Raw genomic sequence first — 71,127 nt, 5'->3', positions numbered from 1 at the left:
CCAATATAAAAAAAGTGGACCACGTATTCTACTAACTTTTCCAATCTACTATTTTTACATAACTTAAAATTCGTGTTCATATCAAACGTGACTCTTATCGTGGAATGAATGAAGTAAAATATATTGATACTCTCCCCATATCATAAAAATTAGTTGAATTTCTTTTTTTTCACTGCCCGTCGCATATAAATAATTCATATTTATTAATTAAAATATTTTCTTCTTCACTTTTACGTTATCATTTTTGGGCCGTACTATCTATAACATTATTTCAACTACTTTAAAACCCGTGTCATTACCAATTAGTCTATTTCTATTGTACGATTGGACCTTCTAATTTTGACCCTTGCTTCCCAAGCTAAAACCTTGTAGTATTAAAATTAAGCAGCGGAATTGATAAAATCTCCATTCTAGCTAGGGTTATAAATCCAGGTCATAAAAATTACTCCTATTGGCTTGGTATCAGTAAGAATTAGGGAGAAATTACAGTTGAGCTGAAGCAATGGTGGGGAAGAACGCAACTGAAAGCGGCGGCGACGAGACACTGGATTTGTTTCTGAAGATTGGGCTGGATGAAAGGACGGCGAAGAACACCGTCGCCAACAATAAGGTCACGGCCAATCTCACCGCCGTCATTCATGAGGTATTCCTGCGTTTTTTGCGGAATTGCGATTTTCTGCGATTATGATGAGTGGAGTGTGAATTATAGTGTTTTTTCTGTTTGTGCATGTCGAATTTGTGATATTTAGTTGAGGTCTCTGCCTTTTGTTTTAGATTTATGTAGCAATTTCTAATTGATTCTTAGATATGATTTGGATTGTGTTTGTGTATTTTATTAGTGATCGAATGTTTTTTTTTTGCATGTGGCATTCTTTCATTTTTAGAAGATGTTGAGGAAAACCTTGGTTCATTTCGGATTTAACTATGCATCTTGATTAGCTATCAATTTTTTTGAGAAATTATGCTGATTACCAATGGTGCGGACTTCATCTGAAAACTTTTTGATACATGCTTTTGAGGTGGGGGGGGGGGGGTAATGCACGGTTGGTCATGTAAGAGAGAGATTCCGTCCCTTAAAAATAGGAACTTTTTTTGGGGGTGGGTTGGGGGGTTAATGCACAATTGGTAAAGTATAAGAGAATAGAAAAAAAAGTGATTGAAGTATTGTAAGTGGAGAATGGGTCCCACCAGAGAAAAAAGTTTCCTAAAATAGAAAGTGCATAATTTTAAGGACCGGACTAAAATGTAAATAGTTCTTATTTTAAGGGACAGAGGGAGTATTAGATTTATATATTGGTTGGCATTGGGAGATTGTTTTTGTGCTGATTAGTATATGGAGGTAAGGTATAGTCATGTCATTTTGAATTCTTACACTCCCTCCGTCAACCAACCAAGAGTGTGCAACAGTTGGCTTGTTAAGTGCCCACAAAAAGTATGCAAATTTCCCTTTGTGGGCATCTCAACTTATACCTCGTAATACTCTTTATTTACAAAAAACCTACCCATCTCCAATGTTGCACGGTACCCATGGAAGGAGTATTTTTTATGATTCTTTTTTTCACTTCGCGCATGATTTGAATATATGTGGATTTTAACTGTTTGATTCTGTTTAAAATTCAATTGTTAGCTCTCATACAAGTTAGCTTGTTTTTAAGTTCACCTCTATATATGTTGTTGCAGGCAGCTGTGATTGATGGATGTGATCGGACAGTTGGGAATCTACTTTATTCAGTAAGAACATGATTTAGTATTGATAAATACCTTCAACGTTGCTGCATTTCAGTTTACCATATGCTGGTTGTGGCCCTCTATTTCTTTACTGAGATGGACATTCAAACATGTAAAAATATCATACCATTTCTTGGCTGGCAGGTTGCTACGAAGTTTCCAACAAATGCTCTTGTACATCGGCCTACATTGCTTAAATATATTACGTCATTAAAGGTGTAAAGCTCATATGTTTTATGCATTTTCACAAAGGGTTTAAGCTTGAATAGTTACTTTTCAGTATGCCTGTTGTTAATCAGTGTTTCTTACTCTTACAGATTAAAATTCCCGCCCAGTTAGAAGCTGCCTTTTTATTTCTCACTACTATTGCTTCTGACAACTTGAAGATTGATGACTTTGAAGCTGCTTGTGGTGTTGGTATGATCCAAAATTATGATTCTCTGTAGATGACTAGATGTAATAGGAGTAATATATTTATTTAAAAGTTTAAATCTGAGTTGGATTGTGGGCTATATGATCTTTTCAAAAGAATATTCTGAACCTTCCTATCATTTCCTCCTTAATTATTTTGATTTCCTAGCTATTATGTTAAACAATTAAATATGAATCATTTCTGTATCCATCTGGACCATTATGGTTGAGTGCGATTCTTCTATATTCTAAATGGTTAATAATTAATTACTAGTAATATATAAAAGTATAGTCCTAAAAAGTGTATCTTGTCTTATGCAGGAGTTGAGGTTTCTGAGGAAGATATTGAAAAATCTGTGGATGAGATTTTTGAAGAGAATAAAGCTGTTATTTTGGAGCAGCGGTACCGAACAAATGGTTGGTAATTCCATATTTCAAAATGGACCTAATTTATTTGATATATGCTAATAGAATAATATGGCCTTGTATGTGGTGCGTATTTGTCGCTTAAGTAGTACTGGAACTTTGTACTTGAACCAGTACAGGCTTTGTTATTCGCAATTTCGTATGATGATTATGTTTTACAGAACTTACTTATATGGGCATTCCTGGATAGTTGACTTTATCATTATGAAAACCTGTCCAGTTTGGCTCAATAGTTACTATTATGATGGTAATTTGTGTATTAATCAACTATATAAATACAGTTGGTGAACTATTTGCTCACGTGAGAAAGAAACAGCCATGGGCAGATCCAAAGGTTGTCAAGGTAATATTGACACGTGCTAGCGTTCTCCAGAAATTAGCAAAACAACATTAACATTTTTATACATGTACTGTCTTATTTATTTTTCTGACCTGCTCAACTTCCACCAGAAAATCATTGATACCAATTTATATTCCCTGCTTGGGGAAAGGACAGCCGCAGACAATGAGAAGCCCGTAAAAAAGAAAAAAGAGAAGCCTGTTAAAGCAGAGGTGAGTCTTTTGAATATTTGCACTCCTTTACTGTGGAGTGAACTTTTGGATCTTATAAATAGCCACATTTCTCACAATGCATTTCTGGTCTCCTGTCTTATTGCCAGACAGATAGTTCAGCAGTGTGAAATTATAGTTTGTTCTATATGATAGTAATTATGCAAATTGTAGTATGACACTAGGTTTCTTTATCTTGTCTTTGGTGTTACCAGGAAAAATCAGTTCTTGTTGAGACAGCTCCAGAAAAACCAACTGAAGAAGAAATCAATCCATTTTTAATATTTCCTTCACCTGATCAGAACTTTAAGGTAGTATTTCAATTCTCTTTCTGTGAGTTGCTTTTTTCTCTTTTGGTGAGCTTAGTTTTTGGATATCTGAATGGAAAAATTAATTTTTGGATCATGCTAAAAGTCGCACTAATTTTTGGGTGATTAGTTCGGCCTTAAATTATTCCATTCCACTACTTACCTTTCCCGATGAGTTATTTTGATGACATTGTCGCCCTATTTTGTTGGTCTCCAGGTACATACTGAAATATATTTCAGCGATCGTCCGGTGCTTAGAGCTTGCAATTCAAAGGAAATTTTAGACAAACATTTGAAGGTCACAGGTGGAAAAGTACACACACGCTTTCCTCCTGAGCCAAATGGGTATCTACATATAGGTCATGCCAAGGTAATAAAAGGCTAATCTAGCATATCTCATTGCATTTATTATGGACATTTCTCTCAATTCTTATTTATTAATTCTATAGGCTATGTTTGTGGACTTTGGCCTGGCTAAGGAGCGAGGTGGAGGCTGCTACCTCAGGTCAGGAGTGCTTCTACACTAATTGTCATAAGAGGTCCCTTTGCTTTATCGGACATATAAAACAATAGTTTTCGTGGTCAAGAATTAGCACTATCTTGATTACCTTTAAGATATCGCACTGTATATGTCAAAATTGAGATTTTATTTTCTTCTAACCATTAAATGATACATAGATTTGATGACACGAATCCAGAAGCTGAGAAAAAAGAATATATTGATCACATTGAAGAGATTGTGGGATGGATGGGCTGGGAACCCTTTAAGGTATAATTCCTTACCCAAATGGTTGACACTCTTGTGGACATCGTCTAATATGTGTCTGAAAACTTCAGATCACCTACACCAGTGATTATTTCCAAGAGCTCTACGAACTAGCAGTGGAGCTGATACGTCGTGGCCATGCTTATGTTGATCATCAGGTGGGTTCTTGTTTGGACACTCATGATTTTCATTGTCTAGATCCTAATTGAATATTTTGTTCAGTTATCTAATTTTGCCTTTTTTAAGCTATTCTGAAGTAAGGAATGTACCTCTAAAGTTGAAATACTGAACTAATTTGATGTGTGATCATTTCTTGCTTTATGTGTGGCAGTGGTTGACAACAATTCTCTTTGTATGTTTCAGACACCTGATGAGATAAAAGAGTACAGGGAAAAAAAGATGAACAGTCCTTGGAGGGATAGACCAATTGAAGAATCTCTGAAGTTGTTTGATGACATGAAGAAGGGGTTGCTTGAGGAAGGAAAAGCAACATTAAGAATGAAACAGGACATGCAGAGTGATAATTTCAATATGTATGATCTAATTGCTTATCGTATCAAGGTAAGTGTCTTGACACAAATGTTTTGTGATGCTAAAAAGGGATGCTAATGCGCTCTTACTTTCCACTGTTCAGTTCACCCCTCATCCCCACGCAGGAGATAAATGGTGCATATATCCAAGTTATGATTACGCTCATTGCATTGTTGATTCTCTTGAAAACATAACACATTCGGTCAGTAACTTTTCTGGGGAATTATTTTCCATATCGACTTTGTTTGCATTTTCATTGTAGAATCACTTGATACTCAATACTTGTATGGGTGATAACCTTTTCTAATTCAACTGGTTTTCTTGTTGTCGGTCTCTTAACAAGTAAAACAAGAGCATCATTTTCCTGATTCTTTTTATCAGCATGGTTATATAATTTTGATTGCTACATCTCATAGTAATAATTTTTTTTCCTGAATGTGTGGTCGATCATGTAGCTGTGCACACTTGAGTTTGAGACACGGCGTGCCTCATACTACTGGTTATTGGACGCACTGGGTCTCTACCAACCATATGTGTGGGAATATTCTCGATTGAATATTACCAATACAGTGATGTCAAAGCGTAAGGTGTGTTGAAGTATGGAGAGGCTTTGAGTGGGTAGTTCAATTCACAATTGGATCTGATCCTATCTTGCATGCTCTTGCAGTTAAATCGACTTGTGACAGAAAAGTGGGTCGATGGTTGGGATGATCCTCGCCTTATGACTCTGGCTGGATTGAGACGTAGAGGCGTAACTTCAACTTCAATAAATGCTTTTGTTCGAGGAATTGGGATTACAAGAAGGTTGATTATCTGTTGATTGTATTCCACAATTTTATTTCTCCATGGTCTTTGATTATTGAGAAATAAAAAATCTTGGTCCTGCAGTGATAATAGTTTAATACGTCTGAACCGCCTAGAGTACCATATAAGGGAAGAACTGAACAAAACAGCACCTCGGGCCATGGTTGTGCTAAACCCATTGAAGGTGTGCATCTTTCATGGGCATGCACATGTGTAAATTTCGCATACTGGAACATGAGGTTTCATCCATCTTTTTTTGTATTTCAGGTTGTAATTACAAACATGGATGCTGCAGTCATGGATCTTGATGCCAAGAAATGGCCAGATGCTCCTGCAGATGATGCATCTTCTTTTTATAAGGTATAGCTTTGTGCCAAGAAATGTCCACATGCTCATGCCGATGATGCATCGTCCAACCTGCTTATATTAATTTTGCACGTGTTTACCTGTTATTGCTATTTCGTGATGGCTCTTTGAAGTTTATTCTTGCTCCTTTTATTCAGGTCCCTTTCTCTAAGGTTGTTTACATTGAACAATCTGATTTTCGTTTGAAAGATTCTAAAGATTACTATGGACTTGCTCCTGGGAAATCTGTCCTCCTTAGGTACCTCTTTCTGCAGTTACTCTTAAAGTTTTTCCGTAGCTTAGTATTTTCAGATGGCACTCAATTATGCTTCTCCCTAATATAGGTATGCATTTCCTATTAAGTGCACAGAAGTGATTTTAGGCGATGATAATGAGACCGTGCATGAAATTCGTGCTGAGTACGATCCATCTAAGAAAAGCAAACCAAAGGTAAGCTTTAAATAGTTGTGACGGCATGAATGGATGTTTAGATTTCTCGAATAATATTAAATTACTGACATTCTGTTCTACAGGGTGTTCTGCACTGGGTTTCAGAATCTTCACCTGGAGCTAATCCTCTTAAGGTGGAAGTTAGATTGTTTGACAAACTATTTAATTCTGAGGTTGGGACTTCTTCATTATCTTTTAATAAACTTTTGACTTTTTTATAGCAGCATTGTGCACACTCACTGTTGTTTGGTATTGTGACCAGAATCCTGCCGAACTTGATGACTGGCTTAGCGATTTAAACCCACACTCGAAAGTAGTTATAGCAGATGCATACACTGTGCCTTCTATCAAGAATGCTGCTGTTGGAGACAGTTTTCAGTTTGAAAGACTAGGTATGTGCCTCAATCCAGCAACATATCATCCTTGACCTAAGCTACATAGATCCCAATCACACACATTAAATGTTATATACAGATCAACCAAATATTAGCTCTAATGATCAGCCCAACCAAAATAAATAAAATAAATAAATGTAGGGGCCCTTCTTGATGATGTGTGGCAATAACCACTGCTTGTTGGAGTCTTATCTCCCCCACTTCTGTGTGTTTTATGTTTAACTGAGTGTTTTGTTCCCAAAATGAAATTGTTTTATCTTGAAAAATGAAATGATGACCAATGACATGCTAGAGAAACTTGAACAGAAAAATGTTGAAGGGCTTGGAAGACTTTGAACTCATAGTTTTGAAGGTCATGGTCTTGGAACTTTAAAATTTTGTTTATATGTTATAGCTGAGTCATTTTCGTTTCACTCATCGTCCAGGCTACTTTGTTGTTGACCCGGATTCTTCTCCTGAGAAGCTCGTGTTTAACCGCACTGTAACATTGCGAGACAGTTATGGTAAGCAGGGGAAGTGAATTTGGAAGGCCAAGTGTAGATGAAATGTATAAGCAAAACTGTGCACAAATACGAGTACAATAAGTACATTGTCTTATGTAGTAAAATCAAATTTCTGCTTTTTCAAAACTGACCATTGTGTGATTTTGTGTCGTTTGTAATCCGGATGGTAAATGTATGTTTTGTAACTGTAGTTCATAGTTTCAGCTGGCAAACTTCCTGTCACTGATGTTTTTCCTCTACACCTCTTTGTACTTGAGTTCGTTATAAGCTACTTTTACATGTCACATAGTGACTCAACGGTTACAATCAGTGTTTTAAAAACCGGACCGGACTACAATCTACTAGAATTTAGGGTTTCTTTTGTAGATAGTCAGATAGATAGTTGTGGACCTGTACTCTATACTCTACATCCTATCTTGTTCAGAAAGAGAGAGATGTGACTTTCAGCATTGCAGAAAACATACACTGTGATTGGTGACCACTGGAGATGAGGGAGGTTAGGCTGTTACTGGCAGCAAAGAAAGAAAATAGTAATGCATTTGGATTGATTAGGTTTGATAAGAGCGCCATGGGCTGGGCCGCAAATCGCGAGTCCCGGCCCGTCCCATGCATTACACGGAAGGGCGGCACGGCTTAGGCCCGTCCCTGGGCCGCGTTCCCGGCCTGGGGAGCGTCCCGCATCCCGGCCCGGCATGTCCCGCGTCCCGGCCCAGCGTTACACGCTCTTTTGGCCGGGCCGCAAATCCAATTTTTTTTTAATTCGATGTCTATAAATACGAGCATGCGTTCCATCCATTTCAATCCCGCGTTCCATTTCAATACTCTATTATACCCTTTGTTTCGGCGCCAATGGATTGATTCAACAGCGATCAACATAGAGGATTGAAATGTTAATTTCTAATGAAATGTTATTTCAAATTTACTTCGTCTAGTAATGTAATGTTAATTTTTAATGAACAATGCATTTTCCCGGTTTCAATTGTTCAACGAATTGCGTTTACGAGTTAAATAGATTGGAGTTGTGAATAGTGTCATTTATTAGTTGCGGCCCGGGCCGCAACCTGCAGGGTTACAGCAGTTGTGGCCTGGGTCACAACTGTAGAGGAATGATGACGTGGAGGGGACTTGGGGCCGGAAATGGGGACGGGGTTAATGATGCCATAAGTGCCCTTTCATTTCGAGGGGCCGACAACAGTGAAAAAGCAAATAATTGAACCATTTTTTCTTGGAAATCTACATTGCAAATTTTTTAGGCTAAATCTATAGTGGGATGCTGACATATATAGTACTATATCGGAGTAGAAGGTAGTAGATGCATAAGAGTATTTCGATTTTTGAACAAAACTTCGAAGTTTTAGCTAATTGCATGTTAACTAGGAATATGCATATTAAGGAAGCATGTCAACTAGTATTTGATTGATGGAAAAATCCACTTACACTTATCATGATTTTCACCTTTTTTCCAATTTCGTCAACGATAATATTGTGAGGGAAAACCAAATAAATAAATCATATACTTTGTGGGGTCAATCGTGATGACTCATGTGTGCACTTTTATTGGAAACACGAGTAATAAAATTCAGTGCATCTCTAGCACAATAAACATTTATGGTTTATCATTTATATCGTGGAAGTATCATATATTCTTAGAGGGCAACAAAAAGTTGTTCGGATTATGGATCATGAATTACTATTTAGTTTTATCAATAAATCGTAGTTTTGAGATTTAAGAGAAATGAATTAATTCACTCCATATGAATTTAAAAAATCTAAATTAATTCACGCTATTACTTATATGACACTCTAAAAATACTCTATTAGATACCAGTATTATGTACAAGTACAATTGAGATTTTAGATGAAATATTATACAACAAAAAAATACTAAGTGAAAAGGTTTTGAAGTTAAAGTTTTGAACAAAAGTGTAACGGTACCCGCGGAAATATTTGATAAACGACCCTTCAACCTTTATAGGAGTACTATATATTTTTTCTAATTTTCTGGCTTTATTTGATAAATGACTCTTCAATTACTAGTATTGTTTGTTTCTAATTTTCTGGCTTGTGGAATATGTTGATAAATTGGTGAAGGTATTCAATACTAATTCTACTCGTAATTAGCGGCGGTAGGAAATTGAAATGGTGGCTTAGGTTAGACTAAAAATGTCGATTATAACTAGTCAATTGGAATATCATGCTTGATTGCTCGCCCACTTGCTCACTAACCAAATCTAATATTATGATTATCTATTTCAAGATTTGGATCGCCCAAAGAAAAACTATTGTAAACAATTCTTTACACACATATATGTATGTGATTAGACTACACATTTCATCCTTTTCAAATTGTCACTTCAACAACGTTATCGTGAATTGACCGCGCCTCTATTTTTTTCAACGCTTTCAAATAAATGGAGGATTAAAATTCTTCCCACGCCATGAATATCTCATTAGAGTATTTTGTAAGATCGATTCATGAATGGCTAAAATTTCCCCCAAAAGTCCAAAACTACCCCAATTAAGTACTCCCTCCGTCTCAGATAATTTGTCCCACTTTGACTAGACACGGATTTTAAGAAATAATATAAAAAATGAGTTAAAAAAAGTTAGCAGAATATGAGTCATACTTTTATATATATTAATTTTATAATAAAATGTGAGTAGGAATGAATTAATGGAATATGAAAGTGAAATAAGACAAACAATGTGGAACGGACTTGGAAAAAATGGGATAAACCAAAATTTTCACACATACATAGCAATACAAGAAAGTAGATCTATATATAATGACTACTAAGTTTTTGGCTCTGCGACAAAAACAAGAGCCATTTTTCTACACTAACACTAACAGTATTATTACAGTAAAAATATATAATTATCAATCTAATCTCCTAAACTGCCACAACTCATCACTATTCCAAAAAGAGTTAATTCCAATATCCTCCCCGAACCAATCAACATCCGCCGCGTGGCATTCCGATTCCCCCACTCCGTACGCTGTAACGTACCCGCCATCCTCATCAAACGATTCAGGCGAGCTCAAAAGCCTTGAAATTTCTTCAATTTCCATCTCTGAATTAGGCGGCGCGGGGTGGCTTATTTGAATCGGGGAAGGCGGCGCTGCGGCGGCGGAGATGGCGAGATTCGGAGTTTCCGAGGATGATGACTTGGCGTTCTGTTCCATTTTCTCGAGCAATCTGGGCATCCAGTAGAGTCGGACGGCTTCTAGAAAGTTCTTGCTGTTGGAATCGATCTTCAGCTGCCGGGCTTGCTTTTGCACTCTCGTCCTCCAATAGTTCTTTATTTCGTTGTCGGTCCTTCCCGGCAAGTGCTGTGCTATTTTCGACCACCTGCAATTATTATTCAATTTAACATATTTTAGTATGTAGAATTATAATTTTAAATTTAAGTGATTGATTAAAATATAAATGAAAACACAATAACGGACCTATTTCCCCATCTGGAATGAAGTTCGAGGATCAAGAGTTGTTCGTGGGGGCTAAGGTTTCCTCTTTTGATGTCTGGTTTCAGATAATTAAGCCATCTTAATCGACAGCTTTTCCCTGTTCGTTTAAGCCCTGCATACATAAAATTTAAATTAAAATTAGTAAATGATAAGTGTAAATGGAATTAGAAAATTTTAACGAAGTAGGATGTGTTTAAGTTTCACCTGCAGATTTGGATAAGGAATTCCATTGGCCTTCGCCATGAGAGGTGATGTGTTGAATGAGTAGATTGTCTTCCTCTAATGTCCATGGCCCTCTTCTCATCTCACTTCCATCTTCATCTAATTTGCTATTACTTTTTGGGATTTTACCTTTACTACTACTACTACTACTACTCATCATCATCAATATCACAATAAAAGAAAATTTGAAAGAGTGTTGTAGTGAAGTTTGTGGGGATTTGGAAAGACAAAAGAGGTTTTATAGTAGTAGTAGTAGCTGCTAACGAAGGATCTAATGGAAATATAATTAGAGAAGATGAAGTGGAGCCCATTTTGTAAGTTTTCTAAGTGGCTTTATTTTATTCTTTACAATAATTACCATATAGAATTTTCAGTTTTCCTTGGTTTTGAAGATGGGTCAGTGGGTGCAATGAACTAAGAATACTATCCTTTTTAGAGTATCTAAGTCGGCGGATTATTGGAGAAATTGTACAAGTGATGTAAATTGACTCTACTATTCCATTGAATTAGAAGTAAAAACTTGTGTAGGAGTACTTTTTTTTCTCTCTAAGTAGAAATTTAAAAAACATCTTTGGTGTGGGTTGTATTTTCAGAGGTTTTTTTCAATAATACGTTTCTCAAGATAGACTGGTGGTGTTTTTGCATCACAATTCGCATAAAATTCGAATAATTTTAAAAATTCTAAAAATAATACAATTGAATAGAAATCGCCTCCCAACTACATTTATGTAATTTGCAACACAAATTCAGTCTAAAGTAATTAGAAAGATGCGTTTTGTGATATTATAGGAGGACAAAGGTCTTTGATATGGACTGGGTCTACTGGAATATATTCAAGTGAACAGTTAAACCAAATTATGGGTCATAAACTTTTTGGTTTCCAAAAAATTTAGTTTTAGGATTTAGCAAACAAACTTAGAACAAGAAAGAGGACCCCTTTTGTCTTTAGTTTCCACACTAGATCTAGATTCTGACAGCATCGTGTCAACAAACTCAAATACTTTCTTCGTCAATAATTTAAAGAGTCATTTTGACTCAACACGAGTTTTAAAAAATTACTCCCTTCGTCCCACAATAAGAGTCATGTTTTTCGGTTCATCCCACAATAAGAGTCATATTTCATTTTTACCATAAATGGTAAGTAGGCCTCACATTCCATCAACTTATTCCCCTCACATTTTGTTATAAAACTAATATATATAAGTGTGACTCATATTCCACAAACTTATTTAACCCACTTTTCTTTAAATTTCTTAAAACTCGTGCCATAACTAAATAAGACTCATATTCTAGGACGGAGGGAGTATTTAACTTTGTGAAGGAAAAAGTAAGCGGAGAAAATAAGTAGAATGTGAGACCCACTTTTAGTATTTTATTAGTTAAAGTTAATAGAATGTAGAGTTTGTATATAAGTGGAAAAAAGTAAATAGTTGTTTCTAAAATGACTTTGTAAATAGTGGAGAGAGGGAATACTTTATTTACACAATTAAAGATGATCATTGATGGGGTGCGTACTAAACAAGCCCAACAGCAATGACGGCCCATCAGCCCAAAGCCCAAGGAAGAGTATGAGTTCGGCATTACCAAAGAGTTCGGCCTCAGCCTACAGCTCGGTAAAAGCCAACCTATCAAGCTCTGCTCTCAGATCGGCAACCAAAGCAGGAGTATGAGTTCGGCATTACCAAAGAGTTCGGCCTCAGCCTACAGCTCGGTAAAAGCCAACCTATCAAGCTCTGCTCTCAGATCGGCAACCAAAGCAGGAGTATGAGTTCGGCATTACCAAAGAGTTCGGCCTCAGCCTACAGCTCGGTAAAAGCCATCCAATCAAGCTCTGCTCTCAGGTCGGCATCAAGCTCTACTCTCAGATCGGCAACCAAAGCAGTTCGGTCTCAGTATTCGACCGAACAAGGAGTTAGTGGACCCATACAGGATGTCCAACACACCCACTACCACGTGGTGTCAACTCAGGCCACGATCGTAGGCCATGACCTACGCTACATCCACGATCTTAGGCCATGACCTACACGACATCCACGACTTAGGGTGGTGATGCAAGCCACGATCTTAGTTCAAGATATAAATAGAACTTAGATCAGATAGAAGAAGGTTAAGCTCTCTAGAGATAAAAGACCATATAGCAAATAGCAAGTTTGTATTTGTAAGCTGTAGAAAACAGATCAAGCAATACAACTCTGCCCCCTTTTCTTCCCGTGGACGTAGATTTACCTCAGTAAATCGAACCACGTAATTTCTTTGTGTCATAATCTTCATTCTCTACCAGCATTTACTAACGTCAGAAATTCGCGGATCCATCACTGGCGCCGTCTGTGGGAACATAAGAGAACAAAATTTGTGATAAAGCGAATTTTTGATCCATTTTTTTTCCACCCAAAAAATGCATACCAGATCGCAGAGTACCCGTATTCCTGCCCGTGGGAACCAGGAGGAAGCCAATCCATCCCATAGGTCTGGAAAACAGCCTAGGGATAAATCCACCACCAGTTCTCATGGCGAAGGAACAGGCCGCTCCAAAAATCGTCCCACTGAGTCTTCCCAGCAGCCTGATTTGAATGAGGCTGTCAAGCTGTTCTTGGCTGAGAAGCAGGATGAGTTCTTAGCCTTCCTGCAAAAGAGCCAAGAGCCGAAGACGAAAACGGAGGATTCTCCTTCCTCATCCAGACATGAAAGTCCCTACCGCAGTAGTGCCGTGTCTTCCAGGAAGAAGAATCCTCAACCCCGACATATTCCTGTTCTTCCTCGGTACCGGAATCACAGGAGAACTCAATCTCCTCCATACCGACGAGATATCGGATTCGCCGTGTACGGAGCACTGAAGACTCCGTTCTCGGACGACATCACCCGAACTCCCCTACCACAGAACTACCGAACTCCGTCGATGACTTACGACGGGCTCGTGGACCCTCACGATTTCTTGGGGCGCTATCAGTATAACATGGCGAACCAGGGTCTCAACGAGGTCCACATGTGCAAGCTGTTTCCCGAGCTGCTCATCGGGAACGCGAGAAGGTGGTTCGATAGCCTCCCCCAGGGCAGCATCAGATCTTACCGAGATCTAATGGATGCCTTCCACAGGAGGTTCTTTCAGAAAGCGGAAGCCCGAATCACTTCGGCTCAGCTGCTTTCCATTCGTCAAGGTCGCGACGAAAAAATCAGCGACTTTATGACAAGATTCCACAAGGAATGCCTGCAAGTAGACGATCTCAACGATCTGCTTGTCATCTCGGCATTCCAAAATGGAATCCTGCCCGGAGCTCTCTACAGGAAGCTCGTTGAGTGCGGTCCGCAGACAGCTCAGGAAATGTGGGACATTGCGGACCAGTACTCCCGGGCCGATGAGGCAGACCGTCGCAAACGGTCGTTAGACAGCTCATCGTCCCGAGGAGACAGGAGGAAGCCCGATCATAGCGATCAGGGACATCCTCGCCGAACTCCTTTTGGCGATCAGGGACATCCTCGCCGAACTCCTTTTGAAAGGATTCAAAGGACTCCGGTGCAAGACAGATTGGGACCCCGTCTCAATCCCGAGAAGCCGCCCGCTCAGTTCGTACCGCTGAACAAGCCGAGAGCGGAAATTTTCGAACTACACTCTGACCTGTTCGAAAAGCCAAAGCGGATGACGAAATCTGCCGCGCGCCGACCCCAGGATAACTACTGCTCCTACCATCAAGACCACGGTCACGATACCGAGGAGTGCAGAAACTTGGCTGCAGGTATCGATGTTCTTGTGAGGGCAGGGACATTGAAAAAATACCAAAACAAGCAGTCAAAGAAGAATAAGAAGCAGAGAGGTGCGAACTGTGCTCCTCAGGATCCGAAAAGGCAGCCGGATCCCGAAGACGATGACGAGCCGCAATATGATGGAGTAATCCTGACTATTGACGCTCTCCCTGCCGGGAAGACCAAGTCGTCCCTGAAGTCAGAGCGCAGAGGCTCCAATCGAGAAGAGCCAACGCATAAAAGGCTGAAGCAGGACGAAGTGATTACGTTCTCGGATGCTGATCCCGTCCCGGCCATCTCTCCTCACCAAGACGCCATTGTCATCCAAGCCGGAGTGGCAAACAAACTGATCCACAGGGTGTTTGTGGATACAGGAGCGTCAGTCAGCATTCTTTTTAAAGAGTGCTTCGACAAACTAGAAGTGGACCCAGCTCGGCTCAGCCCGGCTCCGCTTCCCCTGAAGAGCTTCACCCAGGAGGACACCCGCCCTGAAGGTATTATCAGCCTTCCGATCACGGTGGGGAAAGCGCCTACTAGCTCCAGTACGATGATTGAGTTTTTCGTGGTGAAAGCTCGGTCCCCGTACAACGTCATCCTGGGAAGAGACTGGCTCAACACAGTTCGGGCCATTTGCTCCACTTATCACCTCACCATCAAGATCCCTACTAAAGGAGGGATAGCGGTCATCCGAGGTGACCAAAAGAGAGCAAAGGAATGTCTGCAAATTGCGCTTAGAAGTGCCGATCAGTCAGATCGGCACCACCAAGCATAGCAATCACAGCAGCCGGAGTCAGAGGCAATGACCGAAGTCATACCGGAGCCGAATTCGATGACAGTTCAGCTGTACGAAGACGATCCATCCAGAACGGTTAAGATCGGCTTCGCGGGAACGCCTCTACTTCGGGAAAAAACCATCCAGCTCCTCAAGGAGTACAAAGACGTCTTTGCATGGTCTCCGTTGGACATGACCGGAGTGCCCCCCGAGGTAATCTCTCATCGTTTAAATATTGATCCTTCGGTCCGGCCGATAAAACAGAAGCAAAGACTCTTTGCGGCAGAACGAAGTCAAGTCATCCATGACGAAGTCCGTCAATTATTGAAGGCGGATGTGTTATTCGAAGTGAAGTATCCTTCGTGGGTGGCCAATCCTGTCATGATCAAGAAAAAGGAAGGAGGATGGCGGATGTGCATAGATTTCACCGATCTAAATAAGCACTGTCCCAAAGATTGCTATCCCCTTCCGAACATAGATAAAAAAGTAGAAGCTCTGATAGGCTTTGAAATTTTTTGTTTTCTTGATCTATACAAAGGATACCATCAGGTTTTAATGGATGAGATTGACGCTTCAAAAACGGCCTTCATTACTGATTTCGGCATTTTCGCTTATAAAAAGATGCCATTCGGTTTAAAGAATGCCGGAGCCACTTATCAAAGGATGGTAGACAAGCTTTTTCGGCACCTGATTGGAAAGGAGGTCGAAGTGTATGTTGACGATATAGTCGTCAAGAGCAAAAGCACCTCGGAGTACGAGCACAACCTCAAGTCCACTCTCAACGTGCTCAAGAAAGCCAACCTCAAACTTAATCCCCAAAAGTGTACCTTTTTGGTAGATTCGGGAAAGTTTCTGGGTTGTTGGGTTTCAAAGGACGGACTCAAGGCAAACCCCTCAAAAGTTCAAGTCGTTCAGAACATGGCAATGCCGAAGTCCATACATGACGTGCAAAGGCTAACCGGATGTCTAGCCGCACTGAATCGATTCCTTTCCCAAGCAGCCGAAAAGCAACTGCCGTTCTTCAAGGTGTTGAAAAAGGCACCAAAGTTCGAGTGGGGAGCCGAGCAGAAAAAGGCCTTTGACGAGCTCAAAAGTTATCTAGCCGAGCTTCCTATTCTCTCTGCTCCAACCGAAGCCGAAGTACTATTCTTATACTTAGCGGCATCGGATCAAACCATCAGCGCGGTGCTTGTACGAGAAGAAGGCCTAAAGCAGCTTCCCATCTATTTTACAAGCCGAGCATTAAGAGGTCCAGAAACCAGGTATCAACCTCTGGAAAAGATTGCTCTAGCATTAGTAAATGCAGCAAGGAGACTGCGGCCATACTTCTATGCTCACAAGGTATGCGTCTTAACTGATCTGCCACTTCGGCAAGTGTTGACCAAACCAGAAGCATCAGGCAGAATCGCCAAGTGGGCTATAGAGTTGGGAGAGCACACAATTGAATATCTACCTCGGAAAGCCATCAAGGGACAAGCCTTGGCGGATTTTCTTGCAGAAGCGAAGTTCGATCAAGCAATTCCCGTTATTGCCGAACAGAAGAATTCTGCCAATGCCGAACTGGCACAGCCCTTGGAATCCGAAGTAGAGCCGCCGGACTGCTGGAGCGGATTCGTAGATGGAGCTTCAAACAAGATGGGAAGTGGAGCTGGTATTTTACTTGTCGCTCCCGACGGACACGAGGTAACCTACTCACTTCGTTTCCTATTCCCCACTACTAATAATGAAGCCGAGTACGAAGCCCTCCTGGCCGGACTCCAGTTAGCGCAAAGTCTGCTCGTCAAATCTCTCAAAGTCCATTGTGATTCACAAGTCATAGTAAATCACATGTTGGGTACAAGTGAAGCTCGTGACGAGAGAATGAAGAAGTATTTGGACAAAGCGCAAAGCATCAGCCGAAGTTTCTCCTATTTTCGGATAATCCGCATTCCCAGAGCGGAAAATAGCCGAGCAGATGCCTTAAGTAAATTGGCCTCAGATCCGAGCTCAAAGGCGGAAGAATTAATGCATCGAAGCATTGATGAAGCCGAGGTACATTCAGTATCCAGCTCGCCGAACTGGATGACGCCGATCTTGCAGTATCTGGATCAAGGACAATTGCCCGAGGATAAGAGAGAAGCTCGGAAGATCACGTGCCGAGCACTTCGGTACGAACTTCATGAAGGAGTCCTCTTTAGAAAGTCTTACCTCCAGCCGTTATTGCGGTGCGTAGGACCAGAAGAGACGGACTACATCCTCAGAGAAGTTCATGAAGGATCGTGCGGTAGCCACATCGGAGCCAGAGCTTTAGCTAAAAAAGTTCTGAGATGGGGATATTATTGGCCAACCATGGTACAAGAGGCAGTGCAGCTCGTCAAGAAGTGTACGAAGTGCCAAATTCATGCAAATGTCCCAAGGATGCCGCAGACCGATCTATACACTATGCAAAGCCCTTGGCCTTTCATGCAATGGGGCATAGACATAGTGGGACCACTTCCTCAAGCTCCTCGGCAAATGAAATTCCTTATCGTTGCCGTGGACTACTTCACGAAGTGGGTGGAGGCTGAACCATTAGCTACGATAACGAGCTCAAAGGCATTGGACTTCGTCTGGAAGAACATAGTGTGCCGATTTGGCATACCCCACATCCTCATCTCGGATAATGGGACTCAGTTCACCGACAAGACGTTCAAGAATTGGTGCCAAGAGCTGAACATTCAACAGCGGTTCACTTCGGTCTCCCATCCCCAAGCAAACGGACAAACGGAAGTAACGAACCGGATTCTGGTGAAAGGGTTAAAAGCTCGGTTAGAACAAGCCAAAGGACAATGGGTAGAAAATCTCCCTCAAGTCCTATGGTCCTACCGAACTACACCCAAAACCTCCAACGGTGAAACTCCGTATAGTCTGGTGTACGGCACTGAAGCCGTAATTCCAGTGGAGATCGGCGTACCCAGTCCCCGAACTCTAAATTTCTCCTCAGAAATGAATGACGACGGACTGAGAGCAGAACTAGATCTCGCCGAAGAAAGAAGAGAATTGGCGTGCATAAAAGCAGCCAAGTATAAGGAGCAAGTAGCCCGGTATTATAACCAAAGGGTGAAAAAGCTTCAATTTCAAGTGGGAGATCTCGTCTTGAGAAACAACGAAGTAAGCCGAGCAGAAAAGCTGGGCAAACTCGAACCCACATGGGAGGGTCCATATCGGGTGTCAGAAGTCCTCGGCAAAGGGTCTTATAAATTGACTCACATGTCAGGAGAACAAGTACCCCGAACATGGCACATCTCCAACCTCAAGAAGTTCCACTTGTAAGAGACAGTCCGGTCAGTCCGTCTCGTGTCTAGTTCGGTCATAGGGGTATGTGTTTTTATTTGTTTGTTTTTTACTTGTACCTTTTACTTGTCGTTTTTTAAAAGGTTTAAAGTCTTTTTCTTTCGTCTTTTTCATTTTTTCCCTATGTGTTTTGTCTCTATGTGCTTGTCGTCTCTTACAAATGGTACCAAGGTATATCGTTCTTTAAAGACTGATCCCCTTTTTAGATCGATTATTAAAGACTATTGTGAGTCCAAGCTTCTAAGGAGGATATAAGACCACAAGTCAGCTTAACAAGCAGTCCGTCTGAAACGAACTGCAATAAGCCAACGATTGTGAGTCCAAGCTTCCAAGGAGGATACAAGACCGCAATTCAGCTTAACAAGCACTTCGTCTGAAACGAACTGCAATAAGGGAAAGTCCGATCCACGCGATAAACCTCGCCGAATTAGGACGACCAAGTTCGGTCAAAGAAGTTTACCTCATAAGACCGGGGACGACCATGTCTGGTCAAAGAGGTTTACTGCATAAGACCACTTCGGTTAACTGGGAAAGTCCGATCCACGCGATAAAACTCGCCGAATTAGGACAAGGGAAAGTTCGATCCCGGCGACAAAAATCGCCAAATTAGAACACAAACCAAGTCGGGTCAAAGATGTTTATTTCATCAGACCAAAGACGAGTCCGGTCAAAGATGTTTATTTCATCAGACCAAAGACGAGTCCGGTCAAAGATGTTTATTTCATCAGACCAAAGACGAGTCCGGTCAAAGATGTTTATTTCATCAGACCAAAGACGAGTCCGGTCAAAGATGTTTACTTCATAAGACCAAGGACCAAGTCCGGTCAAAGAAGTTTACTTCATAAGACCGAGGACAAGTACGATGAAATTTTTTCGCTAAGCTGTAAATACAGTGTTAGAAGCGAAAACAAAATTTCATTTTTCAAATCTTGTTCGGCATACAACTTAGCTACCCTACAAAATGGCGTTACGCTATTACAAAGGACTATTCTACTGTCCAGGGTTGCTGAAGTTAAGCCACCTATCTGCAAAATCCTCTGGAAGCCGAGTTCGGTTGTTCCGAGCAGATGAAGAATAAGCAGGTCGACGAGATGCTATCCTCGACCCAACGCCTCTTCCCCGAGCCCGAGAAGTCCTAACACCTCGGCGATGAAGAGTCTCTGCAATAAGCATCTGCTGATCTTGCTCGCTCATAGTCACAACTCCTCGGCGAATTTCAGTCCGTCCCTGTCTTGACGATTCCGGTTGCTCCTGAGCCCGTTCTCGTCTTGACGTTTCCGGCTGTTCCGGAGTTCGTTGTTGGCTGGGAGTAGGATTTTGAACAAGGGAACCAGAGGTTTGATCTGGAGTGCGAGCATCTGTTGGCGCGATATGCCGAAGGAATCTTTCTATGGAGGGGCGCCGAGAAAGAACAATGTTGTACCGAGAAGCCCAACGCCGCAGTGATGTCACAACTTGTTGGCAAGCCGGGCTCTCCAGCACATTGTTCATACGGAGTACATGATATTCCTCCCACAGTTCGTCAACTCGACTCTGAACATCTGATATGGTCATTCCCCCGCGCACACGGATGTAATCCTCATACGCAGTCCTCTCAGCAATGGCCGTATTCAGCTCGGCCTCCAGATCTTTCTTATCGGACTCTAAGTCCTTGATATCGGCCTCCAGCTTCACTAAACGAGCCAGAAGCTCGTCATTCTTCGTCTGATCGGCTATAGCTCTTCTCTCAGCTTCGTCCAAAGCCGAAGAGTACAGCCGTTTCCAGTGAAGTATCTCCATCTCCTTGGGTACAAAGCAGCTATATTAGTTCGGCAGCTGTACCGAGCAGATAGTAAAATACAACAGGAATAAAGGCGAGTACGAAAAGCTATACGAAGACAGGTGTAGAGAATTTTTCATTCACAAGGAAAATTTTTTACACTAGGGCTTCAAGGCCATTTTACAAGGAAGAAACTAGACTAAGAGAAGGGAGACGAAATCATACTCCGCCAGCTTCGTCTCCGGCTCCTCGGTCTGGTACAGCTTCTTTCTCCTGGGCTACCTCAGCCTCAGCCTCGCCTCCTGCCGGCCTCGCCTCCGCCTCCTGATCGGCTTCCTTCTCCGGATGCCCGGCCTGATCGACTTCGGCCTCCCGCTCCAGCGGCTCGGCCTCACCCTCTCTGTTGTAAGTCGAAGCGGGTGAAACGGGTCCCACGGAGGCAAAGATAGCCTCCAGGTTCTCGTCCCGATCAGCTCGACAACTCCGGACTCGGTCTGCAGAAAGCAGGACCGAAGATGAAGCGAGCTCCTCAAGGAGCGGCAGATTCTGAAGCCGAGCCGCTATCTCTCGGCTGTACAGAGGCAGCACGACGTCGGCCCCCTGCTCGCCCTTATCGGCAATTAGCCTTACCAGACTACCGACAAAGGCCGAGAACTGGCTGCTCAAAAAGAGTTTCTCCGTGTAAACACGGAGAGCCTCCCCTTGGGCAACCACGGCAGCAGCATCCAGACGTTTCGTCTGCTCCCGCTGGATGACGAGCTGGTTTTTGGCAAACTGAGCTTCATCCTGGGCCGAAATCCTAGCAGCTCTGGCCTTCTCAAAGTTAGCCTCAGCCTGTTCGGCCCGATGACAAGCAGCCGCCAACTTCCTCTGCATCTCAGCATAGTCATTGGACGCTTTGGAGAGTTCGACGGCGACGAGCTTGGAGAGCATATCGTTCCTCTGAAAATGAATAAAGAAAAAAGTCAACAAAGGGACCACAAAAAATACAGGAAAAAAGCAAGGCCAGAAAATCAAGAAGAGAATTCACCTCGGCGAAGTCCGTGGGCCATAAAAACGGCTCACAGATATGTTCCGAAGGAGGCGCCAAGACCACGTCTTTCTCTGGCGCTCTCGGGGGCTTCTGGGCCTTCCCCCTCCCCTTTGCCGAAGTTGACTCCGGCTTCTTCGGATCCGAAGAGGTTTTTTGCCTTTTCGGAGTCCTCTCGGCATCAGACGCCGAGCTGGTGGTTTTCGGCCTCTCCGGCTCCTTGGACTCCGAAGATTTTCGGGTAGCCTTGTTCAGCATGTACACTGCCAAAAGCAAGAAAGCAAGGTTAGTTTTCTTCGTTAAAGCAGTAGAACATAAAGGTAAAGAAAAATCCTCACCCTCGGCCTCTTCGTCCGAAGACGAGATGTCGAACACGACGTCGCCCTTGACGAGCTCAGACTCCGTGTATTGTTTCCTAACTACGGGAATCTTGTTGAGCTCGCCATCGAGCTCGGCCAATGGTTCTAACCGAGGATGAGGAATCACGGACTTCGGCCCTCTCCAGGGGAAGCCCGGAGCCGCTGTCCTATTATAAAAAAAGAAGCGGTTTTGCCATTTCGGCCACTTGGTTTTGCAGAATGCCCTAAAAGGCTGTAAGGGGATCAAGTAAAACCAAGATCCCTTCCTTTTAAATTGGAAAAAATTAAGGATTGCCCGCAGAGACAGATCCTTATCTAACCTACGGAGTTCGGCAGCAAAAGCCGACAAGTGCCTCCAAGAGTTCGGAGTCACCTGACCTAAAGGGAGTTGAAAAAAATCAAGAAGCTCTACAAAAGGTGGGGGAAGAGGGAAACGAAGCCCGCATTCTAAGCAGGCTTTGTAAACGGTGGCATAACCCTCCGGCGGGTCGTTAGCCCTATGATCATCGTCGGGAACCACCGCCTTCCCCCCAGGAAAAGAGTATTTTTCGTAAAGGGATATCACAGTATCCTTACTCAAGATACTGTGAAAATACTCTACGGTCTTCTCCCCGGATTCTTTCCGGCTAGAAGACCCCTTACCCCCTTTTCTACCGCTACCAGACTCAGACGAAGAAGAAGCAGACATGGTTCTTACTCTTTGAAAGTTTGAAGAAATCCTGAGGAAATTTTTGAAAGCGGAAGGAAATTTTTCACGCAAAAGATAGAGAGTGCAGAAGAAGCCAATAGCAAAGGTGTTCAAATGATGAAGAAAGGCGGTATTTATCAGATTTGGAAAAGATTTCAAATCATCGCACCGTTTCATATCCCACCTTTTCAGGATTCGACGGCCGGTTTTTACTGTCGCATTTAATGCCGCATTTAATGCAGTCACGCGCAGGGCACGTCCCCTGACTTCAGCCTCCCCCGTCCCCTTTTTCAGAATGCCGAAGTGACTCGCTTCGCCGAAGTGATTCACTTCGCTTTTCGGGGGGGGTAGTGATGGGGTGCGTACTAAACAAGCCCAACAGCAATGACGGCCCATCAGCCCAAAGCCCAAGGAAGAGTATGAGTTCGGCATTACCAAAGAGTTCGGCCTCAGCCTACAGCTCGGTAAAAGCCAACCTATCAAGCTCTGCTCTCAGATCGGCAACCAAAGCAGGAGTATGAGTTCGGCATTACCAAAGAGTTCGGCCTCAGCCTACAGCTCGGTAAAAGCCAACCTATCAAGCTCTGCTCTCAGATCGGCAACCAAAGCAGGAGTATGAGTTCGGCATTACCAAAGAGTTCGGCCTCAGCCTACAGCTCGGTAAAAGCCATCCAATCAAGCTCTGCTCTCAGGTCGGCATCAAGCTCTACTCTCAGATCGGCAACCAAAGCAGTTCGGTCTCAGTATTCGACCGAACAAGGAGTTAGTGGACCCATACAGGATGTCCAACACACCCACTACCACGTGGTGTCAACTCAGGCCACGATCGTAGGCCATGACCTACGCTACATCCACGATCTTAGGCCATGACCTACACGACATCCACGACTTAGGGTGGTGATGCAAGCCACGATCTTAGTTCAAGATATAAATAGAACTTAGATCAGATAGAAGAAGGTTAAGCTCTCTAGAGATAAAAGACCATATAGCAAATAGCAAGTTTGTATTTGTAAGCTGTAGAAAACAGATCAAGCAATACAACTCTGCCCCCTTTTCTTCCCGTGGACGTAGATTTACCTCAGTAAATCGAACCACGTAATTTCTTTGTGTCATAATCTTCATTCTCTACCAGCATTTACTAACGTCAGAAATTCGCGGATCCATCAATCATCAAGTAACGATTTACTTTGCTTCAAGATCCGACGTGAAATGCAAAATATTTACTCTTTTAAAGTAATGGAGTATATGATATTTTCTAGATATTGTACGTTGCGAATATGGAATAACATGGTTCGTCATCCCCAAAAAAGTTAGTTAATTGGGATTGGGGTTAGAAAATTCAAAAGATATGTTCTACTAGCATTTTAGCTTAATTACAATGAATAGTGGAAGGAAAGAACAAAGAAACGCCTTGAGAAATGGGAGAGAAGAAAATGGTGCACTTGAAAATGAATTCTTTTAAATGGGATGATTCCTTCTTGCTTCCCTCTGCAATAGAATTTCTATGCAAAGAAACGTGATGGACTAGAATGGATTATTCTTTTATAATTTGTTTATTCGTTTACATTTTATTCAACAATAAAACGTGGGGTTACTCCGTTTGATGAGCATGGCGGCATAAATATAGGAGAATAAATTTCTTGTATTTTATTAGATTCCAAGATTGTGCTTCAAGACAATGATGTCTCCTTAAGAGCATAATTTCGATTTCTCTATGCCAATTTCACCAAAATCTATGTCATTTGTAAGAATATAAAAGATTCATTTCCAAAATTTCTCATTTTTTATGCCACTCAAAATTGAATAAAATTTGTCACTAATGTATTGCGCTTGGTATATGGTATCTTGTTATTTTCGGAGGATTATTACAAAGATTATCATATTCTTGAAGCTTAATTAGTACTTGAAGGATCAAACTGCCACATGATTTGCTATAAGTTGAAAATTGATATAGATTACGACATCATGGTTCGAAGAAAGTTTGATACTGTAAAATTCTAGCCGACTTGCTTCCTATTTAGATTCTTGTCTTATTGAGTTGTATTTGTATTCAAAGTTACTTCTTAATTTAAATTTCTTTAACGGCTTAAATATATTATAGTTGTAACTACAATATATTAACATTGTTAATAGAGTAGAAGTTATTTTTGTAACCTATCCCTCCCATACATTTATTTATTTCTTATTTATTGTGATTGGGTTCAATTTTCAAGTCGAATCCATAAGAGCATCCACATCGGCGAGCATGCAGCTGTCCATCCGTCAGTGCCAGCGGCACGGAGACGCTGTCCGCCGCTGCGCTCGCGCCGCTGGCATGGCGCTACTCGATGCATCGAGCACGTCCGTGCCAGCGAGCAGGCGACGTGGCGCGTTCTGATTGGCCAACGGCATATCCGTTGGAAAATTATGTTTTTAAAAAAAAATAAAAAACAATACCAAAAAATAAAAAAATATTTTCACAATCCCAAAAAATGGCCGTTTTTTGCCCCTTTTTCTATATTTTTTTGAATTTTTTTAAAATTTTCCCCCCAAATCATCTATAAATACACACATTCATCATCCATTTTTCACATCAAATCATCTCTCATTCATATTTTTTATACAACTTATCTACACCTTCATCTCTCACTCAAAACCTCAAATGGATTTCACCCATCTCATTGCGGAAGCGGAGCGCGAAGAACAAAAATACTACGAACAACATCGTGCCGCTTATGAAGCATATGTCGCAGCGAATACCCCCGCCCCTCCTCCTCAACCAACTAGATCAACTCGCCGCTACATCCATCGTGACCGGGAGGGAGCCCACGAAAGGCTCGTTGCCGACTATTTTTCCGACCAGCCGCAGTTTCCGGAAGATTACTTTAGGCGCCGTTTTCGCATGTCAAAGCGCTTGTTCATGCGTATTGTCAACACATTGTCCGCCCGTGTTGAATACTTCCAAACAGGTCCAGATGCAGCCGGTCGGCAAAGTCTCTCGGTGTTGCAGAAGTGTACGTGTGCCATCCGACAACTCGCTACTGGAATCCTTTGTCTTAAAAATTTTTGCGAGGGCGTTCGTTCAGCTTTCGGTGATGAATTCCTTCGGGCACCCACCACCGATGATTGCCAACGGTTCGTCTTCACGAAACAGTCCATGGCTTTCCCGGTATGCTTGGCAGCATTGACTGCATGCATTGGAGGTGGAAAAATTGTCCGACTGCTTGGAGGGGGCAGCGGCCCAATACTTATCCTTGAATCGGTCACCGACTACCGCCTATGGATTTGGCATGCATATTTCGGTGTTGCCGGATCCAACAACAACTTGAATGTGCTCTATTATTCATCCATCTTCAATGATGTGTTGAATAGTGTAGCATCGGCAATCGACTTCACCGTCAACGGAAATGTATACCACATGGGTTACTATCTCGCCGATGGTATCTACCCAAGGTGGTCGACTTTCGTGAAGACGCTCAGCAACCTGCAAGACCCGAGATGGGTTCTTTTTGCGCAGCATCAAGAGTCCGTGCGGAAAGACGTCGAAAGAGCCTTTGGGGTCCTTCAAGCCCGATTCAACATTGTGAAGGCCCCGTCTCGGCTGTGGTACGTGAAAAATATCGCCGACATCATGTACACGTGTATTATCTTACACAACATGATTATAGCCGACGAAGGACCGAGTGCAGCTAGCTTTTACGACGAGGATGAAGCCGGAAGCTCAATCGCGAGGTCTCCCCCACGCCAAGGTGTGCATACGACGGTGGGTGATAGGATCGAAACAAGGCACACAATTCACGATACCCGAACCCACGTTGAGCTACAAGAAGACCTAATCAAACACATGTGGGCGAAATTCGGCCACGAGTAGTGTGTTTTTTAATTTTATGAATTTAATTATGTAATTTTTAATTTTTAGGAGTTTAATTATGTAATTTTTAGGATTTTAATTATGTAATTTTTATTTTTTAGGATTTAAATTATGTAATTTTTAATTTTTAATGTATTTTGTAATATTATTTCGGGTATTTTTAATGCATTTTAATTTTGTGGAAATGTTTTTATTTAAATCGAATAATGGAATAGTGAGATTCTTGTGCTCGTCCTTGTGGAAGAGCACGGATGTGGGTGTTGTGCTCTTGCCTAAGAGCAGACAGAAAAAGTGGGGCCAGGTCCACATCCGTGCTCGTTGGCAAGAGCACGGATGTGGATGCTCTGAGCATCGCAAGTGTAGATTAAATTTCAACCTCAAATGTCACGATCACTATTAGTATATGGTGCATTGATTTTGGACATGGTTAAATGAAAATGAAATGTCAAGAAGAATCTTGCTTATGTCTTAATTGTAATTTTATTTTATTTTTAAAATTTATGTCACTGTTATATGGATTTCCTTAGTTGTCCAACAAAGAGAATCACAATTCTACACCCACATTGTGCTCATTAAATAGTAAAAGGTGCCCTAATTAATCGTCATATAACTCAAAAATTTGGGGCCAAGAAGTTGATGATGGGAAAGCCCCTTTAATGGTTGTACTTTAACACCAAAAAGTCAATAATTAATAAAAATATACTCCGTATTCAACATATATTGGTGAATGTCAAACATATATTCAATTTTTATTTTAATTAATACGAGAGAAGTACTTCTGTTTTTTTGTATGCTTTATCAAAAAAAAGTACTCCGTGTGGATGCATTCTTAAATGCGGCAATATATGGGCCGTGGGCTTCATAATAAAGAAATATATTGGGCTGCATGGTTAGTATAATCATTATTTTAACATATTAATTAGTTTGTAAAATATGTAATTTTATATTCCTTCTCCAAAATCATTAGCATGCCGTGAGTGTTAATTAAATTACAATAAAAATATCCACTTCATTGCGAAAAGGTCGACTAGTTTTGCAATATTTTTGTTGTTTCCTACATGATTTTCCCTCCGAATTAAATTATTAAAAAGTTTGTGCAAGTAGAAAAATAATTAATTTGGGGGAACAGAAACAGTATGAAGAAAAGGAAAACAAACGGCGAGAATAATTGTGTGAAAAGTGATTTTTGGGCTCAGAAAGAATGATTGGGCCTTCCACTAATAAACATGACTCTTGGGCTCTTGAACAACTCTAGATTAAATAAGCATTGATTCATTCTTAGTCTTCTAAACATACAAGTTTGCAAGCTATTATGAAAACGATTTTATAATTTAATTTCATTATTTTCCAATCGTAATAGAAGTCTGTCCAAATTAACTGAATTAAGATATTTATTGAAAATGTTGCTTATCCATAACTCTATCAGCTGGGCCAGAGATCCTTCATTACCAAAAACATCGTTAGTCGAAGTGGGGATTATGTCCCAAAATTATTTATTTTCACTGCATGTATATGAAAATGAACTAACATCAGTTGTTGAATGTCAAATTCATGCGCCCCACGACTACTGTGTTATAACAATTTAATTAATCTTTAGGCCATCTTAGTATTTGGACAATACGAGAATAATCAAGATTCTCTCTCCCTCCCACACACGTAAGCATACTTTTGAATTATTTTCTTGTATAGTATTTTTATAGTTATCTAAACATTGCTTTGCAAAATCCCTATTAATGATGTGAATTGCTTAGAAATGTGTATTCGAATAAAACACAAAAAACATAGCTTTCACCATAGATTACTTTTGTATCCACACCTCTCTAAATTCAATATGAGCCAATCAAAGTATGATTCAGTGCGCCAATACTGTAGATCCTTAATGATTGAAATGAAATAAAAATGTAACAACACTTACAAGTACTAATATTAAGTGGAGAGCTAGATTGATTTTGAATGGAACACATATATATATAGTATAATTGTCAATTATGTCAGAAAATAAAAGGTGTTGCATGTGGTTGCATGGAGAGAGTAAAAAACTGAAATTCAAAGAGGCCAATTAGGTGCATTATGGAATTGGGACATTCCTCCATAACCTTCTCCTATCGCCTCTGCACCTTCATATGAAGTGCCTCCCTATATTCAAAATAAATAATTATTCATTCACTCTTTAGACAAGAGGTTATATAAGTCAACTTTTCATTGAATGAAATAAATAAGGAAACTGGGACGTCTGTATCAGTTGATTGGTATGGATTAAATCAAGATATATTAACGTGTCTGCACCAAAATAGAGAGAGAGAGAGAGAGAGAGAGAGAGAGAGAGAGAGAGAGAGAGAGAGAGAGAGAGAATTCACATGTAGAGCTTCCATGGCTTCGGCTTCAACAGAGTTGAAATCGTAGAATTGACTTGCTGCAGACAGCTTCATGGATAGAAACTAAATACACATAAGGAAATTCAACATTAACCGAAAAAATATTCTTGGATTGGAAATTCAATTATACATCATTATCTATGTATATATAAACACACACATGATGAGAATAATATCTTACATCAATCTGGTTTTGCAACGATCGTACATAGTTGATTATCACATCCAACATCACAGCCATTCCCATCGTCTGCACATAATTTAATGTTCACTTATTTTATTATTTTAACATAAACTAGAAGAATATCGAATTGAATGAAATAAATATTCACATCGATATTAATTAATTACCTTATAACACCCCGGAACCAGATCTTGCAGGCATCTCAATTTCTCATTTATTTTCTCTCTTCTCAACTAGTTCAAACAAACAATTAAACAAGCAAACAAAAGATCAAATATTGTCAATTTCATACAAAATCAAACTCTTGAAAATGATGAATCAAAAGAAATCAATCTTGGACTAGTAAAAACGTACCCTTTCAGCCAAACTGTGGCTGTCAGTGGCTTGCCCTCTCTTTGCTCTAACATGAACAACTTCTTTAGGTGTCTGAGTTTCTCTCTCATTCACCCTCTTTCTCTTCTTCCCATTATTCTATCATAAAATCAAGCAAGTACTAATTAATGTAAGAAAACAAAAGGGTCATCTTTTTTTAAAAATTGAACATAAGAGAAGTAGAATAAATACCTGTGCTTTGTTATCCTTGTCTAGTGCAAGAAACCCGGCATCAGAAATGGAAGGAGATGAATTTATCCCCACGTCCATGTTGCTGTCGCATCCAAGGCCCGGTGGGAAGAAATGGGCCATCATTGGGTTCAACACCGGCCCGTTAGGCCCGATTGATCTTAGGATTTGATCATGGTAAGAAAGTGGGAGTTGGGTTTGTTGGTGTTGATGATGATGATCGGAGAATTCTTGATTGGATAAAGATATGGTGCCATGACCATTGTTTGTGCTAATATTGAAGCCTTCAAATGATGACAAGTTATTGAAGATTTCTAGGTTTGATGAATTCATTTGTAAGAAGGAAGGTTTTGAAGAGGTTCTGCCGGAATCTTCCATGAAAAAAAATTGGAAGTTGATATAATCCTTAATTTATACTCGTATATATGATCATAATAGGGTTTAGATTGAGGTGAAATATATAAGTTTTAAATGCTCATGAGGTGTAACTTTCAGCTTTAGAATAAAAGATTCTAGCTTTTGGCCCATCTAGTACTATTGTTGTTTATCCTTTGCTTCAAAGAAATTAAAAAATATGGAATTAGATTTGTTTTTGTGGATGTGATTTCGTGGTTGTACCATAATAAATTTCATTAATGTAGTTAGGGAGACCATTCTTTGATCTTAGGTTGATTAAGTATGACTGTACAAAAGTTGTGTTGTGATTCTTGATAATTGTACCTTCGATTTTTGGAAATGGTGAAGAATTTCGTTAAAGTGGTAATTGCAAGTGACCACACTGGCATTATATTTATATGATAGTCAAGAATATCTTGGTATAATGGTATGTGATTAGGTATCTCAATACACTATAAAGAATGAATAAAGTGCATTGTTTTTTAAGAAAATATACGTATAACATTAGTTTATGTACAAATTTGTGTATGTATCGATATCAACCCTAAAGTATTATTACATACTCCTAAAAGGGTCTACGCGACAAAATATCACCATTGAAAAACTAGTTTGCGACGAATTAGTTCGACTCAAATAGTGGGGATATTGTGGCCATGAAATTACGTACAATAATCCCTCCTCAAGTCCTCGTTGTTAGTACGATGGAGTTAGCGATAGACAATCCGTCACACCATAATACAATTGCCTAATTCCTTCCTTAACTAATTTTTCAACGTAAAATATAGATAGGATTGCCTAATTAGTTCATTATCCGGAATTTCGACTAGATTATGGATATTTTTGTTATCCACATTGACATCTCCAAATGATTAATTTGGGCAAAAAGACAAAATAGTTAAAGATCTTGATAGATTTAAACGTTGAAATGTTTGGATTCTTTACTATTAATAGTTAAAAGTGTGTGAGACTAGAATATGACTGCAATTGCAACACGAGGCATGTGCCTTGTTTTTCTAATTGATCGAAGGTTATTGTTATTCATTGATATTCTTGAATTAACTATATTTTGGACCATAGTTACCAACTTTTTACGTACTTAATTTACATCTCTAGAAAAAACCTATACACCCACACAAATTTCAATGGTTTTGCCGAACTGTATATAAATTAAATCAAATACTATAATCTACAAAATTAATAAGAAAATGAAAGTACAAACAAACTTACACCACCCTACTAATCATAGACATACCCATGCATTAAATTTATATTCTCTCTCTCTCTCTTGTTTACTTACACCCTTCTTAATAATCCCCATGCATGAACTACTTTTATTTCCTTTCTTGCTTAAGCAAGGTAGCATGGAATATGGTTGTAAATTTCTTATGCCTAATATTAGATGCATGGGAACTTTAACTTCAACTTTTCCCACTTATAGTATGACTATCTTCAACACTAAGAAATCAAATGTATCATTCAAAATCCTATTTATGGAGTTGGATGGGCAACTATTTCCATAAACCAAGGAAATAAAAAAGGTATATTTCGTAATCTAATCATTTCTAACAAACTTCCATTAAAGATTGATAGTAACTTGTCTACTATTCTTTCATAATCTAATCATTTAATTATATATCACATAATTCCTTAATTTCTAAATCTGCCAAATTCACAATCCTCCCTTCTATGCTGACCACCCTACTTACATAGGGACATGGGTGCTTGTCCTTGACAGAGAGAGAAGACCGTTAATTACCAAAGAAAAATCCATTTGAGATATTCTACTTTACTTAATTCAAGATATTAGATGAATGAATCTTCCTTTTCAATTCAGAAAATTCTTTGAGTTAATTAGTAAAAGTAAATACAACAAATTAATAAGAACAACGCTTCATTTACCTAAACAATATGCAAAACTTTAATTACAAATTTCCCTTCACCAGTTAATATATTGAGCTTAAATTCGTGACATACAGAAATGGTCCATGAGAAAAAAAATCAAAATACAGTTCCAAAAAAAAACAAAAAGAAAAAATAGCTGTTATCCCAACCATGGTTAATTCTTTGAGGAGCTGCTGGGTTTAATTATATATGATGCCTACATATATAATGTCTTGATTTGGATTAATCTCGTTGACTAATAAAGTAATACTAAGTAATAAGTAATAAAAGGATTTCTTTCGTGAGTACTATGTTTTATATTCTTCTTAGTTCACTAAAAAGGACAAACAAATGTATTATTCCTACTAAATTTGTTTCTTGATAATGTACAATCTTTATTACTTAAAGAAAGCTAAACGCATAATTACATAGACTGATCTTTTTGGATTCAGTGGATTGGGATTGAATGTTAACTACAAAAAAAATATATTCAATGTAAATTCAAATCTTTTGGATGTTACGTTTTCCTTTTATATTTTATAGTTTTGTATTAAATACCGACAATTAATATTTTTTAAAACACTCCTTTTTGTAGTGGTACTGCCTTAACTACTGAATGTTTTATTACTCTAGGAATTTAATCCATAATTTATGACCGCATTTTCCTGAAATTGTAGATATCGTAAATCCACCTTTTTTATGTTGTTTTTTTTTACTATTTTCTGTCTTTTGGAAATAAAGAAGTGCTCGTAATTAAAGAATTAAAAGTATTAAAAACAAACACTATCAAGAAGGCTATCCACAAAGACACGGCCCAACAAGTGATCTAGAATATTTTATTTATTTGGAGCAAGCCCAGAAAGGTTTGGGCCTCAGTATTTTAATTGGATTACAGAGTAAGTTATTGAGCTTGACAAAAAAGTTGAAATGGGCTTTTCAAAATATATTTAATTTGGTTTCATTAGTCAAAACGTTGACGCGGGTGAGGAGCGACGGTGTCAAGATGAGGGCCGGGCCGGGCCATATATGGGATTTGCGTGTGAATCTCCAGAACGATTTTGCATCTTTTATTTTAATTGTGTATTTATCTGTATTTACATAAATAAAATAAATGGCTAGATAAAGAATGAGGTTTCATGCAGTTCTATTAGATTTGAACTCAATTTATCTATTATTGAAACTAGGGGTGAGCAAAAAAAACCGGAAACCGAATATCCGAACCGAACCAAACCGAAATTTTGAAATTCTGTTCGGTTTTTCGGTTCGGTTCGGGCGAAGAAAAAAACCGAAAAACCGAAAAAACGAATTATATATATATTCTATTAATTTAATATATTATATATAATATATATATATTCTTTTAATATATTCTACTATATAATATATATTATATGTATTATTAATTTTATATTATATATAAATATTCTATTAGTATATATAAAATAAAATAAAATACACATATATAAATATATATTTATATTATATTTATTTTTTTCAGGTTTTTCGGTTTTTTTTGGGTTTTTTCGGTTTTGTTCGGGTTTTTCGGTGTTTTAAGTTCGGTTTTCGGTTTTTTCGGTTTTGTTCGGTTTGGATTTTGAACTAAATTCAGTTTTTCGATTTTGGTTCGGTTTTGGCAAAAAACCGAACCGAAACCCGAATGCACACCCCTAATTGAAACGGACCAAAACTTACTTCGATTTTTATGTTTCACCGCCAAACTGCTGCCGGATCAAATGTTGACCGAAATTATCCTGTATATCCACTATATTGGGGTGATAACACTAAAATAAATTATAGATGTACTTTCTCTGTTCCGCATTAGTAGAGGCACTTCATTTTCTGCACTCATTTTGAAAAAATAATAGTAAAAAATAATTAAAATAGAGAAAAAGTAAAATAAAAAAGAGAATTATGCAGAGAAGTATTGAAACTTGTAAGAATTAATACATTTATGGTAGTAGTTATTAAGTAAGAGACTATGAGTCACATGTGATGGTGATATTTATAAATAACAGCCTTATTATTATTGCATATTATTCGGATTAGTGTTGAGCACAAGCCAATCATTTTCCTTCGGATTAGTGTAAGCACAAGCCAATCATTTTCCATCTTTTATCGCTGAAATTGTATACCTCTAAGCAGTTTTGAGGAGTCATGAACTCGTAAAATAAAGTCATTACACCAACTTTCAAAGTTGCATACTACAAAAGCGCCACGCAACCACAAGCAAGATTAAATATTTAAAATTTAAGGATTTATGTGCACCATTTTCCATATAGTTGAGTAAGGATTGGACAGTTTAATTTGTTATACTACTATACATTTATGTGGAAACCTGGTTGAGCCAAAAAATTAATCAGTCTCCACTATCAATTAAATAATATACAGTACTATATACTATGTTGGTGAGGCTTCACATGTATAAAGGTGGCTACAAGTCTTGGCACAATGAATCTTATATAAAATTGCCAAAGAATCTTGATGTCATCTATTAAATTATACTCTCACAAATACTACTTGCAAAAATATCGTCATCCGTGCAGTCATCACTCGAATTTTAAATTGTGGAGGGGCTTAATTAAGAATCTTTTCTAATCTAATTGTTTAATTATATGTTAGAACTATTTTATGACGAGGACATGATTTAATTAACTGTTTCAGTTTTTCATTTATTAGGTTACACACACACACACATAAATTGCTGCTCTTTGACTAAATTGTACTAGTAATTTTCAATAGCTTATTATAGAAAATCGATCTGATACAAACTACGAGATGAAGTGATGAACCTATACATTTGTTACATGGATTAATTATCGAAATAATTACACATATTTACCTAACTTGCAATTATAACACGAATATTCACTTCATTTTCCTTTCACTGTCATATTTTTTTCTTGTTCCATCGACAAGCATTTCGTGTTAATACTTATGAGTATATAAAATATAATTTATATAAATTTTATCCATCTTTAATTTTTTTTTGTGATAGGTATTAATTATACGTATGCATTTAGTATAGATTCATAGTAATTAATAGGATTAGAAATGTGAAATTAATCATTTCTATAATTGGAACACTTCATTTAATGATCATGGACGATTATGAAAAATGGAGGGAGTGTGTTACAAACTCTAGTGATGTTCGACATTAGTTGTGTAACACGATATATGTGAGTTTATAAACTAAATGTGTTATCTCCCTTGACGAGCTAATATTTTAGAATAACTTCTCATGTTTAATCCGTAATATGCTTTCGTTGAAATACCAACTAAATTGAGGCTAAGAAGGGAGCTAGATATTGTATATAATCTACCATTCTTCTTACTAAAACTATTATGGCCCTTCATTCATTAAATATTCATCAATGCTAAATGTGTCTCACCATTCCACCACAACAATGATGTTGAATGTAAATTTCCTTTCAATTCCAAAAATGTGACTCATATCATTCCACTTCAACAACCATGTGTTTGCTATTGTGATCCAAAGATCTATTTTTCCATGATCTTCAAGGGCTCGTCACCATTAGGCAGACGAGCATAGTATCTCCAGAGTTGTAACGTTTCATTGTAATGTTCATGAATGGAACGATACTCCATAATTCAACACTCACGATTTCAGCAAACCGCTCACGATCTAACCAACACTTCACATTCTCATATGTGGTTTCAGCTAAGGTCTTCTTGTCATTCTGAACTCTTTTCTTTTATTTCAGTGCCACACACTCGCCTCACGATGTCACTTTAGTGTTTTTCTTTTTTTTTGCTCTAATTACATTTTGTTTTCCCTTCAGACCGATCTTGTATTTCGTGTTAGTGTTGGCCTTAGAATGGATTCATATGGACTTGGATCCCCTGCTCCGGCAAAATGCACAGCAGGGGATGTTGTGCACATCATCACCCTCCATTTATTTTTATGAAGTTATACAATTTTCTTTTATTCACAAATCAATGGTGGTAATGCACAACATCCCCTATTGTGCATTTTGCCACAGCAGGGGATCCCAATCCGGATTCATATTCTTTCATGTGAATCTACTCACTATTCATAAGATCTTGCATTCCATCGAAACTAAGCTTAGGCGTCACGAATAAAGCGCTAACGTTATCTTTCTGGCCAAACTTTATGGCATAGAAAATAACATAATTAAGGAATGTGTCTTTGTCTCATCATCAAACTCAATTTTAGCTGGCCAATGTTGCCTATTGATCAGGTTGAATTCATTCAAATGTTGTTGCACTTATGTACCCTCAAATATCTTTAGGTTGAAAATCGCCTAATTAGATTGACGTTGTTCGATATTGATGGCTTCTAGTACATATGCTCCATAATCTTTGTCTCGGCTTCCTTCGTGTGAAGTGTCACGTTTTTTTACGTTTATAAGTATATTGCACTCATTGCCTTTTTGTTCAGGAACTCCCAGTGGAACGTATTTATCGTTGTTGGCAATTGAAACTAAAATAATATATTACAACTATCCCACATCGGCATTCACATAGACTTGAAACAACTATATAATTCTAATTTGCCACTCCTCCTATCACCAATTGGTTTTAGGATGGAACCCATAGATTTCTATTAATTGCAGTGGTAATCGTCGATCTGTATATTTCAAAAGCCAAAAGTCAAACTTGTCAATTGAATGTTTTCTATTGTCTATTTTTATGATTGCTCCCTACGAACCTGGAAACTCATGATATTAGTTGAAAATTTGCAAACACAGACAGGAAACACAATAAGAATCACATGAATTGATTAACGTGTTGTCTCTAGTCACTCACTACGAGAATGTATCTCGAGCCGCTCTTAAGCATAAATATTTCACTAAGGGCATCATTAACCCCGTCCCCATTTCCGGCCCCAAGTCCCCTCCACGTCATCATTCCTCTACAGTTGCGGCCAAGGCCCCAACTGCTGTAACCCTGCAGGTTGCGGCCCGGGCCGCAACTAATAAATGACACTATTCACAACTCCAACCTATTTAACTCGTAAAATAAAAAACGCTGGAAATTTATAACACGGAAAATTTAATTTCATCGAATACTGCAAAATTACAACATAGAAATTTTAAAACTGAAAATAAAATACATAAAAACATAACGTTAATTCTGGAAAACATTGGTGCGAGTCCAAATTTCTTCGATTAGATCGGCTTGGAGGCGAGTGTGTTGTTCCTCTTGGCGCATCGCAGCTGAATGGGCCATGACATTGCGGATGTCGTGAGGAAGGCCCTGCACGGGCGGCTCGGTGACAATGGAGTATGAAGTTGAATATGAAGTTGAATATTCTTTGACGTGGAGGCATTTTTTCGAATATTTGATCTTCGAATATTCTTTGACGTGGAGGCATTTTTTCTAACGACCGGGACATTTGATCTTCGAATATTCTTTGACGTGGAGGCATTTTTTCGAATTCTAGGAAGAGATTTGAAGTTGAATATGAAGTTGAATGTGTATGAAAATGGAGTAGTATTTATAGAAAAAATTTTTGAATTAAAAAAAAAAAATTGGTTGCAGCCCGGCCCGAGGAGCGTGTAACGCTGGGCCGGGACTCTACAGTTGCGGCCCGTCACCGTGCAACGCCGTCCCAAGCCGGGACGCGGGACGCGCGACAGGCTGGGAACGCAGCCCCGGGACGGGCCTGGGCCGTGACTCTCCTCCGTGCAACGCTCGGGACGGGCCGGGACTCGCGAGATGCGGCCAGGCCCCTTGCGTTACAGATGCTCTAAGGAATCTCTTATAAGAATATTATGTCGCGCGTCCCCGGGACGGGCATGGGCGGTGACTCTCCTCCGTGCAATGCTCGGGACGGGCCGGGACTCGCGAGATGCGGCCCGGCCCCTTGCGTTATAGATGCTCTAAGGAATCTCTTATGAGAATATTAAATTATCTACTATTAAAATGACATTGACTATTTATATAATTAAGGGAAAATTCTAGTAATTTGACAAGAAATATCCAAATCCGTAAACTCTAATTCTAATTACTCTACGCCATAACAATTAGCAATGAATAGAGGTTAAATTAAAGTGGTAACTTTTGCGAGTGAGAATGTGATTAGAGGTTTTTTAATATTGTTTAATTAGTAACCCTTCGCGGCTACCTGTGAACGCTCTCCTAAAATCAAATCCAAAAGCCACCTGTCTAAAAATTGCAACATGATGTCTTGGTTTCTTTTATTCTTTTTTTTGTCTAATTTCTTATTCGATTACAATACACTTACTTATTGATGTGTGCGTGTGTATGAATCCGCCATGCAAGGACAAAGTTTTATGTATTTGGAGTGGATAAATGATCAGCGTGATTTCATTAAATAAAATAACTTTTCAAATTATAAATTGACATGATCCATAACATTTAAATAATTCATTTTTCAATAAATTACTTAGCCATGGCTCGGACTGTGTTGAAGAGTCATAATAAATTAAACTTATAATTTTAATTAGTTTGTTGAGGCCCACAATTCCTGAAAACCAATTACAAATGGTCAAATTAGCATTAATATCTATCATTAGTTTGTATTTTGCTAATGATTATATTATAAATAATATCAAAGGTATGTGGCGACTTGCTCAGGCGAAAGAATATTACTTGAGCATTGATTTAGCTAATCTTTACTTGAATAATGTTAGTGGGACCACATATGGTTGTGACATATCTTAATTAGGGTCCTCGCATAGTGAATCTTGATTTCTTTTAGTTAATGAAATAAAAATTTATACTACTAAACTAGAATATAACATTTAATAATGAAAGATGCTCTAGATAGATCACTTTCTAGTGCAAAATCGTCATCCGTGTAGTCATCAGACGGATTAATCAAATGAGAAAATTTAGAGAAAACTTCTTTATATGATCCCTTTAACTGAACACAGAATTTAATAATTCTTTAATACATTAAACAAAATTTGAATGGTTAAGGGAGTTAAATACAAACTGCCGACAATATTTAATCCTTTAATAGGCTAATAGTATTACTTAAAAATTTTAAATCGTAGTCAAATGACAATTAAAGTTAGATTCTATGTTAGAGTCATTAATTTTATATGCGACGAACAAGCGATGCTCATATGACTTTTTTTTTGTAATTGACTAGTAACATGGTTTTTCTTGCTTGATTTATTTTATCACATAACAAATTGTCAACTCTCTTCAATTAGTCACTTTATCATTTTAGATACATTTTCTCGCCTCTCTTTTCATCAATGGTAAAATAGGAATACCCACCGGCTAATTCTTGCTAGGAAAACATCCCTTCTAGTCTTCTAGAAAATAAGGTTAATCAAGATCCTTTTTTTTATATGGATAATGTAGGGCAAAATGTTTATAATGAACTCGATTTTATCATACAATAATTCACAAACTATTTGAGAAAACCCAAGTATAAAAGAGACACGCCCTGTCAGCATGTGCATATGTGCGTTTGATACGATCTTATCTCCCAATTATTTAGTTATATTTTAATTTATCGTATCTTTTTCATATTTTTTTATATATTTGTTTCTTGTTCAATAAGTTAGGGTAGTAGTATTAGAGTATTATAAATATGAGAGATTGTTATGATTTTATTCAATCAATTAATGAAATATTTTCCACACCAAAGATAACGTGTGTTTTCCAATCCTAATTTTGGATTCCCTCCGCTGATCCTAATTGGATTCCCTCCGCTGATCCTAATTGAACGCCGGAGTATTCTATTAGCCGCCGAGTTATCTGCCCGACGGGAGCGACTCCCACGCATAGAAACTCCGCCATCGTCCGCCGAGCCTATTGGTCGCCGGAAATTTATCTCCACCGTCGAGCGAAATTCGCCGTCGGTGCTTTCATCGTGATCTCACCCTCCCACCATCTCGAACCGAAGATACACTGCTGCCCGACGGAAACCATTCCGCGCACAACAACTGCTTTGGTTGTCGAGTCCCGCCTGTCCGCCGGACAACTTTACTTCTGCAACCCCCGACGGGAAGGATTCCCGCGTGCCGCATTGAAGTCAGACGATCATCATCCACCACAACCACGCCTTGATCCGTCATCATGACACACAATCACCATCGCCATTTCGTTCACAAACATACACAGCCGCTGCCCGATCTGGAGTTTCGCTATCGCAAAGCGCTGCCACACGGGTTTAACAGCTTCCAGCCGCCCCCCAAACGGGTTCCAGAAGCCTGGAAGGCCAAGGGAGGAGAGCCCTCGCAATTCGACCACCCACAGCTGCTGGACGATTCCTAGAACAGCAGAGACCGCACGCGACAAAGAGATTCATATCAAGCTGGATCATCTCCTGGATGCGTTTGATAATTTGGAGAACAAGTGGGATGCCTCGGATCATTGTATCAGAAGATCATATGCTCCGCCACGACCTGAGCCAGCTCCCGACGGGGAGAGCATTGAAGTGCAGGACAGCCATGGCGAGACCCATCGCCGCTCCCGCTCGCAGATGAACCAACTCCTCCACGACATCCTAACGCGAGGTATCGGGGACGCTTTCACGACCAACCCCATCCGCGAACCATTGCTAACAATTGGGATCAAGGGGGATGGGACGATCGCATAGACCACTGTCAGCGACAGGGTTTTGAGGAGTATCCGAGGTGACACCAACATCTTCATAATGGCCGCGCGAGCATCCTACATACCGGTCACCGTAGTCCGACCGATTTCTGAGTCACGACACAGCTCCGTTGACTGTCGTTGCCCCGCCACGGACCGGGCTTCACGCACCGGGGTCAACAGTCCAGCAAGTTTATTGATTCGGGGAAGCAGCGTGGTCTACCCAATACTCCCAATCTCATGGTTCGTTCGCCTTGCCCAGCCCAATTAGCCGCCCTAAGTGATTACAACGAGAAACTGCGTATTTATAGATTGGAGCAAGCCGCCCTTCTAGCCCGCGTGAATGCATTGTTTGAGGAGAATATTGATGACGATAATCTAGCTGAGGATGTTCCCTACATCGTTGCTCACAATGGGGGTGTTAATCTTGTTGTACCAAATGACGAGTCCCTGGAAGAGGTCATCAAGACCGACAGTACGCCGCTGCAAGTGCTCGTCGGGGCATATGATGAGAATATTGATGATATTAGTGTTCCAACACATAAGGAATTGGAGATGAAAGATAATGTAGTGACTTTGCTGGAGAGAAAGAAAATAATGCCGAAGCCCTTCGATCTAGTTTAGAGCCGAAAGAAAAAGATTTCTGTGTGTTGAGTGAGAAGTCGAACAAGAGAGAGAGCATGGAGAATCAGAGCCTTGTTGATGACATCGAGGCTGAATTTGATATGAAAAAACAGGACAATCAAGAGGAAATGGAAAAGAAGCGAAGGTTGTTTGAGGATGAGCTTAAATTAAAAGCAGAAGAATTGGGTAAGACAGGGGAAGCTCACTCCGGTTCGCAAGCACTTGTTTGTGTCTATGTGGATTTGAATGTCAGTAATGTTACAAGTATGAATCCTCGATTACCGTCGCTCGACGCCGATGCAAGGTTGATTCCTCCGGGAAATGACACGCCGTGTTTGAGTATTCATGGAGGTGTGGCAAAACTTTTCATCTTAGCGTTGAATTGTCACGACAACAATGTGGCGGCGGTGTCCACCATATCTTATACCCAACACGGTTCTCTATTGGTGATTTTGGGTGGAAATGATGAAGGGAGACGCACAACTATTCTGTGGGCATTTGATCCAAGAGGAGATACCGCGCCAAAGCTTCTACTTTCAACTCTCTTCGTGGTTTTATGGTTCCTACCTTGAGGACAAGGTGAATTTCAACCGTGGGAGAGTTGATACGATCGTATCTCCCAATTATTTAGTTATATTTTGATTTACCGTATCTTTTCAATATTTGTTTAGATATTTGTTTCTTGTTCAATAAGTTAGGGTAGTAGTGTTAGAGTATTATAAATATGAGAGATTGTTATCATTTTATTCAATCAATTAATGAAATATTTTCTCCACCAAAGATAACGTGTATTTTCCAATCCTAATTTTGGATTCCATCTGCTGATCCTAATTGGACGCCGGAGTATTCTATTAGCCGCCGAGTTATCTGCCCGACGGGAGCGACTCCCGCGCACAGAAACTCCGCCATCGTCCGCCGAGCCTATTGGTCGCCGGAAATTTATCTCCACCGCCGAGCGAAACTCGCCGTCGGTGCTTGTTAAGGGAAACACCCTTAACAACGTTATATTTTAAATTCGAACCTAACTACATGTATAATTTTATTAGTATAAACTATTCCATCCGTCCGTCATTTATAGTCCAATTTTGACTCGACACGAGTTTTTAACAAATTATTTGACTTTGTGAAGAAAAATGAGAAAATGAGCTAGTGGAATGTGGACCCGACTTTTATATATTGATTTTATAATAGCATGTGAGTGTAATGATTTAGTTGAATCGTGAGTCCACATATTAAAAATGAATAAAATAAATGGCCACACTATAAATTATGAATGAAGAGAGTAATTCATAAAAATAGAATTCATATTTTAAAATTTTTGAATTCTATTTTTGACAAGAATGAAAAACCTAGGGAATCAAAAAGCATCTTGCATGAATGGCATCTGTCGATAAAAACTGCTAAACCTGTTAACTGAAATTCACCATTTCCTACCAAATGCGCGTAGACATTTTTTGTACCTATCTAGCTAACGAATCTCAACTTAGCATTATCCCGCAGTTATTTTTATTCAATTAATTAATTAATTAACTAACTAACTAACTAATACTAATACTACTACTACTAATTGAACACTTACAACCTCCACTTGTTCCACTCGGAAACATCAATAGATAACAATGCCTTTCGAATATAATAATAAGCCAATGAAATTGGAGAGTAATTTAACACATTACAAGTTGCCATCATGCTTATATTCAAAACATCAATTATTTCATAATCAAATATACACTAAAACTCCCCAATTCTTGCTAGAAAAACTACCTCATTTCCCAACAAAAAATGAGATCATTCATGCATTTTACTACTAGCTCCACAATTCTTCTAAAATCTACATTAATTCTTTGTTTCCCCAAAAAAAAACACTACTCCTCCAAAACTGGGGTTTTTTGTACTAAATTTCTCTTCAATTTAATTTCCGCCGTCGGAAATCTCTATGACTGCACCCATCACTAAATTCGGGCCTCCCAAGGTCAACTCCAGCCCGATCTCCTCGGGCTCCGGTTTAACACCACCCCGGTTCACCAAAGCCGGCTCGACCGTTTCAACCGAGTACGAATCGTGGCTCCGCGCTCTCTTCACCTCGAAACCCTCGCGATCCTCATCCCATCCCGTGATCGTGAACTTCGTCTCGGCCGCCGTGTACGACGAGTCGGCTCGGCTCTCCGCGTCCGCCCCGGCCCGCTTCGACCTGCTCCGGATCCGGCCGCGGCGAGCGTCCTTGGAGAGGTGGCGGATGTCGCATCTCTGCAGCTCGTCGGAGGCGGCGAGCGGCTTGCCGAGGAGGACTGCCTCCACCGCCGCCTGGCAGCGCGGCCAGTCGCCGGAGCACATCAGCCCGACCGAGCCGTGGACCGGGTTGATTATCCGGCCGCAGGCCTCGTACAAGAGCGACCTGAAAATTTCTGATCACGAAATTCCAAAATCAGATACTTCAAATTAGTTGAAAATGATCAAAATTGAATCGAATTTTTATACCTGGACGAAGGTGGTTGGGGCCGGATTTGATGAGGTTGATGAGGCCGGCGCGGCCGTAGAATTTGGCGAGGAAGAGAGTGGCGTTGGCTTGAGATTCGGGTGATTCGATCCAATCGAGGCAGGGTCTGAGGGTGCAGTTGTCGATGCAGCCTTTGCGAAGAACTCTGCAGCCATTGCAGCTCATTCTTATAGAATGATTTATTAGAGAGAGAGAGAGGGGGTTTATACAGATGTGGAGAGGAGGGAGAGAAGGGTATTTATATATGCAGAGGTTGGGTTGATGATACGATGTAGTCACGATATGCGTGATGTCGTGTCGACCAAGCAGGTTTTGTATTATTGTTGAGGGCAGTCGGAGGAAAAGTAGCACACTTATATTTGGAGTAATACGGAGTATTATTTTAATACTACCAAACTAGAAATATACAAATGGCTGCTTAATTTATTGCGGAGAATAAACTGCTCTTCTGCAAATCTTTTCATATGATTTTAGAAAATATCTCCAATTTTATTCTTCATATTAAAAACTCTTAAGTAATTTATAAAGAATAATCCCACTGGATTATTAGATGGATTCGTATATTTTAGAGTTTTTCCCTTAAATGCTAATCAGGTGAGATATTATTGCACCGCTCATATTATGTAAAAGTGAACTGTAACTCCTATTCGCGGATGGACTAAAATGAGATTTTTATTCCCGGACGGATGGAGTACCTGCTTATTATCCAAAGTTGGAATTTTTTTTGAAGTGGAAAGCTGAAATATTGAAAATTGGGACTCAAACAATAACTAACCCATGATACAATTTAAGAGTGACACCATTAAAAAGTGTTATTGTAGAAGTGTTTCATGTTGTACAACTTGGCAGCGATCAAAAGTGTACCGTGATATAGTTTCGTAATTCAGTTGAATTTTGTCATATGTTAGTGGTATAAGTTTCAACTTTCAACAAATGTACATCGAGATTGTAAGTGAAAACAAAATGTAATAGCGTAGCATTTATTTAGATATTAGCAGACTGGCAAGTGTGAGCCTCAGACCTACTGCACCAAATGGATGACTCTCACTGGTAAATATTGGATGGCTTCCAAAGAAAATATATATATATATATATATATATATATATATAGGGTCTTGTTAGGTTGAGATTTTTTAGCTTAATTGAGAATTGAGATGCATTTTCAGCCACTCATTTTGAAATGTCAACTACAAGTAGATTATATCAACTAAGGGTATTATCGTCATTTCATTTCAATAGCCAGAATATCAAATGTCAACAACTCGTATTAAAATGTCAACAACTAAAAAAAATTTATTTTTTTATTTTTTTAAATTTTTTTATTTTTTTAAAATTTTTTAAAAAAATTTTTTAAATTTTTTTAATTTTCACGCGATGTCAACTACGATGTGTAGCCTGCACATCAAATGTCAATAGCCCTGCACATCAAATGTCAATAGCCTGCACATCAAATGTCAACAGGTTATAGTTGACATTATATGCGTATAGGTGATATGAATCGTATATGTAGTTGACATTATATATGTGCAGTTGACATGAATTGTATATGTAGTTGACATTATATGTGTGTAGTTGACATGAATTGTATATGTAGTTGACAAAAAAATAAAAATAAAAAAAAAATAAAAAATCGAAAAAAAAATTAATTTTTTTTAAAAAAATAAAAAAATATTTATTAAATAAAATGTATGATGAAATTACCATTCTGCCCTTTCACAATTAATTAATGTAAAAATATTTTCCATGTGGTAAATTCTGGACCACTCATTTAATAAAAATGAGTGGCTAATAATGCATCTCAATTCTCAATTAGGCTAAAAAATCTCAATCGATCACAACCCTATATATATATATATATATATATATATAGGGATGTATTCATTTCCTTTTCCTATATTTCCTCCTTTTTCCTTCTTAATATCAACCAATTAGATTAGAGAAATGGACGGTCAAGATCAACATTGGGTAATTAATCCCGTGTTGCATTATTTGTCCTATTTTGTGCATTATGAGGGTACAATAGTAATCTAATAATGGCTGGAAACCGCTACGAATAATGCACCACATGGTCACGAGTAATGCATATAATTGTCTATATAATGCACAATATGTGAACTGCAATGCATACGAACAAGATGTGTTGTGTTATAATGTTTGACACAGGTTTCTTGTTTCCCCTAAGGGTTTAATAAGCTTAGGGGCTAGGGTATAGTACGTAGACATGTATGTAATCTTCACATGGTAACGAGTAATGGATATATTTGACTATATAATGCACAATTTGTGAACTGCAATGCATACGAACAAGATGTGCGGTGTTATGATGTTTGACACACGTTTCTTGTTTCCCCTATGGGTTTAATAAGCTTAGGGGCTAGGGTATAGTACGTACGCATTAATAACAAATTATAAAACGATACGAATAATTCACCAAATTGTCACGAGTAATGGATGTTATTAACTATATAATGCACAATATGTGAACTGCAATGCATACGAATAAGATGTACCATGTTATGATGTTTGACACACGTTTCTTGTTTCCCCTAAGGGTTTAATAAGCTTAGGGGCTAGGGTATAGTACGTAGACATTACTAAATGCACGTATGTCATCTTCAATCTGTTGATTAACCCATATACACAATACCTCTAATAATGCATAATATACTGAGATAATGACAATTAACAACTACATAATGCAATACCTAAACCAAATAATGCACATACGTATATTCCAATAACGACAATTTGTTAGTAATGTCTACGTACTATACCCTAGCCCCTAAGCTTATTAAACCCTTAGGGGAAACAAGAAACGTGTGTCAAACATCATAACATGGTACATCTTATTCGTATGCATTGCAGTTCACATATTGTGCATTATATAGTTAATAACATCCATTACTCGTGACAATTTGGTGAATTATTCGTATCGTTTTATAATTTGTTATTAATGCGTACGTACTATACCCTAGCCCCTAAGCTTATTAAACCCTTAGGGGAAACAAGAAACGTGTGTCAAACATCATAACACAACACATCTTGTTCGTATGCATTGCAGTTCACAAATTGTGCATTATATAGTCAATTATATCCATTACTCGTTACCATGTGAAGATTACATACGTGTCTACGTACTATACCCTAGCCCCTAAGCTTATTAAACCCTTAGGGGAAACAAGAAACGTGTGTCCAAACATCATAACATGGTACATCTTATTCGTATGTATTGCAGTTCACATATTGTGCATTATATAGTCAATTATATGCATTACTCGTGACCATGTGGTGCATTACTCGCAGATACCAAAATGTGGCAGTTACTTTTCCGTCAAATGCCAATAATAACCCTGTAATGCATACAACCACCTTCTATAATGCAACACGGAACCAGTTTTATAGAATCAATCTGATCCGTTGATGCCTTAGATCTAACGCGTAATATTAAGAAGGAAAAATGATCTAAGATGTGAAAAGGAGAATAACGCACCCCTATATATATATATATTTATTTATTTATTTAGAAACATAAGATTCTAAATTCTCAATCATTTTTTATATGGATAGAATTTTGAAAAAAAATCCATAGTAACCATACTTCGTTACAATGTTACGTCTTAATATACATACAGTAATAATTTTGTACTACTATAGTTATAAATTATACAAAAAGCAATTAAGCATTCCTATCAAGTATCAACAGTTATAATATTGCATTAATCGATTATTATAATTAAGTAATTAACCTAAAAACGAATCATAAAATTCCGTTATAAATAAAATACCACTTCAGCCTCTCCAAATGTAGTCACGAAATGAAGCACTGCCACATCCCTTTTTCCAGGAGCAATATTTTCCGCAAAAATATGAATATAATTTTATTTTGTCCCACAATATATCTTTATCTCCTAAAAAGAGGCTGGTTTTAATATTTTCTTCGCTGTTAATGTAGGACTGTGGGCGCCCTTTGAGTTGGGCTAGTGGTTTTCATCTCCAACAAATGTTGAGAATATCAACTTTTCTTTGCGGGTGCCTCTACTTGTAATTTACTAATCATTATAATCACTTTATCAATTTAAAATTGTATTTACATTTATTTCTATAATTAGTGAGGAAATGATGCATTGCATCACCACGTTCTGTGGTGAACTGGTGTTGTTTGAATGGCGTACTCCATGACGGCTGAGCCCTTTGAATATTTCAATTTTATATAGTGCCAATCATGTGTGTACATTTTCTCAATGGGACAGTTGAGTAATTTAGAGATTAATTGATAAGATCGCTACAAAGATTAATGGATAATAGTTCTAATGTGTGCTGTTTATTGATTTCTACTTTTTTTTCTATAAGAAGTTTAGATAAAGTGCTTATATTATTTATTGTTTGGATTTTTATATTTTGAGTTATTTATGTACTACTATTAGTTATATAGTAGTATTTTTTTAGACAGACTGTTTTGTAACACAAAAAATATCGATGAACCATATACTATTCGCAACCATATTATTGGATTGCTGGTTTTGTCATTTTAATTTCCTTTTTATTCGTGGGATATTGTTTTTAATGAGTAGTACAATTCAATTTCCTCTAACAAAAAGTACATTCCAATCCTGTCAATAAATAAATAAAAAGTGGTATATACGCCCAAAAATTGATTAATAAAGTAGAAGTGTGGAACACACTCAATTTAAAGAGAGTTGACAAATTCCCCAATAGATTGACTTTGCAATGTCAAAGAAATAAATTATGGAGTAGTAGTACTATTACTTTTTTTTCCTGTCAGCATAAATTAATAATCTGACCAATTATATATAGACGGTCAACGTATTATCACAAAGTAAAAAACATTAACAATACGTTATTAAGAAGAACAGGCCACCTGCTGAAGTCAAAAGTAGCCCAAATAGACGATCCATTGCGCATTAAGCAATTTACAAAGGCCCAAATAAATCATACTATATCGGGCTTGTAATTATCCTTTGTTTAAGCCCAAAATAAAGATGTGATTCTGATTTTGGATTTTTTTGAAGGAATATTATATTTTTCAGTTCTGCATCACAAGATAGAATATGTTTATTTTTTACTTACATTAAAATATAATCAGATGGAGGTCATGATTATTTATTCATATTCCACATTTTACAGTCAAAATAGCCACTTCCAAATCATAAAGTCTTCCGTTAGTGCTAGATGAGAAACGGATTTAAGTTTAAATAGTCATGTAAACTTTATGCGATTCAACTCTCATTAAAACCCAAAATGAACTTATTATACTCTTACTCAATATACAATAATAGAAATATATACGAAGCATTGACAAATAAATAGATATAATCCTCAAATCAATGCGGAGAAGTCACATTCCGATGTGGGCGAGCCGGATGCAGCGGACAGTTCGCGTGCATTCGGTTCGTGTGTTGGCAGGTCCTTATCAATGTCTTAATTAACCATACAACATGAAATATAATTAACCATACATGTAATTTTGTCTAACTGTTTCTCTTCCTTATGACAAAGAAAATTAATTAAGGTTCCAATTATATGAAATGGAATTAATCTAAACCAGCTTTGAAAATTCAACAAATGTTTTTTGATACTATGGTGTATATTTGTTATTGTGGAGCAAAGTTATGGGCAGTTTTTAAGCCCCAGATATCATAATCCCAAACATCTCCATAGAGAGCTTGCACCTCCCAAAATGGAAACCAACAACTAGCCCATTCCATTTCTTCATCCACACCATTCCACCGCAGCACCTCCGCCTCCGCGAAAACCCTTTCAATGCCCTCCTTCGTCTCCTCCACCGCCTTTGTCACATCCAATTTTGCCTCTTTCTTGGGTGCTGCCGCATCTATATCGTTTGTGACAATGTCTCTTCCCCTTTTACTACTACTACTACTATTCATTGTTTATAAATCTCTCTCTCTCTCCCACTTATTCATTCTGTCTATATATATTGATAGATTATGGTAAAAATGAGAGAAAAAGTGGTTTGAATATTTGGAACTTGATGTCCGAGGAGGTGAGCTCAGGATATCTGCATTAAGTCAATCTATTTGGAACCTAAAGCACTACTTTCCCTACATTATGCGTTGAATCTCAGGCCCAAAAATATTTATGAATTTAACAGTACTAGTATAATAAAATATTTTAAATAATAAACTAGGTTTTCTTTACCGCCGTATTCCACTCGGTACAAGGGGGGCGATGTGTTCGGACAACAATCATTTCCTATGTTAAATTCACCGTATATATTAACGAATTACAAAATATTTTTTCTATATAATTTGCAAACATGTATAGTAAGTATAATAAACAAGAATTTATTTAAAAGAAAGAAAAAGAAAGGCATGATTAAGCCTGTCGTATTAGTTGAATTAGAATATTATGTAAAACTTTAATAAAGTATGAATTTCTGAACAAATCTTATCTGCGTTACCCTCACAAAATGAATTGCATAAGCTCTAAATATCTGATTCCAATAGTGGATTCAAATTGACAACTTACTATTTTTAGAAATAATTTTACCTGACATCCAAGATGATCTTTTTATTAAAAAATGAATATTCTTCCTCAAATTTGGTGTTTAGGCGGCCACCACCCACCACTTCATGTAACAATGATTATTTTAGCTTTTCTGTATTTAGAATATATTTTACTTTTATTTTATTTTATGTTATGTTATTTTAGTTAAAATAGTCAGAATATCTCACGTCAACGTGCTCAACCAATCCGACCTCTTCAGTGAAGTTTTGAATGGTAAATCGTCGGCCATCAACTTCATCACTAACAACCACTAGTATAAAATGGGGCACTATCTTGCCGACGCCATCTATCTGAAGTGGCTAACCTGCGTGAAGACGTTTAACAGGTCGATGAACGAAAAATAGGCTCTTTTTGCGCAGAAGCAAGATGCTGTTCCGAAGGATGTGGAGAGAGCGTTCGGGGTTCTCCAAGCTCGATTCAACATTATCAAAGCCTCGGCTCGTGCGTGGTTTTATGGAGAATATGGTCGACATCATGTATACGTGCATAATCTTGCACAACGTGATTGTCGCCGACGAAGGACCTGAGGCTGGAAATTGGTTCGACCCTGAAACTCCGGGAAGCTCTACCGCAAGTAGTCCGCCTCGCAGTGGAGTGCATCCGTCTTTGCAAGAGCGGCTGTCTATTCGGGCAAGGACACGTGATTCTACCGCCCACGCCCAACTCCAGGAGGATCTAATGGAGCACATTTGGGCAAAATTTGGCAACCAGTAGACGCACATGATCGTCATTAGACAACTCTTTCTTCTGCTTCTTTGAGTTTTAAATTATGTATTTTTTAATTTATGTATTTTTAAAATTATGTATTTTTTATTTTTTTAGGATTTTATTAATGTGGTTTTTTATTTTGTTAGAATTTTAAGTTGTAATTTTATTTTATTTAATGAAGTGTGTTTTTATTAATTGAATTTGTTGGAAATAAAAATAAAAAATGAAATTGAATGAATAATTAAGGGATGAGATGGTTAAGAGGTGGAGGGATGCAGGTGATGTCTCTTAGTTAAGAGATGGAGTGAAAAGTATAGTGGGACTCATGAATAGTGAAGAGATGAGACGGTTAAAAGACGGATAATAGACATGGATACGGATGGCCTAACTTTCTATATATACTATATATATATATATATATATAGTTGACTTTTGACAATTTCTTGTCCACAACACGTCAAATCCAATGAACCTCAAAAATCAAAGGTCCCAATTAGTCCACGTCACCATCTCTTGCTATGATAAAGAAATATCCAAACTGTCCTATTTGTCTCTTTAATTGTTTTTTACTAACTGATATTTCTTCCAATTATCCAAAAATAGAAAAAGTAAAAAACGATTTTAAACTGTAAAAAAACTTATAATGATAGTAAATGTTATCATTATTTTGTGGACACATGAAGAAGTTAAATTCAGTAATAGAAACTATGATACTCCTCACATAAATGAAATGTCTAACAGGTAACAAGCTTCCTAGTAAATTTTTATAATTTTTATTTCTATTCAAATTTCAAAGCATGAAAGGAAAAAATAATTACTTAGACACAAATTACATGCCAATAACTTGTCAAATAAAGCAAGAATTCCACAAGGTTAAGAACTCTATTAATTTCCATTTATACATATTCTCCTTTGCAAAATCCCAAACTAACCCCAAAATGAACATCAAACATATATTACGAAATGAAAAAAAAGGAAAATCCCCTTTTCTCATCACTTACTTACACAAGTACAAAGAGGGGTTATTTCCCTTGATGATACCTCCCTAGTTATTAATTTGTTTCCTTGCTCAATAACTTCTTTCTCATGTACTTACAAAGACTCGACCCAACTCACCTCAACTTGGTTAATTACAGACATATTGCATGACAACATATATATATATACACATTAATAGACGACAAAATCAACATGTAGGAGGTAAGCTCAATCTGATCAAAATGTTACTCTTTTTTTCCAATATCTTGTTCTTCTTCAAAAATTTGATGCCTCAAACCTACGTATGTACTCTTCTTTCTCAAGCCAAGGCAGGGATGCTGCAGTTGCGCCCATCCCTGTCCAGGCAGTCAAAACCCTCGACCCGGAAGGCCGGATTGTTGCCAAAATTAGACCTCACACAGCCCTTGCGAGCAGAGGAGGCCGATGGCGCCATCACGGATGAGGGGGTCGGGACTGGGACGACTTTATCATCTCCAAAACGAGCGTCTTGAATTAGCGGGTTAGATACTCTACTAGGCGGCGACCCGGAAAAAAATGGGGGCGACGAGGCTACCTGTGGAGCGGATTGGTCCGATCTCGAACCACCCTGCAGTTCATTACATGCCATCAGATTAGAACACACGCTGGATCTAACAATATACTATCAATTGATTATTGAGTAATGTGTCAGACCTAGCAAGTCTCACAACTTGTAACATGATTTGATGATAGATAAAATTAGGTCGAAAAAATACACGGCCAATTTTTATAGGTTGTAAAAAATAATTGTAAACAAAGCCATACAAAGTGTGTTCTATCTAAGATTCTAAAATCTTATCCATATATTCAAGAAATGAAGGTATACTGTACATAATATTGCAAACTAATAAAAGGAAAAAAGAAACAAAACTTTGCCAGAATTATGTCCAGTAGCTCATTTCCAGCCTTTGCATCATAATCCTCTTGTTGATGGCTGCCAAACAAAAAAGTTAAAAATAATTTCAAGAGCATATATATAAATTAAATAAAATAACAATATTTTTTTTATACCTAAATTGCCATCTCAAGGGTGTAGCATAAGCTGGATCAAGAGTGCTGCGGTTTAGGCCGAATCGGAGTGGCTTAGGGCAAACCACGGTCTCCTTCCTCTCCATGGATCTGTCGGCGGTGGCCCAAATCTCTTCACACGCAGCATAGCTGTTCTGCTGAATTGCACAGTGGTTCATTTTCTAATCTCTTTGAGATCTCTCACAACAACAAAATTGCACCTGTATACAAGAAAAAGGAGATTTATTTTTTCAGACCCAAAATAAAATTAAAATGATTTAACAAGTTGAGTAGATCTATTGGTGTTAAAAGACTAGTTTTTTCTTTGTTTTACTTATTTTTCAAGGTTAGATCCGGCGGAGTTTTATCGACTTGTTCACACAGACAAACAGTTACTGTCTGAAAATATATAATTTTTAAAATAATTTGGGAAGAAAGTTGGAAAACTGCATAGATCAGTTGGAAACATCGAAAGATTTGATTTTTAACAGTTGGGAACAGATCAAACACGCTACCCTTGAAATTTCAGAAAACCCAGAAAAAAAAAAAGATGAATTCGAGAACAAGAAAATCCGGGTTTCAAAAAAAGCTGAAAGAAATGAAATTTTGCAAATTTTATAGTAAATCTTCCAAAATTGAAATCATAAAAGACACTTACTAAATAAAATTGAGAAAATATGTGTGAGATGGCAAGTAACAGAGCAGCTGCTTTGTATCTACAAAGAGATAATTAGAGTTATTACCTGAACGAGCTATGCAGAACTGAGAAGCACTTCCGATGAGGAGGAATCCTAATCGAAAGAAAGAGAAAAATTAAAAGAAAAAATAAATAAGAAGAAAGGGAAAACAGATGGACGGAAGAGACGGTAGAATAAACGGTTAGACTAGGGCAAAGAGGAAAGAAGGTTAAAATTGCCAATCTAGGTTGAATTTATACACATGAGATTGATTGAATTAATATTTCAATTAAATATTAATTGAATTTATTGGAATAAAAATAAAAAATGAAATTGAATGAATAGTTAAAGGATGAGATGGTTAAGAGGTGGAGGGTTACAGGTGATGTTTCTTAGTTAAGAGATAAGGTAAAAAGTGCAGTGGGACCCATGAATAGTGAATGGATGAAACGGTATTGAGACAGAGATGTGGATGGCTTAAGTGAAGCCAATAATGACCAGGTTGGGTGGAACTCGTTGGTTTGGATCCGCACGAGCCATCCGGCTGAAAGGCAAAGTAATGCCTTAAGGACCCGGTCAGGCGTCACTTTTAGAGTGTTCATTCTCTACCTAGGTTGGGTGGAATTCCAGCATATGTTCCTACACGGCGGGGTAGGACTCCTATTGTGGGACGGAGGAAGTATTGTATTTAAATTTTAAAAAAAACAAAGAAACAAAAGTTTATTTCAATTGCATTTTGCGGCTGAATACAACCTACAACACGGGGCAGATCTAGTAAGAGCATCCACTATAACGTGGACACTTTAAATAGCCCCGCCACTTTTTTGTCCACTGCCACTTCTTATTTGTCCGCGCCCTTAAAAAAAGTGTCCGCAGCAATAGTGAACACTTTTTTTAGCCACTTTTCATTTTATTTTATTTTTTGTATATTTTTATTCAATTCTAATTAAAAGTATCGAAATGTAAATAATTAAAAAAAAGTATTTGGACCAAATATTCGTTGTATTATGGAAACGGTAAAAGTATACAACGAACATTTAAAAAAATACAAATAAAAACTCCGCCACCGTCTACTCGGTAGCGGAGTCGGATTCCGCCTCCTCTTCCCTCCCCCCGCGCTGCCGCTCGCTGCCCCAGCCCCAGACAACCCCAGCTGATCCTTGATCCGACACATGAGCGCGTAGTATATATCCTTGGTGATCGGGTCGGTCGCGGTCTCGTAGAAACGACAGTTTTCTTGCAGTTGTTTCATCAACTGCACATCAAGGTTCCTCTGCAAGACCTCGTGGGGACCAGTGCCCACGGAGTGCGGTATAGGGGAGGGCTGCGAGATGCGCGATCCAGACGCGGCCGACGAGAGGCGGGAGGAACTTGCAGCCACTCTAGCGCCTCGGATAGAGGCATGTTGGCCCGGAGGGCGTGGACGCCTAGAGTGTGTAGGGGAGAGCTCTTCCGTTTGGGCATCGTTGAGGTCGATTGATTGCGAGTCGCTGCCGCCGCTGTAGTCCCCAGCTATGTTGTGTCTAGTTCGCTTCGCCCCAGGACCTATCCCCCTCTCCTCTGCAAAGATGGCCTTAAATTTCGGGCAGTTCTCGAGAACGAGATACTCCTAGGAGTTGAACTTCAGCCAGCCTTCCGTGTTGAATTGGGACATAGACAGCGCCTTCACGTCGGCTTCGCGTCGGTCACTCTCAACAGTGAGCATGTTGTTCTCGTATATGCCCGCAAACCTCTTGGTGGCTCTCAGAATCCTAGACCACTTTTTGCGGAGCTGTTCCGGGTCACGCGATTTGGCGCCTCTCGGCTTAAACTCGTTGTATACCAACAGGACGCGCTTCCAAAAGCTCAGCTCGGTCTGATTGGTGCCCACTATGGGGTTTGATGTGACGGCATCCCACGCCCTCGCCACAGCAATGGACTCCGCTTTGGTGTAGTGCGTGGACCGTTTACCGCCGGCCCCCGTTGCCTCGCTGCCCTCGCCACCGCCGCTGCCGCTACCGCCTCCTCCCCTGCCGCTGCTTCCACCCGCCCCACCGAACCCGCCGACTCTCGTCCGAACGGGTGTATCCATACGGGCTGGCGGAGTATCCGGTAATCCCGGACTCAAACAACCCATCATCTGCTCTAGTGCGAATCTATCTGCATCGGTGAAAGGAGATTGCCTGGATTGGAAAGGGGTCTTCGGTCGCGGTTGGTTAAGAGCGTCCATGCTGGGTCTGTAATCTCCAAATGCCGAGCGACCCAAATTCCTCTGAATAGGGGGAGTTTGACTCAATCCCCACGGCTGTGAAGGAGGATAGTCGTCATATCCCGATTCGTCAGAGCAGAGTGATTCGTCGTTTCTACCGTGTTTTAGAGAGTGAAAATTTTGAGAGTGGATGAATGGATGGAGTGTGAAGTGTGTGGTAAGATGTGTGTGGAGGAGTGGTATTTATAATAAAATTTTCGAAAATAATTATAAAAAAAAAAGTGTCTGGCCTCTGCCGGCGCGCCGATGACCGGCTCACTATAGGCCGGCGCGCCTATCGGCGTGCCGATGACCGGCTCACTATAGGCCGGCGCGCCTATCGGCGTGGCGAAGCACGCCCGACGCATCCTCGGCGCCTTCTCGCCGATGGGCCTTCTGCCCCAAAAAATGCATCCGCCTCGAGGCGGACGCTTCTCACGCTATAGGTAGGCGCGGCGACGGCGGTTCGGGGGCAGACGGCGCACCGCCCCTATAGTGGATGCTCTAAGAGCTTAGAAGGGGCCTTTGTCCCACCTCATATTTTTCACTCCATATATATTGTCTATATTAAAATTTACTGATTTTTTTTAAAATTTTTCACTAAATGCCCCTCTTCAAGTACTTACATTTTCTTTATAGATAAATTTGTCTTGTTCCTTACAAATTTATGGCTCCGCTCTTGCTGCTACAAGACCAAAAAAACAACCTCAAGGCCAAACGGATGTTGCCGCAGTTGAAAATTGTTGCGATCGAATTTTGTGTGTGCTGCAATAGGGCCCCAAATGCGGTGGATGCGGGCACCAAACTTTTGGATCTTGTTGCAAATGCTCTCACGAATTCCCCAGGTTACCCATACTTTTTCATTTAACTTATTAAACTAATCTATCTCTAAAAATTTATAAAATTAATCAGAAAATTAATTGTTTCAAGATTCTATTTTTATAAGAAAGATGTCTTTGAATGTGTGGACAAGATCAAGACCAATTGATTTGTGATGCTATCAATAATTAAGTATGGTGTGGTGGCCCATTATGCATGCCTGTTTACTGCTGAAAATATTAAATAATTTTTCATACGAAATTGATATACATGTACGAAGGGGAGTAATCAATCATAACTCATCATTTAATTGCTAACTACAACTAATTTAAAACCATAGAGTTTTAGAAAATTTGCGGTCTACAATTTGTCACGTGTAATTTTCGTTTTTATTAATTAAATCGAAAAAGATAAAAAAACTACCAAATTAGGGTTTTGGATGAAAATATCAATATAGTGTTTCAAAAATATCAACACAATACTTTGAGAATGTCAACACAATGCTTTGAGAATGTTAACACTTAGCTTATATTGACATTCTACATGTATTATATTGACATATTTTATATATCATGTTGCCATTGGTTGCTATACGAAAAATTAAAAATTTTCAAAAAAAAAAATTAAATTTTGACATCGGAACATATGCAAGTGAGATCTCGTTAGAATCCTTATGAAATTATCTTTAATTTGATATATGTTGTGCGAAAAAATAATTTAAATCGAGAAAGTTATATGCATTTTAAAGTTATAGAATATTTTTCAAAAGTTAGTTACAACTAATTTGTTGTAAATCGACCTTAATATCCTTATTGACGTTTTTTTTATCGTATTAAAATTACGAGGCTAATGATCTAGGCCTTAATTTGAATATCTAATAACTATTATTTAATTGTAGTTAGCAATTAAGTATTGGGTTAGCAATATAACACTCTCATATGTACAAAACGTTGCTTCATGCGGTCGTTTATTTATTTTATATTGTACATGCTTCATGCGGTCGTTTATTTATTTTATCTATATATAGATGAGAAATTAATTGCGATATCAATCTCCTAATTTAAATAATTGAAACGAAAAATAAACATGCAATTAAGATTTAAGAGTAGCTGGAACGCACATTGTTTGAAAGTCTTGAAATCGTCTTCCCTTGAGAAAATATCATGTTCAAACTTCAAAGTAATTGAAATCATAATCTACCAAATAGTGTTAATTTGTTGAACTTTTTTTTTCCAAATTGTCAATCGCTTTCATGTCTTATACACAAAGGAATCTTTGTCTATGAAATAGAAAATGTTCCATTTTGTTGGGACTTTTATTCATCTTTGCTAATGCAAATTTGTAAATTCATGATACTAATTGCTAAGGTTAATGGGAAAATAGGCATCTTTTTTAAGTGGGGAAATTTTTAAAAAGGTATGAGGCTTTATATAACCCTTTATACTTGATTTATTTTGACTGTTTTCGTTTTCGTTTTCGTTTCCTTTCATTTTTATCACTCAATTATATTTATTTCTAGATCAATATTATATGCAAATGAACACTAATTCACGTATGTCTCATTTAAGATGAAGTACTATTATTTATTTCAGTTAATACTATAATACCCCATACTAATGTTTGTCACATTTAATGCCTAATTTCATAATGTTTGTCACATTTCCAATGTAGCTTTTTTCCCATTTATTGGGGTTGCATAATTTCAACAAAATATAGAGTAGTGATAAATTAACAAAAATTGTATGTACAATTTTGGATATTTTAGGTATTACAATTACAATATATTTATGATGATTAATTAATTTAATGCATAACATGATTACCCTTCTATCATCATTTAGGAAAAATTAAGTTTTTTATAATCAACATTTATACATTTAGGAAATGATTTACCACATCTATGTAATCAATTCGGTAAATAACCTACACTAGTTGCATAATTTCTTCTAATTATAAAAAATGACCATATCATACATATTTAATTTCTTAATGTTATTATCCAAAGAAATAATATTAGTATTTCACATCTAATTGATTTATTATTAAATAATTTTTAAAATTTTAAGTTATAGTAAATTTAATTTCTTATTGTTATAATTTTACAATATAGTATAATCATTCACATCCAAATATTATATTATCAAATAATTTTTAATTTTCTAAATCATAAAAATAACTGCATGCATATATACTTAATTTATATATGTTATCATCAAACACAATAATCAAAATAATTCACATCGAATTCTTTTATTATTAAATAATATTTAAATTTCAAGTTATAAAAATGACTACAAGATTATACTTACTTACTTAATGTTATCACCCAATGAAATAATAAATATTTCGCATCTAATTATTTTATTATTAAATAATTCTTAGAATTGTAAGTTATAAAAACGCCGACATACATATATACATAATTTTTTAGTGTTATCATCCAATGAAATAACCATAATGATTCACATCCAATTATTTTATTATCAATAATTTTTAAATTCATAAATTATAAAAAATGTCTACGTGCATATATACTAAATTTCGTAGTGTTAGTATCATCCAAAGAAGTAATAGTATTTCACATCAAATTATTTTATTATAAATCATTCTTAAAATTCTAAGTTACAAAAACGACTACATGTAATATACTTAATTTCTTAGTGTTATCATCAAATGAAATCATCAATATTCATATCTAATTATTTTATTATTAAATAATTTTTAGAATTTTAGTTTATAAAAATTATTACATGCATATATACTTCATTTCTTAGTGTTATTATCAAACGAAATAGCATAATCGTTCACATCATATTATTTTGTTATAAAATAGGAGCTATTTTAAAATTTCAAGTTATAAACCACTATTAGACCCTATGCATATATACTTAATTTTTAATGTTACCATCAAATAAAATAATCATAGTCATTAACATCCAATTATTTTATTTTTAGTTTGAGTTATAAAAAATACTACTCCATCCGTCCCACAAGAATATATACTCTTTTCTTTTTGATCTGTCCCACAAGAATATGCACTTTCTAATTTTGTAAATTCCTCTCTCTCTAAAGAGGTGGGTCCCATTCTCTACTAACAATATTTTAATTACTTTTTTTTTCTCTATTTCTTTCTTACTTTACCAATTTTGTATTAAAACCCGCACTGAACACAAAGTGCATATTCTCTAGGGACGGAGGGAGTACATCATATATGGAGTACTTAATTTTTTAGTCTTATCATCCAAAGAAATAATATTAGTATTTCACATCTAATTTTTTTATTATTAAATATATAATTCTTAAATTCAAAGTTAAAAAACGACTACATGGATGTATACTTAATTTCTTGTTATCATCTAACAATTTAATCATAGTCATTAATATCGATTTATTTTATTATTAAATAATTTTAAAATTTTAAATTATAAACATTACTACATGCATATATATACTTTAGTGTTATCACCAAATAAAATAATCATAGTCATTCATTTCTAATTGTTTATTATTAATTTCTTAGTGTTATCATCGAACAAAATCATCATAGTCATTTACATCCAAATATTTTATTATTAATTTTTAAAATTCCAAACTATTAAAATGACTACATGCATATATACTTAAAATTTTAAATTATAAACTAAACAATATTTAAAATTTAAACAATCATAATTATTTGCATCAAATTATATTTTTTAAATCATAAATTTCTATAAGAAATTAATTTAAGATTGTTTGAGTGCAATATAAGAATCAGAAATAATTTCACCCTAAATACCCTAAATAAGATATATATAACTAGGCACACTATATAAAGCAACATTACTAATTATTCGGCTGCCAGAATTTATTTTATCTCAATTTATGAGATACTGATTATTAAAATAGTGATTTGCAGTGATCATCCATAATTTCATATTTCCATATATAGTCCATGTAATTTGACAGTGATTTCACTTTACAAATATAACAAAAGGATAATTAAGCAAATGGATAATATAGCTCTTAAGTAAACCGGTTCAAACAAAAAATCAGTTCAAAATTTTAAGGGCATTTTGCATATACAGTTTTTATTAATTTATCTTTATTCCAAAAGATATAGTAAATCAGCACATGGCGCCACCTAATTAAATTGGCTTAGTAAGAAACAGCTGGTTTGCAAATTATGAATATGAGGAACGCGCTTATGCTTCGCTTAGCCTAATCCAACCAATCCTACTTTACACTAACTAATGACAACCCTAAATTCAATCCATAGCTTCAAGTCTACAAATAGGAAGGCTATTCATTTTCACCACCGAATAATATTAAATTTTAATAATAAGTAAGTAGCACTAAATTGGATTTAATTTGGGTATGAAAATTGCTAAGAGCATCCACAATGGAACGGATGTCCCGGCGAACTTCTCAAAAACACCTCATGCCACGTCATAAAGATATCCCACTGCAGTGCCATGTCATAAAGACATCCTACTGCACAATGCCAGACATCCCCAAGGACATCCCGACGGACATCCACAATAATAAAAATTCACAAATTCACCAAATTAAACAATTTACGGAATTAAAATTTCGACACGAATACGGACGGAGAAAGTGCAATGATAATTTTATTAAATAAAAAAATATAAAAAAAGTACATTTCAACAAAAAAAAGTCTAAACAAATTTCCCTAAGAGCATCTCCAGTGGGCGGATGTCCCACTGGGACATCCACTAGGACTTTCCAAAAACACTTTCTGCCACGTCACTGGGACTTCCCATCCCATTGCCACGTCACTAGGACATCCTCTTCACAATCCGCCCATCCCATCGCCCTTCCCACTAGGACTTCCCGCAATAAAAAAAATGACAAATTCACAAATATACGTAACGGAATTATAATTTTGACACAGAATACGGGAAAATTGCAAATGTTTCATTAAAAAAAATTACATAAAAATAAGAAAAAAATTACATAATAAAAAAGAAAAAATTACATAATAAAATTTTTTACTCGACTCACTCCTCGTCGTCCGTGTCGCCCTCGCCGTCGCCCGTGCCGCCCCCGGTCCCCGCCGCTAATCTCGGCGCCATCATCTCCAATGGGTGGCATCCCCAAATCGCGCCGACATCCATCAATGGCATCCTTCAACATCCTTTTGTACACAGGATCTGTCGTGCTATGCCACCTATGCATGGTCCGGACCAAGCTAGTCGTTATCTGCGCGCGGGCGAGACGGTCGTACTCTTCTGGGGGAGCAGGGGCCTCCGATTGGACGTCCGACCCGGACGTCCGACCCACGCCACAATGGCGGACGTCCGCCCGCTCGTCGCCCGCACATCCGAGGACATCCGAAGTCCTTACGGGACGTCCGTATCCGACTTGCCACGCCACAATGGCAGACGTCCCGGTCGCCCGTCGCGGATGTCCGACCGGACGTTTGCCATTGGAGATGCTCTAACGCCCTCACAAAAATACTTCAAACAATCGCGGGCAGTCGTCTCGCCGATGTGGAGGTACTCATCGAACATGTCGGTCGCACCTCCGTATGCCAGCTGCCTGATTGCGGTAGTGCACTTCTGTAAGGGCGTGTGGCCGGGTTTACCAACCGCATCCTCCCTCATCCTGAAATACTCGTATCGACGCTCTAAAGTGCCCACGATACGCAGAAATAGCGGACGATGCATCCTAAAACGTCGCCTGAACATGTTCTCCCTAAACCGCAGCTCCGGAGTGAAGTAGTCCTCATACAACCGACGGTATGCAGCGATGTGGTCCCAGGGTACTATAGTTCGACGATGGATGGGTCGAGGTACCGCCGGCGGCTGCTGCTGCTGCAAGGCCGTTTGTATCGCGCGATTTATCTCCCTGGACGTAACGACCCGCATTTGTTCTCTAATTCGCCGATGTACGTCATCAGAAAGTCCACCACTACCACCGCATCACTACCACTACCACTACCACTACCACTAGCCATTCTGGATATATAAAAGAAACGCAGAAAGAGAAAGAAACTCGTTAAAACAAGTAGTGTGAATGAAATGAAGTTCAACGAGTCTTATATATAGAGTTTTTTTAAAAAAAAATTGAAAAATCGGAACGTCCGTCGGGAACCCGCAATGGCAGACGTCACGACGGATGTCGTAGGAAAGCCGCGGATATGCGGTGTCCGCAGCGGACGTCCGCATCCGTCCCTCCCATGCCTAATGGCGGACGTCCGATACGCCGGTCCGATGTCCGACGGGACATCCTCTATTGTGGATGCTCTAAGGTGAAGAGAAAACACCGAAACCATACCGGTCCAAATATTTGAATAGTACTATATGAATTTACAACAGATCAGACTTAATTACTCCATATCTTAATAATTTTTTTTTTAATTCGAAGTGAATTATTAGTTTTTCTACACCAATTTGAAATTTGATGTTTTTTTTTTAAATTTGAAATTTGATGTTTTTTTTTTTAAAATTAACTTCATATATTTTAAAATAAAAATTGGTTTAGTTTTGAAGCGCATTTTCTGAGTTGCATCTCTTATTGTCTTGTTGTCCGATGTTCGACAATCGTTCTCCTTTTTTTACGGACTAGTGAATATATAAATATTAAAAAACTGTGCCACTATGGTTTCGATTGTGAGACATTTAACCTTATGTTTCAAATGTTCAAAAAATATAAATTTAAAGATCGTGTCACTGTGGATTCGATCATGAGATTCAAAGACCTTTTGGCCTCAGGTTTCAAATGTTCTAATGAACATAAATTTAAAGGTCGATGGATTCAAACCCGAGACATTTGGCCTCATATTTAACTTGTACTAGTATATAAAGGTTGCGGTGGACTCGAATCTTAGACCTTTGACCTTTGACCTTAAACATTATAACCACTCTACCACTATGACAGCTAACACACACTTTTCTCTTATTATTATGTATATCACATGAGAAAAAAGAATAAAAATAACAATCAATTTATTAGATTTTGTAAATTGCACGCCCTAACCATGAATCATCAAAAAACAAAAAACAAAATTTAATATAGGTATATATGATAATTAAAGACTTCTTGGATACATTTAAGCTGTGGTAAAAGGTTGCAATGTGTCAATAGACTCAAAACCAACATTTGTAACAGTTTCAATTGAACGGTATAACGTCAATAGTTACTACCGTCTGGATTTAATGAAAAGTAGATTTCTAAAAAATGCTTTTAATGGTAGTTGTAAATTACATCTGCATTATATATTTCCGCAAAAAAAAGAAAAATATTTCCGCAAAACGACATCGGATCGTGTGGGTGGGAAACTGACGCTGAAGAAGATCGAATCAAATCAGCTCACTCAGGCGTATCTCTCTACTGTGATATTGTGTACGGCCAATAGAAAGTAAGATAAAATATACAGTCCTTCCTTCTCAAAGTCATTGAATTCTGCACCTAATAAAGATTAAGCTCGTTTATTAGTTTCTCTAAATATAAGAAGCGTCAAGACAATTCAATTAAATATACTCCCTCCCTCCCACTTTAGAAGTCTCGGTCACTTTTACACAGTCATTTTATAAACATGGTACTCCTAATAAATAGTTAAAGTGGAGAAATAGTAAAATAAGAGAGAGAATAAAGTTGAGAAGTTTCTTAACATTATTCTTTCTCTTATTTTACCATTTATTCACTTTAACTATTTATTAGTATCATTTTTATAAAATGAGTGTGCAAAAGTGACCGGGACTCCTAAAGTGGTACGGAGGGAGTAGTATTTCACTAAAAGTTTCCAAATTTAAGTACAATTATGTGTTTTGTTCTTCCAAATATTATGAACTTATTTCCTGTAACATTTACTATAATTACTTCATCCGTTCCACAATAGGAGCCCTATTTAGTTTGCACACAGATTTTAAAAAATATAAAGAAAAGTGGATTGAATAAGTTACTGGAATGTGAGTCTCACTTGTATATACTCCCTCCGTCCACGAAAAATATGACACATTGTGAATGACACATGTTTTAATGTGGAATTGGTAAAGAGGGAAGGGAAAAAAGTAAGAGAAAAGTAGTGCTAATGGAATGTTGGGTCCATATTACTCCAATTAGTAAGAGAGTAGGAAAAAAGTAAGAGAGAAGTTGTTGAAAACTTTCATTTTTTAAATGTGCTCTATTTTTCGTGGACAATAAAAAATGGCAAATGTGCTCTATTTTTCGTGGACGGAGAAAGTATTAGTTTTATAATAAAATGTGAGTGAAATAATTTGGTGGAATGTGAGGCCTAAAAATAGCAAAATATGACTCTTATTTTGAAACGGAAAGAGTAATTATTTTTCTATTTAGATCAATCAAATTTTGGATGATTAAAACTTAAATGTTAAATAAGTCAAACTCATCGCATTGCTTATTTTGCAATTACATAGCGTGACAAAATTGGGCCTGGGCTCCAAAGCTAGTTACGTAAATATGGCGTTTTCATTCACAGTGATTTTCAGCCTAAACGAATAAAATAATTTTAAATGGAAATAAAATTCATAATCTAGTCTAGATTTCTAGAAGCAAAATGAATAATTAATGACATTTGTTCACATTCAAATTAATCGCATGTTGTTTTAAGGCTAAACATAAAATGACATACATATTACGGGCCGAGTAACACTGCGAAGGCATGAGCCCAAATTTATTAATAATAACGGCCCATAACTTATATTCTATAGGAATATTAGTGAAGACATGGTCATCCATTTTAAAATACTACTACTACTAATAATAAAAAGAATACATAATGACTTATGTTAGTGTATGTAAAAAATAAATAGAAAATGAACTAAATATTCAGAAATGACTTTATTTAACCATGTAACAAAAACTACTTCTATACTGATCATCATGCCTTCAAAAGATAAAATTTCATTATTGCTATACTTGCATCATCCATCTGTGCACACGCATGAACCGTAGATATTACACCTTGTGTGTGTGTATTATGTATACAGTATATATAATTGAATTGTGATATACATACATACTACCATTGATTTCAGGTGTGACATACCGAGAGATGAAGTGTGCATTATTGCTTCTCATGTAGAATATTTACAAAACTAATAGATAACTGGCAGACTAATTAGAAGGAAGAAACCAAAATATTCACTTAAAGCAAGACCTATCTCTCTCTAGATATATGAGGAGGACCACAATATTACCTTTTTCCTTTATGTGCAGTCCTTTTAACCCTAATATTATTACCAATTAACCACTCATTCTTTAACTGCGGTAACACACTTAAATTTTCACCTAATCACACAATCCAAAATGATTAAGACAAATCTTGAAGCAACTCAATCAAGACAACCTATGTAGTTCCAAAATATCCATCCACTGAATTTGGTCTGATCAGAAATTTCTTAATTACCAAAATAGCTCAAAGTTTATCTCCTGAGTATTTTTTTTTCTTGGGCTGCAAGTACTATATTGATGGCTACACATCATGCATTAGCCCTTTCAATCTTTATGCATTAATACAATAATAATAATCTCAAGCATGCTTCTTTACATCAAAACCGATCACAACTGCACAGTCATATCTAAAAGGCAAAGCCTTTGTCTTGAATGCCCTTAGGGCATATATATACACACACAGATATATAGAGTGGCAATTCTGAAAAAAATGAATGAAAAAGGGTTTGATGCTATCTGCACCAATAAGACGCATGTTTTATGGTCACTACTCTGAAACTTAAGGGTTCAATTCTTACATATAATGTGTGTGTGGGTGCGTGTTTTGTGTTATGCAGGCTAGTATGAGTAGGGCTTCATCCTCTCCTTTTTAAAGTCACGAGACCTTCTGTTGTTTCAATATTAGTGAGAGAGAGGGAATAGGGATGTCTCCACAAGAGCTGGCAGAAAGAAAAAACTGATAGAGAACTTTCAAGGCTCCTTTCTTCAACATCACTCAACTAATAGCCTCCAAACTGAAGTCTTATAATCTCCCAAGCTTTAGTTCTCATCCATCTCCCATCCAATAAACAAAATCACAATTTTTTAAATATACTCATCTGTATTTCTTTGTCGTCTCCATGTATGTATCACACACCTCAACCCCACAAAACATCACACATGATCATCTTCTTTCAATTTTCACACTTTAACTTCTTCTTTCACTTGTTGGTAGTACTAATCAATTTTTGATTTTTTTTGTTGGTATATATACATTTTCCAGGAGACCAGAGGGAAATCCACTAGACCTCAACAACTTACCTGAGGATTATGCAAGAGATGCCAAACTTGTCTCTGAGGACAGCTCCTCTTCTGCTGGTACATAGCTTTTCTCTAATTAATTACTCCATCACACCTACTACGAACCGAAAGATCCCTTCTCTAGAACAAGATTGCACATTTTTTTTAATTAATTAATTAATGATCTCATAAAAAATGGAGTAGAAATAAATTGTTGGGTATGAGAACGAAACCCTAGAAAGTGGTAGAAAAAATGACAAGAAAAGGTATATACAAAATCGAAAATGAGAAGAGGGGGAGGGGATGAGAGTAGGATTAGTCTCATCAAAGTTGCTTTAATTGGCATGGGGTGCAGCAGTATACAGGAAAAAGAAAAGCGGCGCTAAGGAAGGAAAAGATGAAGCCTCTAAGGTCTATGAGTGCAGGTTTTGTTCCCTCAAGTTCTGCAAATCTCAAGCCCTCGGCGGCCACATGAACCGCCACCGCCAAGGTACTTGTAATTTCACAAATGTTTACATACAATCAAATGCTTATATCATATGTTTGTATACTATCAGAGAGGGAGACTGAGACATTGAACAAGGCAAGGCAACTGGTTTTCACCAATGATTTAGCTCCCACAGGCCACCTAAGTTATGTCTCAACGTATGCTCTCTCTCACTCTCACTCTCATAAAATTGTCTTTTTTGAGTCTCCAACTGAATTTATGATATGTGCAGAGGGCAGCCGGTTCCGCAAGGAGGGGAGGGACCGATGCCGTTCAGGCCTGTGTATCCGACGAGGATGATGCCTCCTCCGCCACCACCGCATGGAGGGGGTTACATGTACGCGTCGCCGCCGCGGATGGTGTCGTTCCATCCGGAATACTTGGTGGGGCATGTGATGGAGGGGGAGAATAGGTACACGTGCATAGGGGCGCCGGTGGGGCAGGGGTTCGCCGGCGGTGGTGGTAGAAATGAGGAGGAAGGAGTGGGGTGGGGCCGGAGGTAGACAGGGACAAGATTGGAAAACGTTTTGGATTGTATATGTCGATCAATCCGCATCAACATGGATTCTTTTCTTTTGTTTTTCTCTCTGTTTTTTACTATCATAACTGTTTTGCTCTTAATTTCTCTCTCTCTCTCTCTCTCTCACTCAGACACAATCAATCCAAAAACATGCTGACAAATCTTTCAATGCTCATCAGTTTTGGGTTTATTTTTCAGCTCTCACATTCACATGAATCACATCTCTTACTTTCTCCTCAACTCGGATTGGAGGCTTCTTTCTTTCCAATTTTCTTGTGTGAAATAACTACTCCATATTTAATCAATTAATTAAGATGTGTATAGCAGATTAGCAGGTATGTGAATGACTATGTCTGTATAAATTTCAACTACTACTATTTTATACTCACGTATGATTGTCGAGTTTTCTAGGTTTTATGTTATCTGCAACTCGTATTGATTGAATGAATAAATAAAACTAGAGTAGTAGTACTATTTCAATGATTTTTTATCATTTCTTTAAATTGTAGTATATGATTAATAGTTTTATATGAAGAAGATGATTCATCGATTATCTCTTTCTACGAGAAGATAAAAGATCGACGAATCAACACGTGTTGAGTTATAATTTTCCTTTGTTCACTGTAGTTCCATAACGTGTTAGTATCTTTTGCTTTATGCGTACTGATAAATGCAAACATCAAAATATACGTTTAATAACTCAATCAGTTGATCATTTGCTCTGAAAAATGCATTTTAAATGTTTACACATTACCAAACAACGTGATTATTGAAATATAAATATACTCCTATAAATAAGCAAATTCATTCGAACGCCCAGAATACTGAAACGAGTTATTAAGATCTGTTAACAATAAATACATGGCAAGTAGTAAGATGTAATTAAAGATTTATATACATACAAATAGGTCTTATAGTCTATATTCTTGCACTTCATTCAATTCCCGAATCTGTCTCTAGGCTAGGTACTCTATTTGCTTCAAGGTCGCTGTCATCATTAATTTTCAGATCCATATGGACCATATTACATCTAGTTTCCTCTCACATGAATAATTTCACAGAACAACTTTTCCAGTTATTCATACAAGAAAATTACTTATGAAATATAATACCACATGTCAAATCTTGACCGATCAAACAAGTTGGCAAATTATACTCTACTCCTATTCACATTTCATTTGTCAAAGTGTACTAGTTTGGGTAGATGAAATATATTAGGGCAGGAGTAATAGCTAATTCGATCACTACTTAATAGAACAACAAATATATAGATATTTTATGATGAATATTAACCGATAAGCTAGTCACAAATGTATTAACCGAGATATCTTATGATGAATATTAACCGATAAGTTAGTCACAAAGGTATACACATCTCTCATATTCTGGCATATGTACTCCATTCTCACTCTAAATGTCACATTTTTTAAAATAGAAACATCACTCTCTCTACTTAACTCACAAAACAACACTACATAAAATACTGTGTCGGCAAAGAAATGCTTCACTTAGAGTGAGATGAAGCGAGTATATATTTAGTTTTATTATAGTAATTAAATTATATACTAGTATTTTATTAGATAATATCTAAAATCTAGAAAATTATACTGTATATAATTGTTTATGTAGATAATACTACAATAATATTTAGATATTTCTACTATATCAGTAATTCTTTAAAATTCTACTACACTAAATAACACTTTGACTTAGATAATATTTAGATATTTCTATCACATAATAGTAGATATTTTTCCTACAAAAATAGTACTACTATTTTCTTTTGTTCAAACACCTCCTTCAATTACGATAATACTTGATTTTTGGACTATGCAAAATTTTGATTGCTCTCCTTCCATAATAATAAATCTTGAATTTTGAAGAATGCAAAATTTTGGTTACGGCCATTTACAATGGTTGCCCTAACGTAGAGAAAGAGAGACAAGAAAACATAGGTGTGGGAAATATTTGCAGGGCAAAGTAAATTACGGTCAAAAGCTGCAGATTAAGATATTCGGCAAATATAGGATGCGAAGGAACAAATATATGGCAACTCTAATTGGCAGGTCAACTCACAGTCTAGTTAGCCTCTGAATTTCTCTAGGTCAATCAACCTCCATTTTACTTACTTAATAGTATTTTTTTTCCATATTTCAGTGCCCTAATCATAACATTTCCCCCCAATCCTTAATTTTACTACATACATTTCTCAATCTCTAATTAAATCATCTTATTTTTTAAAAATCCAATTTGACTTTATACATTTTGGTATTTAGAATCAAGTTTAGACAAACAATAGTAGCAATAACTTAAATCTTACACTGACCACACAACCATGTAGTCATATAGATAAGGGTGATTAGAGAGATGGATAACTTTTAGTGCTCCTACTTTGCGTTGCTACTTAGTTCTCTAACATTACCAACATAAAAAATGATACTCCTACACTAGTAACTTATTTATTGAAATTATATATAGATAAAAACGATGACTTTTTTATTTTCTTATTAATGAATTTTATAGTGAAGTATATTCAATTCTATATATCAGTCACATAAAATATCACAAAAATGCACCATTTATCCTAGTGAAAACAAAATTAATCCAACACCATATTGTCCAATTAATTGATGTCACACCACTATAGAAAGTATATTTGCTAACAATTTCGCAATATTCCATTGAGTAAAGAAGCAGTCCACTGTCACACTTGAACAGTGCAGAACGTTTAGATCTCTCTCTCTCTCTCACACACACACTAAATCTCTCTCTCTCTCTCTCTCTCTCTCTCTCTCTCTCTCTCTCTCTCTCTCTCTCTCTCTCTCTCTCTCTCTCTCTCTCTCTCTCTCTCTCTCTCTCTCTCTCTCTCTCTCTCTCTCTCTCTCTCTCTCTCTCTCTCTCTCTCTCTCTCTCTCTCTCTCTTAGCTGAAATCCCGAGACCTCATTGGTGAAAGGAACAACACTAGATTGTACTGTTGCCTTAATAGGGTTTTCCAGCAAGCATCGCATGAGTAGGCCAGAAAAACTTCACTAAAAAAGTTGCATTCCAGTCTAATTAAATACACTAGTATAATCACTTTAATTAAAACATTTAGAAAATTAAAGATACAAATTGAAGGTGCAGCTGCTGCTGCAGCAAAAGTCGACGACCCCTATGATTTTATAGAGTCAGCTTAATTGCAATTCACAATTTTTGAGACGTTTAAAGCACCTGCTGCACTACCCTAATGCTTTACTCCAATTTAATTAAATCAATACTTTTATTTTTTATATTTTGCTATAAAATATACTTCACCTTAATTACTGATCAATGAGTACAGTTAATTCAAGTAATTTTCTGAATCTCCTTTCTCACTCATTCTGTTCCCATTCATGCCTCTCTGAGTCGCAGGCCTTTATGTATGTGGTATAGCTATCAAATCCAATTACGGA

At 37.7% G+C, this 71,127-nt stretch overlaps 6 protein-coding genes across 9 annotated transcripts; 2 read left to right on the top strand and 4 right to left on the bottom strand.

Moving 5' to 3' along the window:
• Positions 1 to 377: 377 nt before the first annotated feature.
• Positions 378 to 7,455, top strand: LOC121748378 (glutamine--tRNA ligase, cytoplasmic-like). The gene is made up of 23 exons (XM_042142693.1): positions 378 to 643; positions 1,681 to 1,731; positions 1,873 to 1,944; positions 2,046 to 2,145; positions 2,461 to 2,556; positions 2,847 to 2,908; positions 3,016 to 3,117; positions 3,330 to 3,425; positions 3,640 to 3,792; positions 3,872 to 3,927; positions 4,101 to 4,191; positions 4,260 to 4,346; positions 4,552 to 4,749; positions 4,823 to 4,921; positions 5,175 to 5,306; positions 5,387 to 5,523; positions 5,608 to 5,707; positions 5,791 to 5,883; positions 6,027 to 6,127; positions 6,213 to 6,318; positions 6,402 to 6,491; positions 6,581 to 6,710; positions 7,139 to 7,455. Exons 1-23 carry the CDS (start codon positions 503 to 505, stop codon positions 7,231 to 7,233), a joined length of 2,388 nt encoding a protein of 795 aa, XP_041998627.1. The 5' UTR covers positions 378 to 502; the 3' UTR covers positions 7,234 to 7,455.
• Positions 7,456 to 9,929: 2,474 nt separating this feature from the next.
• Positions 9,930 to 11,164, bottom strand: LOC121748379 (transcription factor MYB62-like). The gene is made up of 3 exons (XM_042142694.1): positions 10,887 to 11,164; positions 10,665 to 10,794; positions 9,930 to 10,566 (listed from the first exon to the last, which is right to left on the bottom strand). The coding sequence occupies exons 1-3, from the start codon at positions 11,065 to 11,067 to the stop codon at positions 10,095 to 10,097; spliced, it is 783 nt and encodes a 260-aa protein (XP_041998628.1). The 5' UTR covers positions 11,068 to 11,164; the 3' UTR covers positions 9,930 to 10,094.
• A 17,115-nt stretch (positions 11,165 to 28,279) lies between these two features.
• Positions 28,280 to 30,085, bottom strand: LOC121747314 (transcription factor bHLH75-like). The gene is made up of 6 exons (XM_042141331.1): positions 29,536 to 30,085; positions 29,326 to 29,442; positions 29,139 to 29,204; positions 28,969 to 29,037; positions 28,770 to 28,850; positions 28,280 to 28,548 (listed from the first exon to the last, which is right to left on the bottom strand). Exons 1-6 carry the CDS (start codon positions 29,908 to 29,910, stop codon positions 28,459 to 28,461), a joined length of 798 nt encoding a protein of 265 aa, XP_041997265.1. The 5' UTR covers positions 29,911 to 30,085; the 3' UTR covers positions 28,280 to 28,458.
• Positions 30,086 to 42,662: 12,577 nt separating this feature from the next.
• On the bottom strand, positions 42,663 to 49,395 carry LOC121749128 (LOB domain-containing protein 40-like). The gene is made up of 3 exons (XM_042143729.1): positions 49,196 to 49,395; positions 43,471 to 43,841; positions 42,663 to 43,397 (listed from the first exon to the last, which is right to left on the bottom strand). Exons 1-3 carry the CDS (start codon positions 49,393 to 49,395, stop codon positions 42,904 to 42,906), a joined length of 1,065 nt encoding a protein of 354 aa, XP_041999663.1. The 3' UTR covers positions 42,663 to 42,903.
• A 2,211-nt stretch (positions 49,396 to 51,606) lies between these two features.
• On the bottom strand, positions 51,607 to 53,679 carry LOC121748461. Of its 3 annotated transcripts, none has more exons than XM_042142834.1 (4): positions 53,512 to 53,677; positions 52,772 to 52,989; positions 52,631 to 52,694; positions 51,607 to 52,328 (listed from the first exon to the last, which is right to left on the bottom strand). In XM_042142834.1, the coding sequence occupies exons 2-4, from the start codon at positions 52,945 to 52,947 to the stop codon at positions 52,041 to 52,043; spliced, it is 528 nt and encodes a 175-aa protein (XP_041998768.1). In that variant the 5' UTR covers positions 52,948 to 52,989; positions 53,512 to 53,677; the 3' UTR covers positions 51,607 to 52,040. The 3 variants fall into 3 exon arrangements, 2 of the variants coding, with proteins under 2 accessions (XP_041998768.1, XP_041998769.1); XM_042142835.1 differs by having other exon boundaries at positions 52,637 to 52,694; XR_006039474.1 differs by having other exon boundaries at positions 52,632 to 52,989; positions 53,512 to 53,679.
• Positions 53,680 to 66,026: 12,347 nt separating this feature from the next.
• On the top strand, positions 66,027 to 67,870 carry LOC121746823 (zinc finger protein JAGGED-like). Of its 2 annotated transcripts, none has more exons than XM_042140759.1 (5): positions 66,027 to 66,530; positions 66,672 to 66,766; positions 67,047 to 67,178; positions 67,246 to 67,333; positions 67,408 to 67,870. In XM_042140759.1, coding segments are annotated over exons 1-5 (588 nt in total). In that variant the 5' UTR covers positions 66,027 to 66,528; the 3' UTR covers positions 67,679 to 67,870. The 2 variants fall into 2 exon arrangements, with proteins under 2 accessions (XP_041996693.1, XP_041996692.1); XM_042140758.1 differs by having other exon boundaries at positions 67,044 to 67,178.
• Positions 67,871 to 71,127: the final 3,257 nt, after the last annotated feature.

Source organism: Salvia splendens, chromosome 9 (genome assembly GCF_004379255.2).
Source record: "Salvia splendens isolate huo1 chromosome 9, SspV2, whole genome shotgun sequence".
Lineage (NCBI taxonomy): Eukaryota > Viridiplantae > Streptophyta > Magnoliopsida > Lamiales > Lamiaceae > Salvia > Salvia splendens.
This window is presented reverse-complemented; position numbering and strand designations above follow the sequence as displayed.

What these genes read in the sequence shown, in the direction of transcription:
- LOC121749128 (XM_042143729.1), bottom strand. Translation starts at nt 49,395, where the DNA reads ATGAATAGTAGTAGTAGTAGTAAAAGGGGAAGAGACATTGTCACAAAC. An exon ending in ATGGAATGGGCTAGTTGTTG is followed by an intron (nt 43,842 to 49,195) that starts GTTTCCATTTTG and finishes TCCAAATATAAG; the next exon opens with TGTGCTACTTTTCCTCCGAC. An exon ending in CCCCAACCACCTTCGTCCAG is followed by an intron (nt 43,398 to 43,470) that starts GTATAAAAATTC and finishes TTTCGTGATCAG; the next exon opens with AAATTTTCAGGTCGCTCTTG.
- LOC121748379 (XM_042142694.1), bottom strand. Translation starts at nt 11,067, where the DNA reads ATGATGATGAGTAGTAGTAGTAGTAGTAGTAAAGGTAAAATCCCAAAA. An exon ending in TTCCTTATCCAAATCTGCAG is followed by an intron (nt 10,795 to 10,886) that starts GTGAAACTTAAA and finishes TTATGTATGCAG; the next exon opens with GGCTTAAACGAACAGGGAAA. An exon ending in CATTCCAGATGGGGAAATAG is followed by an intron (nt 10,567 to 10,664) that starts GTCCGTTATTGT and finishes TAATAATTGCAG; the next exon opens with GTGGTCGAAAATAGCACAGC.
- LOC121747314 (XM_042141331.1), bottom strand. Translation starts at nt 29,910, where the DNA reads ATGGAAGATTCCGGCAGAACCTCTTCAAAACCTTCCTTCTTACAAATG. An exon ending in ACAAGGATAACAAAGCACAG is followed by an intron (nt 29,443 to 29,535) that starts GTATTTATTCTA and finishes ATTTTATGATAG; the next exon opens with AATAATGGGAAGAAGAGAAA. An exon ending in TGGTTCCGGGGTGTTATAAG is followed by an intron (nt 29,038 to 29,138) that starts GTAATTAATTAA and finishes AATTATGTGCAG; the next exon opens with ACGATGGGAATGGCTGTGAT.
- LOC121746823 (XM_042140758.1), top strand. An exon ending in CATGAACCGCCACCGCCAAG is followed by an intron (nt 67,179 to 67,245) that starts GTACTTGTAATT and finishes GTATACTATCAG; the next exon opens with AGAGGGAGACTGAGACATTG. An exon ending in CACCTAAGTTATGTCTCAAC is followed by an intron (nt 67,334 to 67,407) that starts GTATGCTCTCTC and finishes TGATATGTGCAG; the next exon opens with AGGGCAGCCGGTTCCGCAAG.
- LOC121748461 (XM_042142834.1), bottom strand. Translation starts at nt 52,947, where the DNA reads ATGAACCACTGTGCAATTCAGCAGAACAGCTATGCTGCGTGTGAAGAG. An exon ending in CCCTTGAGATGGCAATTTAG is followed by an intron (nt 52,695 to 52,771) that starts GTATAAAAAAAA and finishes TTTGTTTGGCAG; the next exon opens with CCATCAACAAGAGGATTATG. An exon ending in TGGACATAATTCTGGCAAAG is followed by an intron (nt 52,329 to 52,630) that starts TTTTGTTTCTTT and finishes AATGAACTGCAG; the next exon opens with GGTGGTTCGAGATCGGACCA.
- LOC121748378 (XM_042142693.1), top strand. Translation starts at nt 503, where the DNA reads ATGGTGGGGAAGAACGCAACTGAAAGCGGCGGCGACGAGACACTGGAT. An exon ending in GCAGCGGTACCGAACAAATG is followed by an intron (nt 2,557 to 2,846) that starts GTTGGTAATTCC and finishes ATATAAATACAG; the next exon opens with TTGGTGAACTATTTGCTCAC. An exon ending in ATGCTTATGTTGATCATCAG is followed by an intron (nt 4,347 to 4,551) that starts GTGGGTTCTTGT and finishes TGTATGTTTCAG; the next exon opens with ACACCTGATGAGATAAAAGA.